Below are 72,089 nucleotides of genomic sequence, written 5' to 3'. Positions count from 1 at the left end.
AAGCTGAACTGAGGGGCTGGATCCATGGGAAACCCCTCGAACTGTATTGGAAAAATTTTCATTTGCTGTAAAATGTAAAAATGTTAATGGCATGACAAATGAAATGGAAGGGTTGTGAGGCAACTCATGATTGTATTGAAGGAAACTGATCTCCCTTGCAATGTTTGTATTTTTTGGTGCTGTTTGAAACTGTTTGGCAATGTAATTTTTACAGATTTTTATGAATATAGTATATTTTGGAAATAAAAAAAAATCAATGGTGAGGCGAAGGAATTCAGCATTATAGGTTACACAGTGCACTATATGAGGTATGAGGAAATATAGCCGTTCAAATTAATTTACATAGAAAAAGCATTTCCAAGAAAATTTGATTTGGGAATCATTCCATAATTGCTCATTTCACATGTCTGCACTGAAAGCTTTAAATCATAATGTCCTAAATCATTATTTGCATAATTTCAATTATTTAAATCAACACAATTTATCACTGAAATCGCTCTTGGTTTGATTCACATTTTTTTCAATTAAATCCATATTTTTTAAGTTTCTATAGGATAATAACTGATATCTAAATTGTTATTTTGCAGATTCCTTAAAAGAATGTAATAAATCCTGTCCTTCAGTGCTAACATTTTAATGTTCAAATGCACTAAATTATATTTTAAATTATACTTCATGAATCATGATCGTGCTGCCCAGAGTTAGTACATATTTGCATGGCTGCATCTGATTAACATATTAATATGCTTTTATTGGAAGTTAGTTGGTAATTGGGAAAAGTTTGTAGTCTAGTTCGACAGCTGTATAAAAAGATAGTACTCCTGTTTAGCGCCAATGTCATTTAGTTTTGTAGTGGAAGGTGTATATATAACTAAACTTGTGGAATGGGCATGTAATTGATAAATTAATTTCAATATAGATAAATGTGAAGTGCTACATTTAGATAACAAGAATAAAGAGGCCACATACTTCGCATTCATACTAGGGGAGGCATTGGAATAGTGGTAATGTCAGTGGACTAGTAATCCAGAACCCAGGCTAATGTTCTGGGAGCATGGGTTTGAATCCCGCCATGGCAGATGGTGAAATTTGTACTCAATTAATAAAAAGAAAAAATCTGGAGCCACAAGCTAGTCTAATGGTGACCATGAAACCATTGTTGATTGTTGAAAAAAAACATCTGATTCACTAATGTCCTTTAGGGAAGGAAATCTGCCATCCTTACCTGTTCTGGCCTTCATGTGACTCCAGACCCACAGCAATGTGGTTGACTGTTAAATGCGCTCTGAAATGGCCTAGCAGGTCACTAAGTTCAAGGGCAATTAGGGATGGGCAATAGATGCTGACCTAGCCAGCAGCACCCACATCCCACAAACGAATAAAAAAAAACAGAAAGTAAGAGTCCAAATGGGGTAAAGGAAAATTTTACTAAAAGTAGCCACACAGGCCATTTATTGGGCGGCACAGTGGCGCAATGGTTAGCACCGCAGCCTCACAGCTCCAGCGACCCGGGTTCAATTCTGGGTACTGCCTGTGTGGAGTTTGCAAGTTCTCCCTGTGTCTGCGTGGGTTTTCTCCGGGTGCTCCGGTTTCCTCCCACAAGCCAAAAGACTTGCAGGTTGGTAGGTAAATTGGCCATTATAAATTGCCCCTAGTATAGGTAGGTGGTAGGGAAAAATAGGGACAGGTGGGGATGTGGTAGGAATATGGGATTAGTGTAGGATTAGTATAAATGGGTGGTTGATGGTCGGCACAGACTCGGTGGGCCGAAGGGCCTGTTTCAGTGCTGTATCTCTAAACTAAACTAAAACTAAAAAAGCAAACAAAGCATTGGGATTCATTTCTATAGGAATAGAATTGAGAGAAGTAGTGAAGTTACATTAAACTCCTATAGAAGCCTGGTTCTAGTACATTTGGGAGTGCTTTGTACAGTTCTGGTCTCCATGTTAGAAAGAAGGGATATAGATGTACAGGAGAAGGTGCAAAAAAATATTCATAAGGATGATACCAGAACTGAGAGGCTATACATATCAGGAATGATTGAACAGGCTGGGACTTTTTTTCTCCAGTAAAGGAAGACTTCGAGTGACCTCATAGAGGTCTTTATGAAAGGGTTTGATATGGTGGATATAGAGAAAATGTTTCTATTTGTGGGGCGCCGACCAAAACCAGAAGTCATTAATATAAGATAGTTACTATTACAGCCAATAAAGAATTCAGGAGAAACTTCTTTACCCAAAGAATGCTTAGAATATGGAACTCACTATTGCAAGGAGTAGTTGAGGTGAATAGTATAGATGCATTTAAGGGGAAACTAGCTAAGTACATGATGGAGAAAGGAATAGAAGGATATACTGTTAACAGGTTTGATGAAGAGGGATGAAAAGAAACTCCCATGCAGCATAAACACTGGCAGCAGAGCTGAATTGGCTATTTCTGTGCTTTATATTCTATGTAATTCTATGTAATTCTATGTATAATTGTAGAACAAACTAACTGGATGACAAGTAACAGACCTCAGCAACATTCTCTTCCTCAGAAATTGTTCCTCGCACAACAATTTATCAACATATGCCACAAACATCCAAAAGGAGTCATGGAGATATGGACTCTGAAATTGTTTAAGAAACAATCAGATGCCGCAACGTGGAAAATTTGCGAATATTTTGGATGGATGAATTCAGAATGTGCTCAACTGTCACCCATAACTATCTTGTTATCTCTGAAGAGACTTTGTTGTTTATTTGGTTCTGCAGCCAAGATTCTTTAATTTTCAGAACTGCATTGATAGTGTTGAATGTTAATTAGACTGCAATTACAAAGAAAGCAGTGACAGAGTTTTAGAACAGAGGGAAGGTAATGGAAATAACAGTAGGGAGAAATGTAAGGTGGATTGCTGACTCACTGGGCTGGATTTTACAATGGGTGAGGGGGAGCTGTCCACTGGCCAAAAAGTCGGTGGCGATCCCGCCTCCGTCAGGCCTGGGGACCCTGACCGGATTTTACAGTTCCCAGTCCCTTAATTGGACTTGGGCGGGACTTCCACCTCATTGAGGCAGGAAGTCCCACCTGATGGAGCTGTCGGCCAATCAGCGGGCCGGCAGCTCTTAGTCCCAGCAGTGCCACCGGGAGCGGTGGCCATTGTTGGGATTGTAACCCAGTTTCAGGATGAAGATGACATACAGCACTGGAGAAGAGGTAAGTTTTTGGAGCTTCGCCAGGGGCAATCGGTCAGGCCCTGGTGAGGCAAGGGGAGAGGGGGGAGTCAGTTAGTGGGGCGGGGAGCGTGTTGGGCATTGGGAGCAGTTGGGGTTTCGGGGGCGGCTCTCTGTGGGGCACAGGGTGCCCGTTCAGGAGGACACCCCCCCCCCCCCCCCACGCCCCCCAGGCCGCCTGAAGGCCACCTTGTTTTATCAGGAGGCTTTTCTGAGGCCTCAGCCACCAGCCAGCCAATCGTTAAATCCCTGTGGCGGCAGTCAGAGGCCCTTATGAGGCCGTTAATTGGCCACCTAAAGGCCTTGATTGGCCTAGGGTGGGCGGGCTGCTTCTTGCCACCGCCACCCCATGTAAATTGGCAATGGAGGCTGGAGCGGGTCGGGAAGGGCCCTCCCAGCCTCCCACTCCATTTTACAACCCCCCTCCTACCCCCCACCCACACCACCAGCCCGCTCTTTTGGGGAGTGTAAAATTCCGGCCACTATTGTAATATTTACACCATTGTCAAGATGTCTCAGTGTCAGGGTTACATAGGAACATAGCAATAGGAGGAAGCCTATCAGCCCCTCAAGCCTGATCCACCACTCAACTAGATCGTGGTTGCTCCGTATCTCAACTCCATCTGCTCGCCTTGGTCCTGTGACACTTAATAACCTTGTCGAACAAAAATCCATCAATCTCCATTTATTAGTAATTTGAATCAACAGCTTTTTTGGGGAGTCAGTTCCAGGTTTAAGTGTGAACATTACAGAGAATACCTGCTTTTTCCTCCTGGCATATCTTGTGATGGCAAGAGGGCCACAGAGCAGCTTCTGGGAATTTCGGCTCAGTTACTTGGTTGAGTGGGTTTGGTTTGCAATATTCTTGAGTGTGTGGTGGTATCTGTGACGTGTGTACTGCAGGTTTAGGGGTGTAGGTTAGCGATGGTTGTGAGGTCTGATCTGCATCCAGCTGAGATCGGGGAGGACAGGCTGGGCAAGTTGAATGACTTTTTCATAACTGTTTATATTATAGTGCTTATTACCTTCATAATTTTAGTTTTCAAGGCCTACAGGTTGTAAGTGGGCAACTGATATTGTCTTTCCCTTTTTACCATTTTTCTCATTGCTTCTGCTCGATTCTTTGGGGAGAGAAATTGGTCTAGGACTGGATTCACATCAAAGGTACAGCTCGAAAACAGGCCATTCAGCCTAACTGGTCCATGCTGGCCTTTCTGCTCCATATGAGCCTCCTCCCACCCTATCTCATTAAACCTTAGCAAAATATCCTTCTATTCCTTCCTCCCTCATGTTTTTATCTAGCTTCCCTTAAATGCATCTGTGCTATTCACCTCAACCACTCCCTGTGTTGGCGAGTTCTGCATTCTCACCACTCTCTGTTATCGTTTGCCGCAAGCCCCCAATCTTGTAATCCAAAGCAAAGTTGCCATGAAGCTGCCTCAGGAGGACAGCGTGGAGATGTCATCCTGAGAGAGGACAACAGGTGCATCTCCCATAGAACCAATCCCACTCTGGGGAGGAGGGGCAGGCTTGTGAGGTTGCCGAGCCCCAGCACTCCCACTACCCTGCTCAAAGCATGCTGGGTGGCTCTGAAACTACTAGTCCACCCTCTCCAGTTGTTGGAGCTTTCATCAAAGTAGTCAGAGCTGTCACTAAAAGCTCCATGGCTGAGGGATTTCAGGGGTGGGTCGTGGGGGGAGGGGGCCAGTCCACCTGCAGTACTTGGAGAGTTGACCACTCTGACCTCACACTCCATGGCTGACAGCATTGTCTCCATTCCCAACTAGAACAGAGCACTCAATTTGGAGCTGAATTCCTCCATGCTCTTCACCATTGTGCACAGGCTCACTCAGCAACCCATTACTGGTCCACGTGGATTTCCAGCAGTCTTCGTATGGCCGCACCACTCCTTATCACTGTAACCTCCTCTAGCCCTATAACCTTCCGAGATATCTGTTTTCCTCCAATTCTGGTCTCTTGAGCATCTCCAATTTTAATCCAATCGCCATTGGCAGTCATGCCTTCAGCTACCTGGTCCATATGCTCTGGAATCCCTTCCCTAGACCTCTCTGCCTCTCAACCTCTCTCTGTCCTCCTTTAAGATGCTCCTTAAAATATACCTCTTTGACCACATTTTTGGCCACCCCTCCAAATATTTCCTTTTGCGGCTCGATGCCAAATGTATCGTTATGCCCCTGTAGAGCACTTTGGGATACTTTACTACATTAAATGCACTATATAAATGCATAATGTTGTTTTTGTTATGTATGATGGGCCCTCGATGACTTCATCTGTATCTGGTGCAGCAGGGCTAGGATGTGAGTTTCTCCGTTTGACCGGTTGCTTCTACAGGGTGTCTTTTTGCTCTGCCCTTTATCCTGCGCGCTTGTGCGAGGTGAATCTCCACTTGCAAACCCCTCTATCCCATGCTCTAAACTATGCGTGGTGCCAGTCTCTCAGCTGTTGCCAAGCTGAATGACAGCTCCTGTTGTGCAGTGCTGGTCCCTTTGTCTTTATCTGCTGCTGCCTGTGAGCTCTGCAGAGCTTCTGGAACTGATATGGGCAGAAAGGGACAAGAGTTAGCATTTAGTGACATGAGTAAGCAGAGACAGATGGTTGGCTTCTGAAAGCAGAAACAATTAGTCAAGCATCGTCTGCAAGGATGACATTTAAGTGAGAAGGGAAGGAGGGAAAGATGGTTTAAAACCCTGCAAGACTTCTCCACCAACATCGCCAGAGGTCACACTCCTGACGCACTCCCTGTCCTGATGCTCATGACCCCTTATTCAAGTGTTGACAGCACATGGATGAATTGCAACACTATCCTGTGGCTGCCTGCTCCCTGTTATAGTGTGAAAATGTTCCCTGTAAGGAACAAGGCAGTATTTCAGTGACAGCAGTGAAAATTTTTGGGGACCTACATATCTGTGTAGAATAATGTGTGAAAGATGGCAGAGATGCAAGAGGTTACAGTGAGGGCAGAGGGAAGTGTGCTACCATGATTACAGGTGAGTGCTGGTAGTTAAGGGAGGGAAGGATAATGATGCTAAGCAGAGAGAAATGCTAGATAGGAGTTAGGAGGCTTATGTTAGCTAGCTTTGGGAGGCCATTAAACTTTTTTCACCATTGCAGTCATGTCCTAGGAACATTCTGGAACTCACTGCTCTGACACTTCTTCCCAGTTGTGCCTCGAGATCTTCCTGCTGGCTGGTGGATAGAAGATTCTTTTTTATTCATTCTTAGAATGTGAGCATCGCTGTCAAGGCCAGAATTTATTGCCCATGCCTAATTGCTGCCCTTGAGTAGGTGGGGGTGAGCCACCTACAACTGAGTGTCTTGCTAGGCCATTAAGTGTCAACCACATTGGCTTGGGTCTAGAACCTCATGTAAGCCAGACCAGGTAAGGACAGCAGATTTCCTCCTCTGAAGGGTGTTAGCGAACCAGCTGGTTTTAATGACACTCTGGCAGTTTCATGATCATTATTGATACAAGCATTTTAATTCCAGATGTATTAATTAATTGAATTTAAATCCCTCCAGTTGCTGTCACAGTAATTGAACTCATCTCATCAGAGCATTAGGCTGAGGCTCTTGATTACTAGTCCAGTAACATTACCACTATGCTACCCCTATAAGGTGAGAGGGGCCTGCTCCATGCTGAAACATCCACATGTGGAATGTCGGAACTGAGGGCGTGCTGCTCTGTCAGAGGTGTCATCTTTCAGATGCAATGTTAAACCATTGGGCCCTTTCAGGTGGATGGAAAAGGTCCCATGGTTCTATTCAGGGAAGAGCAGGGGAACTCTCCCCGGTGTCCTGGCCAATTTCATCCCAACTAACATCACTAAAAAGCAGATTATCTGGTCGTTATCACATTGGGAGCTTGCTGTGCACAAATTGGCTGTTGCATTTCCTATATGACAACAGTGTCTAAATTTCAAAAGGTATTTCATTGGCTGTCAGGAGCTGAGACATCCTGAGGTCATGATATGAATGCAAGTTCTTTCTCTCTGATAACAACACATGGCTAAGATATTCGATATAATGGTAACCCTTCAAAGATGTTCCCAACAATTTTCTTAATATAGAAGTCCTGCAAGAAAAAAATGCTGCGTACTAACACACATGAGAGAATTCTGGATCGATCCTGCTTTATTCTATTAGGTGGAGGTACATACAGACAAACATAGGTATGTATATAAAGCATTGTAATATTTTTAGACAGTGTTTCTTCCCACGCATCAAATCCTTCTCCAAAATTCCAAATAAGAAAACTGTAGGAAATTAATTCAGAATATTCCAGGCAATGTTGGTGTCACACTTACTTTAAAATGTAACTTACCTGTAACATTTTTATAAGGTCTAGCTGCTCAAAATGACTGCAGTTTGAATGTGTAATGCAGTCCATGAAAAGCTAAATATTGTTCGTTTTTGGACACAATAAGAGAGAGTTCTGTGAAAGAAGGGAGATCAGATTTTGTTGCATCCTGGATTTCTTTTTAATGAAACAAATATTATTCATTATTATTGAATTAATTGTTCGCTCGATTTTGTGACACAATGGGGATTAGTCATTTTGCTTTGAGAAACCTTGAGTTTCTGCCCAGTTCATTTGTTCGACTGCTCAAAAGTCTAACTGAGTTGATTTTTGCTGTATATTTGGGTTTTAGATTTCAGTAAATTTGCATTGCAAGATTGTTTCCGTTGGGTTACCAGGACCTTACACCTTAAGGTATATCGTCAGCATTGAGATGAGTTTAATTGTGGGCCGTTATTTTTACCTGCTTCCTTCATATGAGCAGGAATAAATAAGCTCAGTGCACACAGAACATTTCAGAAGTCTCTGAAACAGTTAGCAGTGCTTGTGCAATTGAACCAGATTATTGCATACTGGATCAAACTCAACCAGTTCGTTGCTTTGCCAGATGGACACGGACAGAACTGTCTGTTTTTTTTTTGTATTTTTTATGGGATGTGGACCTCGCTGGCAGGCCAGTATTTGTTGCCCATCCCTAATTGTCCTTAACCTGAGTGGCTTGCTGGGCTATTTCAGAGGGCAGTTAAGAGTCAACCACTAGAATAAAAGCAAAGTACTGCAAATGCTGTAAATCTGAAATAAAAACAGAAAGTGCTGGAAATACTGAGCAGGACAGGCAGCATCTGTGGAGAGAGAAGCAGAGTTAATGTTTCAGGTCTGTGTAGAAGGGGTGCAACAAAGGATCACTAGATTGATGGTCACAGACCTGAAACATTAACTCTGCTTCGCTCTCCACAGATGCTGCCTGACCTGCTAAGAGTCGACCACATTGCTGTGGGTCTGGAGTCACATGTCAGCCAGTCACATGGCAGATTTCCTTCCCTAAAGGACATTAGTGAACTAGATGTGTTTTTACAACAATCAATGACAGTTTTTGGCACCATTGCTAAGATAGCTTTCAATTCCAGATTTTTATTAATTAATTGAATTTAAAGTCCACCATCTGGGATTTGAACCATATCCCCAGGGAATTAGCCTGAGCTTCTGGATTACTAGTCCAGTAACATTACCACTATGCCACCATCACCCCTATGTGTATGTGAAACAGGCCAATCCACATTTTTTCATACATGTTTTGGGCGTGTCCCACTCTTGTCCAGTTTGGACTGGAGCAAAGAAGAACTGTAGTCTGTTAGCTCAAGTAATTGATTAGTGTACAATGTACGCACTCTTACCTCGTTTGTGTCCACTTACACTTGACACATCTTCCTTGATCGCTCCTTGGGATTCCCCTCTTGCCGGACCACGTGCCCTGCTCAAGCTCTTGGTCTCGGGGAGTCTCCGCAGCTGTGATTGTCAAAGCTAAAGACAGTGTAAGAGAGAAAAGGCTCAAGAAAGCCAGGGGCTATCTTCCAGCTCTGGCCTCTCATCTGTGGCTGTTTTTGAGTGAGTGGATCCTCTCACTCTGGAAATCATCCACTGTGCGGATGGGAAGTGCCAAGTAGTTTGAGCCTGAGAGCAGCTCTGGTTATTTTACAGAAAGGGTTAGAAATGGCCTAGCAGATCTGTTAGCATCATCAAGAGAGAAAAGCCAAGGGACTAGCGTTTACTTTTGGAAACACTTTAGTCAGCTGTTAAAAGGAAGAGTTTTCACTTGAAACATTAACCTGCTGTATCTCTGTTCAGGTGTTGAGGAACCTGCTGTATTTGCTAGATTTGCTTTATCCATCAATTTAAATATAAAATTCCCACAAATAACAACTGGATTGATCAGTGAATCTGCATTCGTTTGGAGGCATTTTTTGAGGGAGGAATTGCTGGCTTCTCCAGCTACACATTTTCAATTCTTCAAATGGAATTTCTTTTCTTAACATCCACAGTTAACAGGCAGAGATTTGTAGGATGGCATCTCTGAGAAAGCAGCACACCCTCAGTACTGCACTGGACTGTCTGCTTAGAGCCTGTGCTCAAATGCAGTGGGACTTGAACCCACAATCTTCCCACCCTGAAAGAAAAGTATTTGTTATGACCAGATGAGAAAAGAGTCTAGGGGTTCCCTCGCGGCCTTTTCCTGGTTTGACCATAACATGGTTTAATTTTTAATAACACCGTGTTTTAGCTTCCCTCAGTGAATCCTTGTTCACTGCTCTCCAATTGTAGCGTCAAAGAAATCAACCAGACAGGTTTTCTTAGATTTAAACCAGAAAGGTGTAAGTTTATTAACCTTAAAACTCTAAATTGGTTAAAATACTAAAATATACACGAAATGACCATGCATACATGATAAACACACACGCATATAGAGATGAAGAGGAGAAAGAATAAAGGGGAAAAGTTTGAAGCAATAGCTGGAGTTCATTTGCTGTCTTCTGAGTTTGATGGAGAGTCTTTGATTGCTGTGAAATCTTGCTTTTGTTGGGGGCCCAGTGCACGCTTTCAAACTTTTTTCGATTTAGGAGTCCTCTCTCTGTTGAGGTTTAAGTGGCTTCAGTGGATCTGGAAATTCATGATAGAGAGAGAGAGCCAGGAAGAGACCTTCCTTCTCTTTTGTCTTTAAATTGCAGCCTCTGTCTTCAAACTGTTCTGTGAGCACAATTCAAAAACCCTGGACCAGCAGGTTAGTCATGTGACTAGTTTTTTTTTAACAAACTCTCCTGCATTTTTGTGGATTCCTCATCTTAACAGACACCCTCAGTGTGGTGGGGGTGGGGGGTGGGGAGGAGTTCTGGCTTGTTACACATTCAATATCTGGTGATCAAAATCCATTTGGCTTAACTGGATCAGGGAGCAGTTCCATTGTTTTTCCAGGCAACTGTCTTTTGGACTGCAGATGTTTCCAGCCACTGCTGTGATCTCTTTAAACAAGTCATTTTTCAGTCCAGCAGCAGTTTAAAATTAATGTTTCATAGAAGAAATTAATATGCCTCATTCATGGCAGGCGGGGCCTTCATGACAACTTTATGACATAATAAGTTGGCATTCAACTTGTTGGTGTTTGTTAAGGATTAACCACCTGTTACAGAAACACCACACAATTTTTATTTCCATCACTGTCAAGTTGATTCTCCACCAGAACCCTACATAAGCTGGCACTTTTCTTCTCACCACGCACCCCCCCTCAATTTATTCTGCCACTCTCCATCAGCTGCACCCGTAGTCAATGTTAGCAATTTCCCTCTCCCCACTTCAAAGCACAGGTCCCACCTTGTCCCCTTTCCTGCCCCACCCCGCAATCAGTGTCTCCTCCCTTCCCTTCAACACCGTTCCAGGTCTTGTTCCTGCTTGTGTAAGTGGTTCTGGCCCACAGTATTAAGCATCCAGAACTATTTGCAGTAAGAGCAGCACTGAGAATCTGGTAGAATCCCCAAAGTCGTATTAGGAGAGAGGGGCCTGTTCCATGCTGAAACATCCACAAGTGGAACATAGGAATGTTCGGAACAGGAGGAGATCAGTCAGCCACTCGAGGCTGCTCCACCATTCAATTAGATCATGGCTGATCTACAACTCGATCCTATTTTCCCACCATTGTTCTATATCCCTTGACACCATCACCCAACAAAAATTTATCGATCTTGAAATTTATCAGTCTTGATAGCTCAAGTCTCAACATCCGCAGACTTTTGGGGGAGAGAATTCCCTTCTAAAGCACTGAATAAGATGTAGATGGTTAGCATATATGTATCTGTATGATAAAAAGAACTGAGAACACAGTCATTGCTGAGTTAACAAAAATGGTGATTTAATTATGACATGATCACTTTAAAGAAGGATTGTGACACACAAGAAATGATTAAAAGTGAGCTTTAGCAACTTGCCAATGTTAAATGAGAATGACTACTTCAAATTATATTATTGTTTTAATCAAAATTCATGCTACCTTCACAACACACTTTGTTAAATTATATTGGTCTGAGAAAGCCTGTAAATGTACAGCGGGTGGAGGTGGGGGAAGGGCTTTTGGGGAGATGTTCACCTTGGCTCAGTGGTACTCTCACCCCTGAGTTAGATGGTGGTGGGGTCAAGTCCAACTCCAGAGACTTGAGCACATAATCCAGGCTGACACTCCTCGTGCAATACTGAGGGAGCACTGCACTGCTCAAGGTGTAATTTTTCAGATGAGATGTTAAACCAAGGCCCTGTCTACCCAGTGAGGTCAATGCAAAAGATCCCATGGTGATATTTTGAAGAAGAGCAGGGACATTCTCCCCATTGCCCTGGGTCCATATCTATTCCTCGACCAACATCGCTAAAAAAAATTATCTCATCAATATCACATTGCTGTTTGTGAGCGCTTGCTGTGCACAAATTGGCTGCTGTGTTTCATGCATTACAACAGTAACTATACTTCAAAAAGTACTTCATTGGCTTTAAAGTGTTTTGGGAAATCCTGAGGTTGTGACAGGTGTTGTATAAAATGCAAGCTCTTTCTGTCTTTACTAGTTGTAATAATTGAAAAGCCAATAGAAATCTCGAACCAGGTTCTGAAGCTGATCTCACCAGGATGGAAATTTGAAGACTATTTCTAAAACTCGGTGATCAAGACTTTGAGATCATCAATGAAAGCTAATGTATCTATTCTAGGTCTCAGACTGTAAAAATAACATAACATAGTGATGCTCTGTGTAAACTATAGTTTCACAGTACAACAGATAGCTCGCATAAACCAAACAAACACTGAATCACATGAAGGCATTTATCAATGTGGAAGAGACATAATGGGTGGTGTAATTGCTCTTGGGTGGAAACACAAAAATGATGATCACAAATCATCAGTCATTTTACAATCCAACTTCAACAGAAAAGAAAATTGTGTGAGTATAAAACGAGCTGTTGATTTGCTATCACACACTTTAACATTATCACACAAGCCCAGCTCTACCCGTAATATTGCCAAGAACATTTTTGGATTCTTCTTGTTATGCATTAATTAGTGTTGGGTAACTTGACACAAGAACAGCTAAACTTCAGACCTGGTATTGGATCCAATTCCAAGTCCATTATAATTGTTAAAAATTTGTTCTCAGGATGTGGGAGATGCTGATACTATCACCCATTCCTAGTTGCCCTGAGAAGATGGTGGTGGTTGTCCCTACTTCATCAGAACAATTGTTTTTACACCCAGTGACTTGCGATGTCATTTTGGAGGGCATTAAGGGTTGACCACATGTAGATTGGAATTACATGTAGAACTGGTAGGATGGCAGTTTCCCTTCCCTGAAGGACGTTAGTAAACCAGTTAGGTTTTTTGGGCCTATTCAGTTGTTTCAAGTCCATTTGTGCTGCTGCCAGCCCACAAATTTACCAGATTTAATTTTAACAACTCATGGTGGAGTTGGAGCTCACAAGCTCTACTTTGTTAATCCACTATCATACTCAATGAGACCTAATCACTTTAATTTTATTCTGTATATAGGTCTTAAATAGACTTTGGGAACAGGTATAAAATACTCTGTTGCAGCAGTGAGTGGCTTTTTATGTATTCTGTATCGGCAAGAGATATTGGTGTTGCTCCCTTCTGTCTATCTATCAGTCTATCTGTATCCAAGTAATGGAAACAAGGTACATGACACTCAGAGCGGTCTCCTCAGTCTTTAACAATGTTTGTATGGCAGTTCCCTTGAGGGGTTCTTCTATGAAGATGTCAGGTTGGTCTTAAAAAAATCAATAAGCCAGCAAAGCCATCTGATATTTCAACAAAATAAATGAATTGGAGAGATTGTTGGGGACTGTAGTCACCTTGATCAATATAATTATTCTCTGCTGGTATCATAAAGGATAGCTTCCACCACAAAAGTGCTTCAGGTCCATTGAGTAACATACATCAAATATGCTGAAAATCCTAGTACATTAAGAGTTGAATCACACACAGTGACTGTGGCCCAATTTTTAAGTGTGTCCTTTCCCTGGTAATCAATGATTAATTATAAATAATTATTTAATGGTGCTAGCAAGGCATAACTAGAAGATGCATCAAGCAAACATTAAAGTTGGACAGTGTTAAATATTTAATGTATCCTACGTAACCTAGGCCACATTGCTCACTGCATCTGTCTTATGTTCAATAATTCCCCAACAAAGCTTCAGCTAGTCCAGAAGTTGGGATTCTATGACAAACTCTGTCTCCTTTGAAATCCACTGATTTACTTGAAAAATCTACTTGTTTCTAGGCTTTGTAAGAGTGACTAACCTAGTTCTGAACTCAGCTTCTAGTGGCTGTAAAGTCACTTTACTGCATTTAACTTCTGCATCATCTGTTTTTCCCTGTGCCATACTGAGATTGTGTCGCACCCCTGCCCCTTTTGCATATCTGGCTCCAGTCTTGGAACCCACCTATGAAACATTAAAGGAATGCAACAGGATTAACTCTGTCAATTCTCGACTTTTATTTTCCTTTATGAGAAAAATCCAGTGAGGAAAAGCAATATAGCTTTTATTGATTTTTCATTTTGTTTCGCTGAGAGCAGAGCATCATTGCAGCACATACAAAGCGTCTTGGACAATCTGTCATACCCTTTATAGGTTAAAGCTAGCATAGATTTATGTCACATTGAGCCATGTTTTCATGAGTAGTTTGCTTTAGTTAAATTGCTGAGTACCAATTTAACTCATCCTTGTCTTGGGAGTAAAATTGTTGTGGGTTCAAGACCTGAGTATATAATTTAAGCCAGCGATCAGCATTTTTTGACTTTTTTTTTTACTGTAATTTTGTCAGTAAAGTCATCTTTAAAACAAATAATAACTTACGATGCGTAGAATTAGGACAATTTTTTGGCTATTGATTCTCGTGATAAAAAAGTAGCTTCTAATAGCATATTGAGAATAATTTATCATCTTGGTTATATTAGAAAAAATAATGGTCACAGCCATAAAACCTGTTACTCAAACCAAAGGCATTATCTATAACCATGGTGTAGCTATACCACTCGAACAGGTTTATTTACTGCACAATGATGGCTCAGGTGAATATAATCATTTGTAGCTGTTCTTTTTCTTCTTTGGCCTCCTTATCTCGAGAGACAATGGGTAAGCGCCTGGAGGTGGTCAGTGGTATGTGGAGCAGTGCCTGGAGTGGCTATAAATGCCAATTCTAGAGTGACAGGCTCTTCCACAGGTGCTGTAACGTGCAATAAAGGCCTGCTCGGATCTGCAAATGAGACCCGACCTGAGCCTGACAAAACCTCATCTGACTCCGAGCCTGACCCGGCCCGAGTCCTTCCATTTTTTTCCCGCACCCGACCCGACCCAACCATCAGTTAACTTACCTTCCGTTTTTCACTTTGTTCCTTACCTGCACAAGCTTAAAATAACTAACAAAACCACCTTTTTAAAGTCCAAAAATTAAGTTAACATAAGAGTCACTTACCTGAGGTTGTGAGAGAGCGTGTTCGATCCGGCCCGACCCGAGCCTGCATACCGGACCCGGAAGTGCGACCCGACCCGACCCGAACCTGACACAAGCCATCGGATCCTGTCGGTTTCAGGTCGGGTAGCAGGCCTTTAACGTGCAGCATAATGATTAGCTTTTCATCCCCACAATAAAAACAAGGCTCTTACTTTGCTTGACTTCATTTTTTAAGCTTTTTTCATGTTAATGCAATCCAACTGGAAAAGGTTGGGAGCTTCAAATGAGATGTTAAAAAGCTGCATGCAGCTTCGGAGCTGTAGGTTGCACACCCCTGCTCTAAGCTGTCCTTGTTGTAACATTTGATCTGAAAGAGTTTGTGGTAGATACTTACCCTACCCACTAGATGGGGGCGGTCAATTTAAAAATGAGCAAATTACTTACCCGTTCAAAACGCTATCCTTTTGTGCCAATTCCCACTTTAATCCATGGGCAGATGATGCAGCCACTTAAAGCCTCACGAATTCATCTAAATCGGGGTTCCTATTACACATGCTAACAAAGACTTGAGTGAAGAAACTTTCCTGCCAGGCTGAAACAGGTGACAAATTGACCAGAACTGTACAAACTATTCCAGCTATGGCCGTACCAGGTTCATTATTACAAGTGATTTGTTTTTTATTTGGCTTTCCCGGGATGTTGGGCATCACAGTTAATCACCGGCATTTATTGTCCATCCCATTTTCCTTCTGTCTAAAGCTGCTTTCATATTGGTCTTCAGCTCCTGGCTCCTATAGTCCAGGTCTACCTCAGCCACCACTCAGAGGAAGATAATATTTCCAGATTCTGTTAGACAAGAAGACTTTTCTTCCTCTTTGTCTTAGTCCCTGACACCAGTTGTTGGCCAACAAAACTGGAGCACCAGTATAGAGTTGGAAACTCTGTTTAGGAGCATTCTTGGAAGTTTCATCACATAAATCTCCACTTTCCAATTGTCCACCCAGTTAAACAACCTTTTACATCCTTCTTCAATATTTTATAACTAATAATCGAAAATGAAAAAAGGCGCACAGTTTTTGTAATGCTCCTATGATTTTTCTGCTTGCAGTAGTGTCCTGGAGATTAATTTTTAATTCCTGGAAACTCCAGAGCAATCAAAGATGGTTGTCTACCCTACAAAAGTGGCAGTGCCATCTGAAACATTTTCAGGAGAGCATTAGATACCCTTTGGTTCTCACCCAGAAGCAGACTGACGATGCAACTGCAGTACAACGTCTGGTTAGAGAGTTCTTCCACCACTCCCTCAAGACCTGGCCTACAGTTTAAAAGGATCAGTAGTATTTATCATGGCAATATGATTGTATCTCTGCAATGACATCACAAGATATCCTAAAAAGAGAGAACGCGACTTTATTGTTTGTGGGAGCTTGCTGTGTGCAAATTGGCTGTAGCTTCCCATACAATGCAACAGTGACTACATTTCAAAAAGTACTTAATCAATTGTAAAACTTGCTAGGATGACCTGGGGTCATTAAAGGTCATATAAATGCAAATCTAGCTTGATACTCCAATGCATTATTGAGAGAGTGCTGCACTGCCGGAGGCATTGTCTTTTGGGTGAGACATTAAACCGAGGGCCATTCTGCTGAAGAACCCCATGGCACTATCTCAAAGAAGAGCACGGGAGTTCTCCATGGTGTCCTAGTCAATATTTATCCCTCAATTACCATCACTAAAAACAGATGATCTAGTCATTATCACATTGCTCTTTGTGGGATCTTGCTGTGTGCAGATTAGCTGCCACATTTTCTACAAAAGTGGCTACATTTTAAAAATACTTCATTGGAGGAAAATGCTTTTTGGTGCCCTGAAAGATGCGATTACATTGCAAGCAAGTCTTTCCTTCTTTCCTTCTCTCTTTCTCTCTATTTCTTTTTCCCTCTTTCTTTCCCTCTCTCTTTCTTACTATTTCTTTCTTTTTCTTTCTCTCTCACTCTTTCACTCTCTTTCATTTCATTCTTCCATTGAAAGAAACTAGTAATGGTGAAAAAGTAGTCCTGGAGAATTTAATGGGACTGAAAGTTGATAACTCCCCTGGACCTGATGATTTACATCCCAGAGTGTTGAAAGAGGTGGCTGTAGAGATAGTGGATGCATTGGTGATCATCTTCAAAAATTCTATAGATTCTGGAACAGTTCCTGAAGATTGGAAGGTAGCAAATGTTTAAGAAAGGAGGGAGAAAGAAAACTGGGAACCACAGACATGTTAGCCTGACATCAGTAGTAGGAAAAATGCTAGAATCTATTATAAAGGATGTGATAACTGGATACTTGGAAAATGATGGTAGGTTTGGGCAGAGTCAACATGGATTTATGAAAGGGAAATCATGTTTGACAAACCTGTTGGAGTTTTTTGTGGATGTAACTAGCAGGATAAGGGAGAACCAGTAGATGTGGTGTATTTGTATTTTCAGAAGGTCCCACACAAGAGGTTAGTAAGAAAAACTAGAACACATGAGATTGGGGGTAATATATTGGCATGGATTGAGAATTGGTTAACAGACAAAAAACAGAGTAGGAATAAATGGGTCATTCTCAGGTTGGCAGGCTGTTACTAGTGGAGTACTGCAAGGATCAATGCTTGAGTCCCAGCTATTCACAATCGATATCAATGATTTGGACGTGGAGACCAAATATAATATTTCCAAGTTTGCTGAAGACACCAAAACTAGGTGGGAATGTGTGTTGCGAGGAGGATGCAACAAGGTTTCAAGGAGATTTAGAAAGGCTAAGTGAGTGGGAAAGAACATGGCAGATGGAATATAACAAAAAAATGTGGAGTTATCCATTTTGGTAGGAAAAACAGAAATGCAGAGTATTTCTTAACTGGTGAGAGATTGGGAAGTGTTGATGTCCAAAGAGACCTGCAGCAAGCAATTAGGAAGACAAATGGTATGTTAGCCTTTATTGCAAGAGGATTTGAGTACCGCAGTAAAGAAGTCTTGCTGCAATTGTACTAGAGCCTTGGTGAGACCGCACCTGGAGTATTGTGTACAGTTTTGGTCTCCTTACCTAAGGAAGGATATACTTTCCACAGAGGGAGTGCAACAAAGATTCACCAGACTGATTCTTGAGATGGCAGGATTGTCCTATAAGGAGAGATTGAGGAAACTGGGGCTTGTATTCTCTCGAATTTCAAAGAAAGAGAGGTGATCTCATTGAAACATACAAAATTTTTATAGGGTTCGACAGGGTAGATGCAGGAAGGTGTTTCCCCTGCCGGGGGCGGGGGGCATTGGGGGTGGGGGGGCGTCTAGAACCAGGGGAAACAATTTCAGAATAAGAGGTAGGCCATTTAGGACCGAGATGAGGAATTTCTTTACTCAGAGGGTGGTGAATCTGTGGAATTCTCTACCCCAGAGGGCTGTGGAAGCTCTACCATTGAGTATGTTCAAGACAGAGGTTGATAGATTTCTAGATATTGAAGATACCAAGGGATGTGGGGATAGTGTGGGAAAATGGCATAGAGGTAGAAGATCAGCTATGATCTAGTTGAATAGCAGGGCAGGCTTCACGGGCCGAATGGCCTACACCTGCTCCTATTAATAATGTCCCGATGTCCCTATTTCCTTTGTAGGAAAGAACTGGCCAATATTTATCCCTCAACCATCATGACTAAAACAGATTTGGTGGGAGCTTGCTGTGCAAAAATTGGCTGCCCTTGTTTCCTACATAGCAAAAGTGAACACAAAAACACAAGAAAGAGTATTTCATTGGCTGTAAAACTCATTGGGCGGTGCTGGTGGTATATAAATGCAAGTTCTGGACATCTGAAATTTTAAAATGTGGGGTTGAAATTTCCCAACCCTATGGCGACAGGTTGGAAGGCAGGAGTGGTTGTAACATCACAATGAAAGGAGTTAGGAGGGAGGCCTGATGTCTTTGCGTCGCAACCGGATGTTCTGAAGGACGGTTGGCATGGTGGGAGGACCTCGCGCTGAAACGCAGCAGCAAGGTAATTAAGCCGGTTAAACAGGCAATTAACTCCAATTTTACCAGGGATTTTGAATTTTACAAAGAGGACATGGGAACAACAGAGCTTCAGAACCTCACCATGTAAAAAGAGGTGCTGGATTCGTGTGAGGTCAGTACGGCCGCAGGTTCTATCTTTTGTGAGTACGAGCATGGCTTGGCAGGAGAGTGGAACAGTGTGGGCATTGGCAGTCAGGAGCAGGGACAAACTTGCCAGCACAGCGGGGGCAAACTGCTTGAGTGCCCTGTTGAAAGTAGCAGCATTGTAAATAGAGGAGGGGGTGGGAGGTGAGAGGCCCTGGAAACTGAATGCATCTATCTGGCTTGGGCCTCATTCACTCAGGCTTCCAGATCTCCAGTGAGGAGGAACATCAGAGAGGGAGAGAGCTGCAGCCACAGGCAGTGGAACAGCAACAATCAGAGGGTCACCAGGAGCACCAGCCTCGGAGGAAGAGTGGCGGAGGAGGGTGCAGAGGGGCACGCAACCAGCCTGAATTGTGCAGAAGACATTACTCCATCAGGGAGGGTCTACTGTTAAAGACTTTGCTTCCTGCAAATGTCAGAGCAGCAGTGTCGCTGAAGACTGCGCCTCTCCAGGGAGATGGGCACTGAGCTGTGCGCCATGATGGAGGACGAGCTAAGCCCTATAGGAAGGGGCAGGCACCCAATGCCTGTGGTGCTGAATTTCTACACGTTAAGATCATTCCAGGGATCTTCAGATGTGTGTGGGATCTCCCTGTCTGTGTCTCATCACTGCATCAAGATGGTCACCAATGCCAGCTTCGAGAGGGCCAGCCATTACGAGTGTTTTTGAACCAATTTGGACAGTCAAGCTGAGAGGCCTTTAGGGTTCAGGGCCATTGCTGGATTCCCCCAGGTGCAGGGTGTCATCAACTGCACACATGTGGCAAACAAGACTCCCACGGACCAGGCAACAGCCTTCATCAACAGGAAGGGCTTCCACTCGCTCAATATACAACTGGTCTGTGACCACCGAAAATGGATCCTTCAGGTCTGTGCAAGGTTCCCGGGAAGCAGCCATGACACCTGCATACCAAAGCAGTCCCAGGTGCCCGACCTTTTCAGGCTCCCTGGGTGATAAGGGCTACCCACTGAAGATGTGGCTAGTTACGCCTGTGAGGAACCCAAGCACTGACGCAGAGGAGAGATACAACACCTGTCACAATTCAAGTGACCATCGAGCAGGCCATTGGGGTTCTGAAGGTGTGGTAAGATGCCGAGATTGATCAGGTAGAACCTTTCAGTATGCCCCAGCAAGGGTCTTGAATATTGTAGTGGGGTGCAGTGCTCTGCACAACCTGTCCCTTCAGTGTGGCGAGGCTTTGAACAATGAGGATATTGTGAAAATCGATGTCTCATCCAACAATGAGGATCCACTGAATGGTCTGCCAGATATGGCTCTCCATGAGGGTCGCCGATCTCTTGATGCAGGAAGACAAGCGCGCACATGGCAGGGACATGGCAGCACTCATGGCCTGGATGGACTCCTCCATCATTTGCACATGGGTGTGCATTGCCTCTGGAAGCTCCGCCAGATGTTCCTGCACCTCATGCTGCAGCTTCACCATCTGCTGCCTTGCTAACCCCTCCAGAGGTGTGTCATTAGCCTGAGGCTCCACATCCCCCTGACCACCCATAGTCCTTCGAGTGTCAGTGGTCTCTGTTGTCATAGCCTCCATCAACTGCTCAGGAGCTCCTGTACTGTGGTCGCCAGGCTGTGTGAACAGATATCCACCAATGTGGGAGTATCTACGCTATTGGGGGTGTGGGGAAATGATATGACGGTGTGCCCTCTGAGGTCCCCTCACCTCCTCAGAGGTGGATGGCTGTCCCCAGTCACTGCAGCTGTCTGCTCTTGTTGATGACCTGCATGAGAGAGAAGATTAATTAGAGGGCAGTGGGCATTCCCATCATGTCCTTCAGACTACTCCTACTGTGGTGCTCCATGTGGTGGACACATGAGCACTATGCCTCGTGTTTGCCAAAGGTTCTCTTGTGCCCACTCACACTCTTGGGGCTCCACTCCTATCTCACCATCTGCTATGGACCAGTCCGCACACTGGTTCCGAGAGCTCCAAAGCCTCCTCCTCCATCGGTGTCAGGATGGCGAGGTAAGGGATGTTGCCACCCATCTTGGTCCTTTCTTTTGTGCTGTGGGCAGTCTTCTCCTGCAAGCACATAAATGCCTATTGTTGGACACCCACCAAAGACAAGCACAGCGCCGATGCTGGTGGCAGTCTGACTAACCATGATGGTGCCACAGGAATGCCTCTTGCATGTGGCCATTCAGTAGCGGCAGTGCAGGAGTCATCTCTGACTGATCGGGGCCCTTCATAGAGTGGCTGACTTGCATCAGACAGGCAAGGCTGCTGCCCAGCCATTGCCAGTGACTGGGTGGGCATGACCTTTCTACCAATCTCACATTCACGCCTAGTCACCTGTAAGGCTGTAGGCTAAGCATTGTGTGGTGCACTCACCTTGGCAGAACGCATGACACTTCCCTTTTACATCTGACTGGATTGTGGGGTTACCTCTTTAAAAATTTTAATGTGCCAACAGGGTTGGCTGCCCTTTAAACACCGTGCCAATGCCTGTGCACAGGCAACTGACACCATTGCTGGCACCGGATAGCCCGCCCCTTCCACTTGATTCGGGGGGCGGGCTGTCCCGGCTATTTAAATGAGCCGACGCATGGGAGATTGCGGCGGCTCATTGGCGTGCGGTCCATCGAGATCAGCGGTGGGCTCTTAAACTCCAGTCATTTACGGCAGAGAAGAAGGCCATTCAGCCCATCGGCTCCATTCCGGCTCTCCAGGGAGCTATCTGGTCAGTCCCACTCCCCCGCTCGATCCCCATAGCCCTGCATGCTTATTTCCTTTAAGTGGGAATCCTATTTCCTTTTGAAGTTATTGATTGCCTCCACTTCCACCACCCTTGTGGGCAGTGAGTTCCAGGCCATAACCATCCGCTGCGTAAAAAAATTCTTCCTCATATTCCGCCTGCATCTCTTGCCCAAAACCTTCAATCTGTGTCCTCTAGTCCTTGTACTATTAGTTAATGGGAACAGTTTCTCCTTGTCTAACTTCCCAAAGCCTGTCATAATCTTGTACACCTCCATTAACTATCCCTTCAATCTTCTTCGCTCTAAGGAGAACAAGCCCTGCTTTTCCACCCTAACCTTCTAACTAAAATCCTCGTATCTGGAACCATTCTGGTAAATCTCCTCTGTACCATTTTATGGACCCTCACATTCTTCCTAAAGTGTGGTGACCAGAACTGGACGCAATACTCCATTTGGGGCCTAACCAGAGTTTTAAAAAGACCTCTTTCAGTGCCATAAACCTTCTATGTTTCTATAACTATGTAGGATCCTTGATGTCTGTTTTGAGCAGGTAGACAAGGTCTTGTTTGATGCCTCACCTGATAGGTGGCACCTCTGGTAATTCTTTAGAACTGCAATTGAATGTCAGCCTAAATTGTGCTCTCCAGTCCTGGAATGGAGTTTGAAACCCACAACCTGGTGCTTCAATGTTACCACTGTGACAAAAGACCATTATAGTTATGAATATGTACGTATCACAAGAGCGTTTGTCTCTGAATGAAGAGACAGAACATGCTTTGCCCCTGATGGTATTCATGAGTTTCAGGTGAATGCACCACATTAACTCTTCTCCACTGCCAGAAATTTAGCAGCACTTTCGAGACACGAAAATTACTTTTATGAAGGTAATGCACTGGACTTGCTTTGTAGTTAAAAATCCACTACATTTATTCTTGTAGCTACCGTCAGCTAGAAGGGATAGAATTAGCATATGAAAGACAGCACAGTAATTAGATTTGTAGACCTTACATATAAATGTGAGGCAGTGTTTGTGATAACAAACATTGCTTTGTGAGTTAAAATACTCGCAGTGAAAAGCACTAAATGTTCATGCTACAGAATACATATGAGATATAGAACACTAATGGGCATAATTTTAAGAAATATCCTTCCCCATTTTGGAAAAAAATCAAATTGCCGGGCTATGGGACTAGAGCTGGGGACTGGATCCAGTTGGATAGCTCTTTTAAAGAGTCGGTACAGGCACAATGGGTCGAATGGCTTCCTTCTGTGCTGTATGATTCTAAGATTCTGATGGTTACTAATTAGAGGTCAGAATAATAAATGCACAGTGAGGTTTCAGTGCCTGTTCAGTTTAGGAGCCTGTGCTTCATCCCATTGTGTGACCTTTTCATTTCTCTTAGCTTCCAATGAAGCATAACGGCTTTCTTCATATCTGGGTGTTAGCATTTTACTTTGTCAAGTAGAGGGCATAACATTTCAACAGCAACATGAGAAATCGGGAGCATGACAGACCAGCAGCCTGTCCAACTCACCCAGTCATTTAGATTCTCTTTCAGATTTGAACCATTTTCATCTTCTTCCTGACTTGGCACTCTGCCCATAGTCTTCAAACTCCCCGTTGAATCAGGAACCTGTACATTTTCATCTTGAATGCATCCACAGACTCAGCATTCAGTTCACTTGCTGGCAGTTCATTTAACAGCTCTAAGTATGTGGAGAGAAATTGTTGAATGGGGTTCAAATGTTAACGGTTTTGCACACTCAATTTTACCCCTGATTTGAGGTTAAATAAACTCCTTTGTGATTTTTTTTTAAGAAGAGCAGTATTTCTTGTTTAGGCGCATTCAGTGATATATTTGGAGTGAGACATCCACTGAACTAAAACTCAAAGTGCACGAGTGCATTCCTATGAAAATAGGACCAGCAGGATGCCATTCAGCCCCTTGAAGCTGTTCCACCATTCAGTTTGATCATGGTTGATCTGTATCTTAATTCCATTGACCTGCCTTGGTTCCGTAACTCTTAATACCCTTGCCTAAAAAAATCTATTGATCTCAGTATTGAACATGAGCAGCTTTTTGGGGGAGAGTTCCAGATTTGCACTGCCTCTTGTGTGAAGAAGTGCTTTCTGACATCACCCATGAATAGTCTAGCTCTAAAGTTTAAGGTTATGCCCCTATGCTTTGCACTCCACCACCAAAGGAAATAGCTTCTATCTGTCTATTCGATCAAATTCTTTAAGCATCTTAAACACTTCAGTTAGATCACCCCTTAGCCTTCTGTACTGAAGCTAATACAAACCTCGTTTTTGCAACTTGTCCTCATAATTTAACCCTTTTATCCCAGTATCATTCATAAAGTCATAGAGTCATTATAGCACGGAGAGACCATTCGGCCCATAGAGTCCATGCCGGCTCTCTGTAGAGCAATCCAGTCAGTCCCATTCCCCCGTTCTACCCCTGTAGCCTTGCAAGTTTATTTCCCTCAAGTGCCCATCCAATTTCCTTTTGAAATCATTCATTGTCTCCACTTCCATCGATGTGCTTGATGGGCCGAATGGCATCCTTCTGTGCCCTAAATAACTCTATGACTGAACAACTCTAGTTGTGGCTTAACCAAAGCTTTATAGAGGTTCAGCACAACTTCCCTACTTTTGTACTCAACTCGTAGGCAGTGAGTTCCAGGTCATTACCACTCGCCGCGTAAAAACGTTCTTCCTCACATCCCTCCTGCATCTCTTGTCCAAAATCTTAAACCCCTACTCCTAGTGCCATCAACGAACGGGAATAGCTTTTCTCTGTCTACTTTATCTAAAGATGTTATCATCTTGTACATCTCTATCAAATCTCCCTGCAATCTCCTTTGCTTCAAGGAGAACAACCCCAGCTTTTCCAACCTACCCTTGGGCCGTATCTTCTTGTTCCCCTGACGGGAGTAATGGTGAGCGCAGAAAATGGGGGCTGCCCCGCATGTGACCCACGCGGCTGTGCCCGGCTGGCGGCCACTTCAGATACTGAAGGCGGCCCCTCCCAATCACGTGGCGGGGCAGCATCAGCAAGGCCGTGAACATTCTCACCTGATGTGGGAGCAGGTGCTGGTACCATTTTTTAAAGGCTGCCAGCCCTGCAAACAAAATATAGAGTTGCCCCTCGTTCCCCCAATCCATGAAATAATGCAAAGGTGACCCCTTTTATCCCCTCGGTGGCGACAGCTTCTTGTGGATGGGAAAGAGTAGGCACGTGAGTGCCGCACATTGAGCTCAAGGTCGGGAACAGATGGGAAGATTGCGATGGATTACATTAAATGCATGCAAAGAGGTATTTAACAAATTTAAACCAGGGTCCTGTTGCAGAGCAGTGGAGGGGTCACCACAGAGCTTACCCGCTGCCGGTAAGATCGGGCCTGGCAATCCCAGCATTGGGTTCCGTGGCAGCCGGTGCCACTTGGATTCTCTGGCCACCCTGCCGCGGAATCCCACATCGGGACAAGCAGAAGGTCCGGCCCCTTGTAGCTAAAATATCTCAGACCTGGAACCATTCTGTTAAACTTCCTCTGCACCCTCTCATGGACCCTCACGTCCTTCCTAAAGTGTGGTGACCAGAAATTGAGGCAGAAGGTTGATGGAGGGAATGCAGTGGATGTTGCTTATATGAACTTTAAGAAAGTGTTTGATAGGTACCACATAAAAGCTAGTTAAAAACAAATGAGGCTCATGGAATAGGAGAGTCAGTGTCCAATTGGATAAAAAAAGAAATGGCTTAAGGACAGAAAACAGCAAGTCATAGTAAATGGTTGCTTTTCAGATTGGAGGATGGTAGACAGTGGGGTTCCCTAAGAGTCAGTGCTGGGACTACTCCTTTTATTTTGCTATCTATATATGACTTGGATCTTGGAATACAGAGTACAATCTCAAAATTTGTTGATGACACTAAACTTGGAGGTGTGGCAAACAGCAAGGATATGAACCACCTGCAACAGGACATAGATAAGCTAGCAGAATGGGCAGTCAGGTGGCAGCTGGAATTTAATACTGACAAGTGTAAGGTGATGCATTTTGGCAGAAGGAGTAGGGAGAGGCAATATATACTTAAGTGCTCCGTTCTATAGTGTGCAGGAGCAGGGGGACCTCGGGGTGTATGTGCATTAATCTTTGAAGGTGACAGGACATATTGAGAGAGTGGTTCGTAAAGCATATGGGATCTTGGGCTTTATGAATAAAGACATTAAGTACAAGAGCAGAGACATTATCTTGAACCTTTATAAAGCTCTGGTTAGGCCCCAACTGGGGTATTGCGTCCAGTTCTGGTCACCACGCCTCAGGAAAGAAGTGAGGGTCCTTGAGATGGTGCAAAGGAGATTTACCAGAACAGTTCCAGAGCTGGAGGATTTTAGTTACAAGGTTAGGTTGGAAAAGCTGGGTTTCTTCTCCTTACAACTAAGGAGATTGAGAGAAGATTTAATAGAAGTATGCAAAAAAAAAAGAGCGGCACATTGGCACAGTGGTTAGCACCGCAGCCACACAGCTACAGCGACCCAGGTTCAGTTCTGGGTACTGCTTGTGCGGAGTTTGCAAGTTCTCCCTGTGACCGCGTGGGTTTCCGCCAGGTGCTCCAGTTTCCTCCCACAGCCAAAGACTTGCAGGTTGATAGGTAAATTGGCCATTGTAAATTGCCCCTGGTGTAGGTAGGTGGTAGGAGAATGGTTGGGATGTGGTAGGGAATATGGGATTAAAGTAGGATTAGTATATATGGGTGATTGTTGGTTGGCACAGACTCGGTGGGCCGAAGGGCCTGTTTCAGTGCTGTTTCTCTAAATAAATAAATATGTGTACAAGATTATGACAGGCTTAAATAAGTTAGACAAGGAAAAACTGTTCCCATTAACTAATGGTACAAGGACTAGTAGACACAGTTTGAAGATTTTCGGCGAGAGATACAGGGGAATATGAGCAAGAACTTTTTTACACAGCGGGTGGTAATGACCTGGAACTCGCTGCCCACAAGGGTGATGGAAGCGGAGACAATCAATGACTCAAGAGGAGGTTGGATGGCCACTAGGCGTAAATAGACTTGCCAGACTATGGGGATCGAGTGGGAGAGTGAGACTAACAGAACAGCTCCGTGGAGAGCTGGTATGGACTCAATGGGCCGAATGTCATCCTTCTGCGCTGTAAATGACTCGATGGATCAATAATTCTAGTTGTGCTTAACCAGAGCTTTACAAAGATTCAGCCTAACATCCCTGCTTTTGTACTGAACACCTCTGTTTATAAACCCCAAGATCCCATATGCTTTGCTAATTACTCTCTCAATATGTCCTGCCACCTTCAAAGATCTATGCACATGAAACTTGAGCTCACTCTGACCCTGCTGACTCATTAAATATGTATTGCCTGTCCCTATCCCCTTCTGCCAAAATGCATCACCTCACACTTCTCTTTGTTAAATTCCATCTGCCACGTCTCTGGCCATTCTGCTAGCCTATCTATGTCCTGTTGCAGTAGATTGGTATCATACTCATTGTTTGCCACACCTCCCAGTTTGGTATCTTTGGCAATTTTTGAAATTTTACTCTGTTTTCTGTTATGGTCAAGTGAGGAGGGGTTGAAGGGTTTCTATCTTTTTCCCTTTCCTTGTTTGACCACAACAGGTTTAATTCTTTATTGAAGTGGATGTACTGGCCAATTCAGTCGGTGTTTGATTACTTACTTGTTATGAACATAACAAGAACCAATCGGTTAGGTTTTCTTGAGTTAACAAAGAAAGGGGTTAACGTTATTGTACCTAAACCAAACTAATAAAATAATAAACAATGCACCAACTTTCACTCACACACACACACACTCCAGAGGTTTACACACACACAAATAGGTTACAGAGTGGGTAAAAGTAGATTGGTTGAGTTAGAGTCCATAGAAAAGGTTCATTTGTCTGGCTTCAAGCTGAATTCAGTGGTCCTGAGGCTTTTAGTTTGAAGAGGTAGATGATTGGTTCAGTCTGTCTCTTGGAGACAGTGATGCGGATGATTTCCTCCAATGGGGTTTTTGATTCTAGCCAGAGTATGCAAAGGTGGTCAGTCAACTGGCAGGAGTTGAAAGCTTTCAAGATGGAATGGATCCAAGAAACTCTCATCCTCCATGATGCTCTGCAGTGACTCCAGTTGCCCCTGAAGCTCAGAAATCCTGAGCTCGACCTCAAGCAGCTGGAGACACTTCCGACACATTTGATTCCCCCAAGACACATGAAGTGTCCTGAAGTTCCCACATGGTGCAGGAATTGCAAACAACAGGTCTCAGCTGCCCCTCCATTATCTAAAAAATCTCTTTTAAAATCTAGTTAGTACCTTGTTTAAACTATTAATTTTATGTTTTTTATTCGTTCATGAGATGTGGGCGTCGCTGGCTAGGACAGCATTTGTTGTCCATCCCTAATTGCCCTTGAGAAGGTGGTGGTGAGCTGCCTTCTTGAACCGCTGAAGTCCTTGGGGTGTATGTACACCCATAGTGCTGTTAGGAAGGGAGTTCTAGGATTTTCACCCAGCGACAGTGAAGGAACAGCGATATAGTTCCAAGTCAGGATGGTGTGTGGTTTGGAGGGGAACTTGCAGGTGGTGGTGTTTCCATGCATCTGCTGACCTTGTCCTCCTAGGTGGTAAAGGTCATGGATTTGGAAGGTGCTATCGAAGGAGTCTTGGTGAGTTTACTGTCTCTAGACCTGCTCTGTGCTAATAATCATTATTAATTCACTTACTGTTATATTTACCCTGCTTGTGTTAATGATACTTTCAGTTTTTTTTTAACCTTGCTCCCTAACACTCACCCTCAATCTGCTCTGCTGCTCTGTCCCTGAATTCATTCAGCTACGCACTCCTCACCTCAGGGCTCTCCAAACAACCAATCACCTACTCGCTGTCCTGTGACTTTTTTTGTTGTTGACTTGCTCTCACAGTGCTCTCTCTCTCTGTCTCTCAGGCTCTCCCGCTGACTTCCTCAGGCTCCCTCTCTCTCTCTCATGCTGACTCCCTCAGACTCTCGTTCTCTTTGTCTCCCACTGACTCCCTCAGGCTCTCACTATCTCTCTGATTCCCACAGACACCCACAAACTCTCTCTCTCTCTCCCCTGACACCCCATCGCACTTTTATCTGTGGGTCTCCGGCACTATTTTCCCTCAGGCTTTCTCTTTCTGACTCCCGCTGACTGCCAAAAGCTGACTGTGTCTCTCGTGCTGACTCTCTGTTGATGCTTTCACCTGTGAGTCTCTGGCACTGATTCCCCTCAGGCTCACTGTCTCACTCTGTCTCTCTCTGGTGAATCTGGGCTGCCTTCTCTCAATGGTCAATATATCTATCCTGAGATGTGGTGCCTAGAACTGAATGCAGTACTTCAGAGGGGGTCTAATCAGAAAGGCTATTCAACTTTTGGCAATTTCTGAGCTATTTAGAGGAGGGGAAAGAAATGCTTTATGCATTGTGTATGATGTGGCTTTTTCTTTCATCCCATAAAGCTAAAAAGAAATAAAGACTTACATTTATATAGCGCCTTTCATGACCACTAGACATCCCAAAGTGCGTTACAGCCAATGAAGTACCTTTTGAAGTGTCGTCACTGTGGTATTTCAGGAAACACAGAAGCCAATTTGCACACAGCAAATTCTCACCAACAGCAGTGTGATAATGACCAGATAATCTCTTTTTGTGTTGTTGATTGAGGGCTAAATATGGGCCAGGACCACGAAGGAGAACTCACCAGCTGTTCTTTGAAGTAGTATCAAGGAGTCTTTTACATCCAATAAAGCGAGCCTCAGTTTAATGTCTCATCCAAACAAGAGCACCTCCAACAGTGCAGCACCTCATCCACACTACACTGAGCATCAGCCCTGAGTTTGGTGCTCAAGTTCTAAAGTAGGGCTTGAGACAAGAACAAAGAACAGTACAGCACAGGAACAGGCCATTCGGCCCTCCAAGCCTGCGCTGATCTTGATGCCTGCCTAAACTAACACCTTCTGTACCTCCAGGGCCCATATCCCTCTATTCCTTTCCTTTTCATGTATTTGTCAAGATGTCTCTTAAACGTCGCTATCGTACCTGCTTCCACCACCTCCCCTGGCAGCAAGTTCCAGGCACTCACCACCCTCTGTGTAAAGAACTTGCCTCGCACATCCCCTCTAAATTTTGTCCCTCGCACCTTAAACCTATGTCCCCCAGTAACTGACTCTCCACCCTGGGAAAAAGCTTCTGACTATCCACTCTGTCCATGCCACTCATAACTTTGTAAACCTCTATCATGTCGCCCCTACACCTCCGTCATTCCAGTGAAAAGAATCCGAGTTTTTCCAACCTCTCCTCATAGCTAATGCCCTCCAGACCAGGCAACATCCTGGTAAACCTCCTCTGTACCCTTTCCAAAGCCTCCACGTCCTTCTGGTAGTGTGGCGACCAGAATTGCACACAATATTCTAAGTGTGGCCTAACTAAGGTTCTGTACAGCTGCAACATGACTTGCCAATTTTTATACTCTATGCCCCGACCAATGAAGGCAAGCATGCCGTATGCCTTCTTGACTACCTTATCCACCTGCGTTGCCACTTTCAGTGACCTGTGGACCTGTACGCCCAGATCTCTCTGCCTGTCAATATTCCTAAGGGTTCTGCCATTTACTGTATACTTCCCACCTGCATTATACCTTCCAAAATGCATTACCTCACATTTGTTCGGATTAAACTCCATCTGCCATTTCTCCGCCCAAGTCTCCAACCGATCTATATCCTGCTGTATCCTTTGATACTCCTCATCATTATCCACAACTCCACCAACCTTTGTGTCGTCCGCAAACTTACTGATCAGACCAGCTACATTTTCCTCCAAATCATTTATATATACTACAAACAGCAAAGGTCCCAGCACTGATCCCTGTGGAAAACCACTAGGCACATCCCTCCATTCAGAAAAACACCCATCCACTGATACCCTCTGTCTTCTATGACCGAGCCAGTTCGGTATCCATCTTGCAAGCTCACCTCTGATCCCGTGTGACTTCACCTTTTGTACCATTCTGCCATGCGGGACCTTGTCAAAGGCTTTACTAAAGTCCATATAGATAACATCCACTGCCCTTCCTTCATCAATCATCTTCGTCACTTCCTCAAAAAACTCAATCAAATTAATGAGACACGACCTCCCCTTTACAAAACCATGCTGTCTCTCGCTAATAAGTTTGTTTGTTTCCAAATGGGAGTAAATCCTGTCCCGAATAATCCTCTCTAATAGCTTCCCTACCACTGACGTAAGGCTCACCGGCCTATAATTTCCTGGATTATCCTTGCCACCTTTCTTAAACAAAGGAACAACATTGGCTATTCTCCAGTCCTCTGGGAGCTCACCTGTAGCCAATGAGGATGCAAAGATTTCTGTCAAGGCCCCAGCAATTTCTTCCCGTGCCTCCCTCAGTATTCTAGGGTAGATCCCATCAGGCCCTGGGGACTTATCTACCTTAATGTTTTGCAAGACACCCAACACCTCCTCCTTTTTGATAATGAGATGACTGAGACTATCTGCACTCCCTTCCCTAGGCTCATCATCCACCAAGTCCTTCTCTTTTGTGAATACTGATGCAATATACTCATTTAGCACCTCGCCCATTTCCTCTGGCTCCACACATAGATTCCCATCTCTGTCCTTGAGTGGGCCAACCCTTTCCCTGGTTACCCTCTTGCTCTTTATATATGTATAAAAAGCCTTGGGATTTTTCTTAATCCTGTTTGCCAATGACTTTTCATGACCCCATTTAGCCCTCCTAACTCCTTGCTTAAGTTCCTTCCTACTTTCTTTAGAGTCCTCAAGTGCTTCATCTGTTCCTAGCCTTCCAGCCCTAACAAATGCTTCCTTTTTCTTTTTGACTAGGCTCACAATATCCCTTGTTATCCAAGCTTCCCGAATCTTGCCAAACTTGTCTTTCTTCCTCACAGGAACATGCTGGTCCTGGATTCTAATCAGCTGACGTTTGAAAGACTCCCACATGTCAGATGTTGATTTACCCTCAAACAGCCGCTCCCAATCTAAATTCTTCAGTTCCTGCCTAATATTGTTATAATTAACCTTCCCCCAATTTAGCACCTTCACCCGAGGACTACTCTTATCCTTATCCACAAGTACCTTAAAACTTATGGAATTATGATCACTGCTCCCGAAATGCTCCCCCACTGAAACTTCGACCACCTGGCCGGGCTCATTCCCCAATACCAGGTCCAGAATGGCCCCATCCCTAGTTGGACTATCAACATATTGTTTCAAGAAGCCCTCCTGGATGCTCCTCACAAACTCTGCCCCATCCAAGCCCCTGGCACTAAGTGAGTCCCAGTCAGTATAGGGGAAGTTAAAATCACACACCACCACAACCCTGTTACCTTTACATCTTTCCAAAAAAGAGCCTTGCAATTCAGTAGCAAGAGTGCTACCAACTGAGCCACAGCTGACACCATGATATCACTTGAGGCAAACCTATCACAAGGAATCAAGTCACATACCTGAAGGGCCCTTGGTATACTGCAAGGAGCAAGGCCTCATCATCTGTCAAAAGCGGGGAAAATGGCAACCAAACACCCCTGCCGTAGTCGGGTGAGGGTGGCGTAGTGGTAATGTCACTGAGCTAGTAATCCTGAGGTCTTGGCTAACAACTTGGGAACATGGGTTCAAAACCCACCATGTTAGCTGGTGGAATTTAAATGCAGCTAATTATTTAAAAAATTGGAAATAAAAGCTCATCTCAGTAATGGTATCATGAACCTGTCATTGATTGTTGTAAAAACCCATTTGGCTCACTAATGTCCTTGAGAGAAAGAAATCTGCTGTCTTGTCCTGGTCTGACCTACATGTGACTCCAGACCCATCGCGATGTGGTTGACTCTTACCTGCCATCTGAAATGGCTTAGCAAGCCATTCAGTTGTCAAGGACAATTAGGGTTGGCCAACAAATTCTGGCCTTGCCAGCGACGCCCACATCTGATGAAAGAATAGAAATTGTTTTTACCAAACCCTCATCGAAAGCAAAAAAAAACCTGGAGCAGCAAACAATCAAACATGGAGCTTTGCTTAGGATTTAAGTGCAGCATATATGAAAATAGATAATGTAGAAAGAATAACTTTTATTTCGATAGCACCTTGCAAAACCTTAGGATATCCCAATTTACTTTACAGCCTCTGACGTAATTTTGAAGTATATTTACTGTTGTAATGGAGGAATCATGAAAGCCAATTTGTGCAGAACAATCTCCCACAAACAGAAATGCGGTATTCTAGAATTGTAGAATGATTACAGCACAAAAAGAGGCCATTTAGCCCATCATGTCTGTGCTGGCTCTCTGTAAGAGCAATTCATCAAGTCCTGCTCCCCCGTCCTTTCCCAGTAACCCTGTAAATTGTTCTCTTCAGGTACTTATTCAATTCCCTTTTGAAAGCAGCAATTGAATTTGCCTCCAGCCCACTCTCGGGTAGTGCTTTCATGATCCTAAACGCTCGTTGCCTAAAAAGGTTTTCTCACATATCACCGTTCATTCGTGTGCCATTCACCTTAAATCAGTGTCCTCTGGTTCTCGACCCTTACACCTGAGGAAACAGTTTCTCTCTGTCTGCTCTGTCCAGACCCCTCATGATTTTGAACTCCTCTCGCAAATCTCCTCTCAACCTTTTCTTTTCTAAGAAGAACAATCCCACCTTCTCCAATCTATACATGTAACTGAAGTCCCTCATCCCTGGAACCATTCTTGTAAATCTTTTCTGCACCCTCTCTAATGCCTTCACATCCTTACTAAAGTGTGGTGTCCGGAATTGGTCATAATACTCCAGTTGAGGCTGAACCAGTGTTTTATAAAGGTTCATCATAACTTCCTTGCTTTTGTACTCTATGCCTCAATTTATAAAGACCAGGATGCCCAGTGCATTTTTAACCACTTGCTCAGTCTTCCCTGCCACCTACAATGATTTATGTACATATACCCCCAGCTCTGTCTCTTCTGCAATGAATGATTACCATTTATACAGAGCTCCTAACATTGGGAGAATTGAGATAGGAGATTTTCATTTGAGTCAGCTGGTGTCCTTTCACAATGAAAATATAAACATAGTTAGAAAAGACAAGCTGAGCCCATCGCACAGCATACAGGAGAGAGTTTGTTTGCACTTTAATCTGAGTCTGCTGTCCTATTAATGCAGAGGTGGCTACTCGGGGTCACTGATGCTGTTTGCATCTCTTGGTAATTACAGGAAGAAACCCTCAAGCTAATGCCCTATCATCTGGATGAGGCAATCTCCCAGTTCAAAGTGTTATGAAAGTGCTTCCATGTTTTAATATTTTTTGAGGACTTGTGCTTTAGAATTGTGGAGATGGATTCATTGGAGGACTGAAGTGATTCCATAGATGCTGGACTTTTTTTTAAAGGGTCACTGGAGGACTCTGTTTAAAAACATTTACTGGGTGTCACATGTCTTCAGCTAAGTAAACAACAGGTGCCTTCTGACTATGGGAGTTGTTTATAAGAGAAGTGACATGCCAAGATTTATGGTACTCAAGAGTGGGTTTCATTTTTGAATACTGTTTTGAGTCAGTTGGAGGTCAGCTTGCTAAAAGAGAAGACTAGTTCATCTTTTTTCCACTTCTTTGAGAAACCCTGAGACTCAAGTGTAAGAAATAGAGAAATCAAAGCAGCATTTCTCCTGAGAAGCTTCTGGAAGACCTCCTCTCGACATCTCCTGAATGAACTGCTTTTGAAAAGATCCAAGTGACCCATCTACCAGTACTCTGACATCATACTGTATGCAATCTGGAACATAACATTTCTTATCCTTTTTTCTTCAAGAACTTCTTCTTTGGCCTCCTTGTCTCAAGAGACAATGGGTAAATGCCTGGAGGTGGTCAGTGGTTTGTGAAGCAGTGCCTGGAGTGGCTATAAAGGCCAATTCTAGAGTGACAGACTCTTCCACAGATGCTGCAGATGAAATTGTTTGTCGGGGCTGTTACACAGTTGGCTCTCTCCTTGCACCTCTGTCTTTTTTCCTGCAAACTGCTAAGTCTCTTCGACTTGCCATTCTTTAGCCCCACCTTTATGGCTGTCCACCAGCTCTGGCGATCACTGGCAACTGACTCCCACAACTTGTCTTCAATGTCACAGGACTTCATGTCGCATTTGCAGACGTCTTTAAAGCGGAGACATGGACGGCCAATGGGTCTGATACCAGTGACAAGCTTGGCTGTAAAATGCGTCCTTGGGGATCCTGCCATCTTTCATGTGGCTCACATGGCCAAGCCATCTCAAGAGCCGCTGGCTCAGTAAGTGTATATGCTGGGGATGTTGGCTGCCTCGAGGACTTCTGCATTGGAGATACAGTCCTGCCACCTGATGTCAAGAACTAACAGGTACTTTGGCCAAAGCATCTTTATTTTTCCTTTTAACCTGTGTGTGTGTGTATATGTGTTGGGTATTTAGAAGGAAATATATATATATATTTACTGTCATATTTCAAACTGTGTGTTAAAGCTTTGCATCTTTATTGACGAAGTCTTGTCTTGTAATAAATTAATACTTTTGTTGTTTATTAAAGAAACCTGGTTGGTGAATTTTATTCTGAAACTAAAATCGATAAAGTATATGATTGGCCGCATCAGTAACTGGGTGAACATTTAAATATATGTCGTGACCTGTGGAGAAATGGAACTAGAGAAAGACACTGTACTCCTCCCACCTTGGTCGTAACAAAAGGTCTATGGGCATTGACTGCAGTATAAAAGCAGCTGGTGCAAATCCCTGGTTTTATTTTTTATAACAAAGGGAAGCTTTTAAATTTAAAACAAGCCCTGTGAAATCATCAGTCACATCATCCTGCAATAAATCACTGTACTTCCAAAATTAGTTGAATGCAGGGCTTGGGGGCCTTTCTTAAAGGAAAAAAAAGAGCTGCTCTAAAAATGCAAGTCTTCTTTTAATGATTGAAAAGCACTGACAATTTTGTCACCACTTTCCCCTGGTGATGAACAGCAAACTGAGCACATATCTGAAAGGAAAAAAAATAACTTACATTTATAGAGTGCCTTTCACAACCCCAGGATGTTCCAAAGTACTTTAGTCAATTAAGTAGTTTTGGAGTGCAGTCAATGTTGTAATGTAGGAAACACGGCTTTCAATATGCATACATCTTTACTATGTGTTTAGTAACTTTACATTTGAGTAAACCCAAGTGATTAACTGAGCAAGTTCTTCATTTGGTAGCATGCTTATCTCCTTGTAGCAACTTTGTGGGTTCTAATCATTCTTCAGAAACTTAAATACATAATCTAGTTTTAACTTTGAAGTGCATTACTGGTGTAGTGCTGCACTGTCAGAAATGCCATTGGTTGGATATGAGTATAAACTGCGATCCTGACTAAAGGCCTGTTACCCGACCCGAAGCCGATGGGACCTGATGACATGTGTCAGGTTTGGGTCGGGTCGGGTTGCGCTTCCAGGTCCGGTATTCGGGCTCGGGTCGGGTCGGGTTGGACATGCTCTATCACAGGTAAGTGGCTCCACTGTTAATGTAATTTTTTGACTGGAAAGGTGGTTTTTTTTACAATTATTTTAAGCTTGTGCCGATCAGCAACAAAGTTAAAAACGGAAGGTAGGTTAACTGATGGTCGGGTTGGGTCGGTTCGGGCATGGGAAAAAAATGGAAGGACTCGGGCCAGTCAGGCTCGAGTCCGATGTGGTTCTGTCAGGTTCGGGTTGGGGTATTTTTTTGTAGACCCAAGCAGGCCTTTAATCCTGACTGCCCTCTCAAGTGATTGTAAAAGTTCTCATGGTACTATATGAAGAAGAGTAGTGAAGTTTTCCCCAGTGTCCTGGCCAATATTTATCCCTCAACCAACATCACTAAAATAAATCTGCTGATCATTTATCTCATTGACGTTTGCGGAATCTTGCTGTGCAAAATATTGGCTGTATTTTCCTACAATAGTAACTGCTGTAACTATTGGCTGTAAAGTGTTTTAGGACATCCTGAGGTTATTGTAGGGGCTACATAAATTCAAACTCTGCTCAACAGAGAATGATCAAAAAACAATGAAGGGTAACTCCTTGCAGTACAGATACACTTAAAATGCAGTGTACAAAATTATTGTGTGAGCCACGCAATACTCAAAACGTTTAGTTACATAGCAGTAGAAATTCCATGTTAAATGGGATGTTTTATTCTGCAGTAAAGATGAAGCTCTGTTCCTTTAAGACAACAGATTATAATTGCAGTCATGTAATCATAGGGCAAAGTTAGAGTTTAATTGCTCTTTTAAAACAACAATTTGCAGATTGGAACTTGATTACAAATACAGAGTGCAAGACTGAACCCAAGGTACTTTGCTTTATTGTTTTAAGTGTGATTGATAAGGTTATAGGTCAGGATTCAAGGTACAATATTTTGCTTCCTTTCTTTTTTGTTATTGGCATTCTAATACCTGTGGATGTTTCAGAACTGGAGGTGATCCTCTGTACATTGCAAGTCATAGAATTATACAGCACAGAAGGAGGCCATTGTGCCTGCGTTGGCTCTTTGAAAGAGCTGTCCATTTAGTCTCTCTCCCCTATACTTTCACCATAGCCCTGCAAGGCTTTTCTTTTCAAATCTGTATCCTGTCATGCAGGCCCCAACCTGCCAAGAATGAGGCATATTGATTTTGTCATATGAACATTGATTTTAAACTGTTGCTGGAGTGAAGAAAGGACTTGTTACATAATCGCCAGACACTTGGCTGGAAGGAAATTTGCATACTAACTGACAGTGCTTGTGGAGACAGGACTATTCCCTGGTCCACTTAACCCACAATGGATTCTTATCACCAGACATTGAAGGTGTACGGAAGAGCATTCCAGAGACTGCTAAGGTGATATAATCCACAAAAGCCAGGACTGGCTAAACCAGCTGGTCACATGATTAACTGGCTGGTCCAGGGTTTATTGAACTAGCCACAGAGAGTTTGAACTCAGAAAGACTGTTTACTCCTGGACTGAGAAGATCTCTCCTGTCTGCTCCCATCTCTTTCTCACGGAACTGCAAATCCACTGAAGACATGAACCTCAAGAGAGAAAAGTCTTATACATTGAATAAGGTTTAATAAGAACACTGGGCCCCAATGAAAAGCAAGATCTACCTACAATCAAGGACTCTACCAGCGAGCTCAAAGAACAGTAACCAAAACCATCTTCAGATATTGCCTATTGCCTCAAACTTTCCACTTTATTTCTTCTGCTCTTTTCTGTCTCTATCTGTACGTGTTCTTATTGCGTATGCATGCTAGCATGGTGCATTGTGTATCTGGAGGCGTTAATCGAATTAGAGTTTAAGTTTAATAAATTTCAACTTTTCTTCTTTAAACCTATGAAAACCTGTGTGGCTGGTTTCTTTGCCTTACAATTGGAAAGCAGCAAACAAGGATACACTAAGGGGCAGCTAAAAAAACAATGTGTTTTAAAAAATAAGCCCTGTTATGTGAAGGCCAGGTGAAGGCTGAGGGAGAACCCTAGACCTCTTTCTCACTCGGACGTAACAATCCAATTTCCTTTTGAAAGATAATATTGAATCAACTTCCTCCATGCTTTCAGGCAGTGCATTCCAGATCACAACAATTGACTGCATAAAAAAAAACTTGAGTATTACTGAAAATAGTGACATGTTGCTGAAGCTTTTCGTCTTTCACTCATCAGGACAATCCACAAGAATTACCAGTGTAAGGGAAAACAACAACAGCTTTATTCTGATTGGTCAAGACATTACCCTGAGGTTTAAATTTCAAGCAAAGCTTGGTAGTTAATTGTCAGTCACCATAAACTGTTGCATTCTCTATAGCAACGCCCCTACCAGAGTTCACTTGCCAACCAATCAGCACTCTCTTCTCATGCAGTATAAGTTGTTGTTCTTGCATATTGTCCTGATGAGTGCAAGCTGAAAAGCTTCGACAACATGTCTCTATTTTCAGCAATACTCAAGTTCTGTACTACCAAACGACGATTAAAAAATTCTCCGCAACTCACTTTTTTTTTGTCAATCAACTTAAATCTGTGTCCTCTGGTTACTGGCCCTCCTCCCACTGAAACAGTTTCTCCCTAATTACTCTCTCAAAACCCATCATAATTTTGAAAACATCTATTAAATCTCCCGTTAATCCTTTCTGGTGTAAGGAGAGCAATCCCAGTTTCTCCGCACTCTCCACATAACTGAAGTTCTTCATCTCTGGTATTATTCTAGTAAATCTCCTCGCCACCCTCTCCATTTATTGGCTTTCTCTACTTTTGGATACCTTTTTCTCTTTGTAATTAATTTTGAAATGTTATGTAGAAATTTTCATATGGGCAGGTGTGCTGAATGAGTTACATGCAAGACCTTTTATACAATCAGAGTAAATCTCCTGTTCTGTTGCTGATGGCTAGTCAGAGTGTTCAGAAAAGAAATTGCTGAAGTAAGGATGTGGGAGAAAAATATGCATCACTGATGAAGGAATTTGGAATGAAACTTGTAAGTGTTCTGCTCAGTGATAGTGAAGTAACTTCGGTTTTTCAATTTTTCCTGGAAAATCAATAAATAAATGGGTTTTTTCTTACTCACTGAAGCTATCACTGAACATGATATCACAGCTGCCTTAAATAAATTTGAGTTGAACAACAGCTGTTTTTTTGATTTTTCGGTGTATCTAGCTCCAAAGGAATGTTTTTATACTTTGTGATGAATGTGAGGATCGTAGAAATGTCTTGTTTTCAAATCCCTCCATGGCCTCGCCACTACCAAACTCTCTCAACTCCACCAGTCCTACAACACTCCAAGATCTCAGCACTCCTTCAAATTTTTCTAATAACTGATTCATGGGTTATGGGCATCACTACATTCACGGAGCAGACTCGGAGGGCGGAGTTCCAGACCTGTAAGTATAAAAAACGTACCTCGGGGATTCTCGGAGAGGACTCGGAGGGCGACATTCCAGACTGGTAAGTATAAAAAACTTACTTTGGGGATTCTCGGAGAGGATTCGGAGGGCGGCGTTCCAGACTGGTAAGTATAAAAAACTTACCTCGGGGATTCTCGGAGAGGATTCGGAGGGCGGCGTTCCAGACTGGTAAGTATAAAAAACTTACCTCGGGGATTCTCGGAGCAGACTCGGAGGGCGGAGTTTCAGACCGGTAAGTTACCTCGGGTGGGGAAAAAAAACCTGAAAAAGTGACGTCACAGGAAAGCTGTGACCTGATTGACTGGTAGGGAATCTATACCGAATTTGAAAATAAAACTGATAAAAGACTAATTAACTTATTACTAAGTAGAGTAACTAAACCAGAGGGAGGAGATTACTATATTTAGACAGCATTTAATTTTTATATTAGGAATCTAGCACTAGGGTTAATATAGTTAAGTGTATCATAATTTAGTAAGGATTTAATAAATATTTATTTATTTTATATTAATTAACTAATTAGTGCAAGAAATGATAGTTAGAGGGGTGAAGTGCTTCACCTGTGAGATGTGGGAGGTCCGTGACGCTTCCAGCGTTCCGGGCGACTACATCTGCAGGAAGTGTACCCAGTTGCAGCTCCTCACAGGCCGTATGGATCGGTTGGAGCGGCAACTGGATGCACTTAGGAGCATGCAGGTGGCAGAAAGTGTCATAGACAGGAGTTTTAGAGAAGTGGTTACACCCAAGGTGCAGGCAGATAGATGGGTGACCGCTAGAAGAGACAGGCAGTCAGTGCAGGAATCCCCTGTGGCTATCCGTTTTGGATACTGTTGGGGGGGATGGCCTATCAGGGGAAAACAGCAGCCGCCAGAGCAGTGGCACCACGGCTGGCACTGTTGTTCAGCAGGGAGGGACAAAGCGCAGAAGAGCAACAGTTATAGGGGACTCTACAGTCAGGGGCACAGATAGGCGCTTCTGTGGACGTGAAAGAGACTCCAGGATGGTATGTTGCCTCCCTGGTGCCAGGGTCAAGGATGTCTCTGAACGGACAGGGGGCATTCTGAAGGGGGAGGGTGAACAGCCACAGGTTGTGGTACACATTGGTACCAATGACATAGGCAGGAAGAGTGATGAGGTCCTGCAGGGGGAGTTTAGGGAGTAAGGTAGTAAGTTAGAAAACAGGACCTCTAGGGTTGTAATCTCGGGATTACTCCCTGTGCCACGTGCCAGTGAGGCTAGAAATAGGAAGATAGTGCAGCTAAACACGTGGCTGAGCTGCTGGTGTAGAAGGGAGGGTTTCAGATATCTGGACAATTGGGCTCTCTTCAGGGACAGATGGGACCTGTACAAGAAGGACAGGTTGCATCTAAACTGGAGGGGCACTAATATCCTGGCTGCAAGGTTTGCTAGCGTCACTCGGGAGGGTTTAAACTAGTGTGGCAGGGGGGTGGGAACCAGAGCAGTAGGACAGCTAGTGAAATAAATGAGGAGGACATAGTAACTAAGGCCAGTAGGACTAAGAGGAAGAGCAGGCAGGGAGATGTTGCTGAGCACAGCGGGACTGGTGGTCTGAAGTGCATTTGTTTCAATGCGAGAAGTATAACAGGTAAGGCAGATGAACTTAGAGCTCAGATTAGTACTTGGAAATATGATGTTGTTGCGATTACAGAGACTTGGTTGAGGGAAGGGCAGGATTGGCAACTAAATGTTCCAGGCTTTAGAAGCTTCAGGTGGGATAGAGGGGGATGTAAAAGGGGTGGGGGAGTTGCATTACTGGTTAAGGAGAACAGCTGTACTGCGGGAGTACACCTCAGAGGGGTCATGCAGCGAGGCAATATGGGTGGAGCTCAGGAATAGGAAGGGTGCAGTCACGATGTTGGGGGTTTACTACAGGCCTCCCAACAGCCAGCGGGAGGTAGAGGAAAAGATATGTTGACAGATTTTGGAAAGATGTAAAGGTAACAGGGTTGTGGTGGTGAGTGATTTTAACTTCCCCTATATTGACTGGGACTCACTTAGTGCTGGGGGCTTGGATGGGGCAGAATTTGTAAGGAGCATCCAGGAGGGCTTCTTGAAACAGTATGTAGATAGTCCAACTCGGGATGGGGCCATTCTGGACCTGGTATTGGGGAATGAGCCCGGCCAGGTGGTCGAAGTTTCAGTGAGGGAGCATTTCGGGAGCAGTGACCATAATTCCATAAGTTTTAAGGTACTTGTGGATAAGGATAAGAGTAGTCCTCGGGTGAAGGTGCTAAATTGGGGGAAGGCTAATTATAACAATATTAGGCAGGAACTGAAGAATTTAGATTGGGGGCGGCTGTTTGAGGTTAAATCAACATCTGACATGTGGGAGTCTTTCAAACGTCAGCTGATTAGAATCCAGGACCAGCATGTTCCTGTGAGGAAGAAAGACAAGTTTGGCAAGTTTCGGGAAGCTTGGATAACACGGGATATTGTGAGCCTAGTCAAAAAGAAAAAGAAAGCATTTGTAAGGGCTGGAAGGCTAGGAACAGATGAAGCACTTGAGGAATATAAAGACAGTAGGAAGGAACTTAGGCAAGGAGTTAGGAGGGCTAAAAGGGGTCATGAAAAGTAATTGGCAAACAGGATTAAGGAAAATCCCAAGTTTTTATACATATATAAAGAGCAAGAGGGTAACCAGGCAAAGGGTTGGCCCACTGAAGGACAGAGATGGGAATCAATGTGTAGAGCCAGAGGAAATGGGTGAGGTGTTAAATGAGTACTTTGCATCAGTATTCACCAAAGAGAAGGACTTGGTGGATGATGAGCCTAGGGAAGGGAGTGCAGATAGTCTCAGTCATCTCATTATCAAAAAGGAGGAGGTGTTGGGTGTCTTGCAAAGCATTAAGGTAGATAAGTCCCCAGGGCCTGATGGGATCTCCCCTAGAATACTGAGGGAGGCAAGGGAAGAAATTGCTGGGGCCTTGACCGCATCCTCATTGGCTACAGGTGAGGTCCCAGAGGACTGGAGAATAGCCAATGTTGTTCCTTTGTTTAAGAAAGGTGGCAAGGATAATCCAGGAAATTATAGGCCGGTGAGCCTTACGTCAGTGGTAGGGAAACTGTTAGAGAGGATTCTTCGGGACCGGATTTACTCCCATTTGGAAACAAATGAACTTATTAGCGAGAGACAGCATGGTTTTGTGAAGGGGAGGTCGTGTCTTACTAATTTGATTGAGTTTTTTGAGGAAGTGACGAAGATGATTGATGAAGGAAGGGCAGTGGATGTTATCTATATGGACTTTAGTAAAGCCTTTGACAAGGTCCCACATGGCAGACTGGTGCAAAAGGTGAAGTCACACTGGATCAGAGGTGAGCTGGCAAGATGGATACAGAACTGGCTCGGTCACAGAAGACAGAGGGTATCAGTGAATGGGTGTTTTTCTGAATGGAGGGATGTGACTAGTGGTGTTCCGCAGGGATCAGTGCTGGGACCTTTGCTGTTTGTAGTATATATAAATGATTTGGAGGAAAATGTAGCTGGTCTGATTAGTAAGTTTGCGGACGACACAAGGGTTGGTGGAGTTGCGGATAATGATGAGGTTTGTCAGAGGATACAGCAGGATATAGATCGGTTGGAGACTTGGGCGGAGAAATGGCAGATGGAGTTTAATCCGGACAAATGTGAGGTAATGCATTTTGGAAGGTCTAATGCAGTTGGGAGGTATACAGTAAATGGCAGAACCCTTAGGAGTATTGGCAGGCAGAGAGCTCTGGGCGTCCAGGTCCACAGGTCACTGAAAGTGGCAATGCAGGTGGATAAGGTAGTCAAGAAGGCATACGGCATGCTTGCCTTCATCGGTCGGGGCATAGAGTATAAAAATTGGCAAGTCATGTTGCAGCTGTACAGAACCTTAGTTAGGCCACACGTAGAATATTGCGTGCAATTCTGGTCGCCACACTACCAGAAGGACGTGGAGGCTTTGGAGAGGGTACAGAGGAGGTTTACCAGGATGTTGCCTGGTCTGGAGGGCTTTAGCTATGAGGAGAGGTTGGAAAAACTCGGATTCTTTTCACTGGAATGACGGAGGTGGAGGGGCGACATGATAGAGGTTTACAAAGTTATGAGCAGCATGGACAGAGTGGATAGTCAGAAGCGTTTTCCCAGGGTGAAAGAGTCAGTTACTAGGGAACATAGGTTTAAGGTGCGAGGGGCAAAGTTTAGAGGGGATGTGCGAGGCAAGTTTTTTACACAGAGGGTGGTGAGTGCCGGGAACTTGCTGCCAGGGGAGGTGGTGGAAGCAGATACGATAGCGACGTTTAAGAGGCATCTTGACAAATACATGACTAGGAAGGGAGTAGAGGGATATGGGCCCCGGAAGTGTAGAAGGTGTTAGTTTGGCCAGGCATCAAGATCGGCGCAGGCTTGGAGGGCCGAATGGCCTGTCCCTATGCTGTACTGTTCTTTGTTCTTTGTTCACTGGCAATGCCAGTGTTTATTGCCTATTCCTAATTGCCCTTGAGAAGGTGATGGTGAGCTTCCTTCTTAAACCACTGCAGTCGTGTGGTTTAGGTATACCCTGCGTGCTGTTCGGGAGGGAGTTTCAGGATTTTGAAACAGCAACAAGTGAAAATATGGCAATATAGTTCCAAGTCAGGATGTTATGTGTTATGAAAGTACTTCCATTGTTTGTTAAATTTTGAGGACTTGTGTTTTAAAACAGAAAAAAGGATTCTATAGATGTTGGACTTTGTTTTTTTTTTTGCAAAGGTGGTCATCGTAAGTTCTTTTGGACTTGGTTTGTTAGAAATCCTTACTGGAATTCACCTTTCTTCAGATAAGTCCACAGCAGGGGCTTTTGACTTGGAGAAGATGTTTACCGAGAAGTGACATGTCAAGATTTATAGGGGTCGGGAGGCTTGACTCTTGAGATTGTTTTTGGTTTCACCTTGGACAGAGTGGAGTTTTAAAAACCAGCCCAGAGAGCAGGCACATCTTCTCAGCCATATTCATCTCTTTAAAAATCTGCCAGCTTTTCCATCTCTTTGAGAAGCTGTTAGAAGTGAGTGTAAGAAATAGAGAAATTGATGATGCATTCCTCCTGAAAGGCTTGAATTTCTTCTGAGACACTGGAAAATCCTGTCAGATAAATCCTTGACGCCGCCTAAACAAATTACTCCAGAGAAAGGTCCCAGTGACAGCAGTCTATGCGTATTTGGGACGCCAAACCAAAATGGGTCAACTGATATCCTTCCATATCTTTTCTTTTTTCTGCGAATTTGCAAGTATTTGGCCAAAGTATTCTTTTTTGTAATAGTGCTCCAAAAATAAAATCTCATTTTTTTTCTGGTTGTCTGTTGGTATGTGTGAGGGGCGAAGGTAGAAGAGAACTTTCATATTTCAATCTGTGTGTTAATGCTTTGCTTTGTTACTTGTTATGTCTTGTTTCATAATAAACTGATAATTTTGATGTTTATTAAAGAAACCTGGTTGATGTATTTAATTCTGGGATAAAGAGTAGAGTCTATGATTGACCATATGGGTAATGGGTAAACATTTAAATATATGTTGTGAGCTATGGTGAGGGGAACTTACATGTCATATGTTCCCATGCATCTGTTGCCCTCGTTCTTCTAGGTAGTAGAGGTCGAGAGTTTGGGAGGTGCTGTTGAAGGAGGCTTCACAAGTTGCTGCATTGCATCTTGTAGAGGGGACACATTGCTGCCACTGTGCACTGGAAGTGGAAAGAGTTTCAGGTGGTGGATGGGGTGCCGATAAAATGGGCTGCTTTGTCCTGGATGGTGTTGAGCTTCATGGGTGTTCTTGGAGCTGCACCCATCCAGGCAAGTGGAGAGTATGCCATCACACTCCTGACTTGTGCCTTGTGGTGGACAGGCTTTGGGGAGTCAGGAGATGTGTCTCTCACCTCAGAATTCCCAGCTGCTGACTTGCTCATGCAGCCACAGTATTTATCTGACTGGTCAAGTTAAATTTCTGGTCAATGGTAATCCCAACTGTACGAGGTTGATGGGTGGGGATTCAGCAATGGCAATGCCATTGAATGTCAAGGTGAGATAGTTCGATTCTCTCTTAGAGATCGTCATGGCCTGGCGCTGGTGTGGCGTGAATGTTACTCAAGTGTGTAACAATTATGACTCCTGGAATGTAAATCCTGTATAACAACAATGTCAGGAAAACCACACCTGCCAAAATGAGACATATTAATTTCATCATATGGAACATTAATTATAAACTGTTGCTGGACTGAAAGTGGCTTGGTTTAAAAGATCACTGGAGGCATGGCTGCACACATTTGCATTCTAAAAGACAGTTGCCTGGAGAAGACTATGGAACTGCTCCCTGGTTCAATTAACCAGATGGATTTTGATCAAAAGACATTGAATGTATAACACGCCAGCATTCCATTCCCCCCACCCCCCACACCCAATACTATCTGCTAAGGTCGACAATCCACAAACCTCACTGAGCAGGTTGTTCCAAATAAGGGGTTATTCAATGGCTAACCTGCAGGCCGACTTGGAGTTTTGAATTGTGCTCACAGAACAGTTTTGAGCACAGACTGCAATTTGAAGACAACTGAGAAGGAAGGTCTCTCCTTCCCTCTCTCTCTCTCTCTCTCTCACACATGAAAAGCACCGAAGAAACTCAAGTCTCAAGAGGGAGCACTCCTGCAGCTAAACAATTGAAAGTGTGCACAGGACCCCAACGAGAACTGCAAGTTTTAACTGCAATCAAAAACTGTATATCTAATCCACAAACAGTAAATGAACTCCAGCTATTGCTTCAAATCTTTCCTCTTGCTTCTTTCCCTTTTTCTGTCTCTATTTGCATGTGTGTTAATCGCTTTAGCATGCTGGCATGGCCGCGTCGCATATTTCTAGTAGTTTTAACTGAATTAGAGTTTTAAGGTTTATAAACTTACACCTTTCTTGTTTAAATCAAGAAAACCTGTCTGGTTGATTTCTTTGCCATTACAATTAGAAAGCAGTGAACAAGGATTCACTGAGGGGAAGCTTAAAACACAATGTTTGAAAAGTTAAACCCTGTTATGGCCAAACCAGCCAAAGACTGAGAGAGAACCCCTCGATCCCTTTCTCACCTGGTTATAACAGAAATTTGGGGGCGAGCATCCCGGATTGCACCCACAGACAAACGAAAAATTGGAAGTGGGAAATCAAATTGATCCCAATCAAAAAGAGAAAAAAATTCAATACAGGTTTTCTTGTGGTTGTGTGTGCTAGAATACTAACATATCTGCAACTGACGCCAGTAACTCCCTAACTTGAGAAATGTTAAAAGCATTGTCTATGGAAGAGTTGAGAAATATGGCTGAGCAGTGTGGGATCATTGTCCGTGCCAAGGCGAGGAAATCAAAACTCCTAAGACTAGTGGGCAACCACTTTTCTCTCATATCTGAAGAATCAGAAACTGGGTTAGAAATAGACTCTGACAGGGTATTGCTAGCAAATATACAATTGCAACAGAGGAAACATGAATTAGAAGACAGGGAGAGAGAGAGAGACAGGAGAAAGAAAAGAGAGAGGAGAGAAAGAAAGAGAGGAGACAGAGAAAGAAAGACATGGGAGAGAGAGAGAGCGAAAGAACCTTCCAGAAGGAATGTGAGAAAAGAGAGCTGAAGCGGCTTGAGATAACTAGGGCATGACAGAGTAACCCCAGTCAAAGCAGGCTGTATACTGAATTGTTTAAATTCTCACAACTGATCTCAAAATTTAGAGGAGACGTGGAAGTATATTTTCTATCTTTTGAAAAACTTGCAAGGCCGTTAAAGTGGCCGACTGAGACTTGGACTCTTCTATTGCAAAATAGGCGAACAGGAAAAGCCCATGAGGTTTATTCCTGTTGCAAGATGAGAGTTCATCAAATTATGAACTGACAAAAAATGCAATCCTTGGGGCATATGAGCAAATACTGGAAGCCCACTGCCAGAAGTTTCGAATCCTCAGAAAGCAAGCTGATCAAACTTACTTGGAGTTCGAGATAAGTAAGCATCAGTGGTTGAGGGCTCTTAAAGTGCAACCCAGCTATGAAAACCTCGGAGAGGCCCCGACCAATGAAGGCAAGCATGCCGTATGCCTTCTTGACTACCTTATCCACCTGCGTTGCCACTTTCAGTGACCTGTGGACCTGTATGCCCAGATCTCTCTGTCTGTCAATACTCCAAAGGGTTCTGCCATTTACTGTATACCTCCCACCTGTATTCAATCTTCCAAAATGCATTACCTCACATTTGTCCGGATTAAACTCCATCTGCCATTTATCCGCCCAAGTCTCCAACCGATCTATATCCTGCTGTATCCTCTGACAATCCTCATCACCATCCGGAACTCCACCAACCTTTGTGTCATCCGCAAACTTACTAATCAGACCAGATATATTTTCCTCTAAATCATTTATATTTACTGCAAACAGCAAAGGTCCCAGCACTGATCCCTGCGGAACACCACTAGTCACATCCCTCCATTCAGAAAAGCACCCTTCCACTGCTACCCTCTGTCTTCTATGACCGAGCCAGTTCTGTATCCATCTTGCCAGCTCACCTCTGATCCCGTGTGACTTCACCTTTTGTACCAGTCTGCCATGTGGGACCTTGTCAAAGGCTTTACTAAAGTCCATATAGATACCATCCACTGCCCTTCCTTCATCAATCATCTTTGTCACTTCCTCAAAAAACTCAATCAAGTTAGTGAGACACGACCTCCCCTTCACAAAACCATGCTGCCTCTTGCTAATAAGTTCATTTGTTTCCAAATGGGAGTAAATCCTGTCCCGAAGAATCCTCTCTAATAATTCCCTACCACTGACGTAAGGCTCACCGGCCTATAATTTCCTAGATTATGCTTGCCACTCTTCCTAAACAAAGGAACAACATTGGCTATTCTCCAGTCCTCTGGGACCTCACCTGTAGCCAATGAGGATGCAAAGATTTCTGTCAAGGCCCCAGCAATTTCTTCCCTTGCCTCCCTCAGTATTCTGGGGTAGATCCCATCAGGCCCTGGGGACTTATCTACCTTAATGCTTTGAAAGACACCCAACACCTCCTCCTTTTTGATATCTTTTACTGGGAAAAGACCTGACCTTTCCCCCAGAGATTGCAGTAAATACCAGAATGGTGCTGAATGGCATTGGAGGGCAGCATACGCCTGTACCTTTACATCGGGTGCACTTGGAGTGTGACCTCGTTTCGGGACCCGTGACGGTAGGGATTTCCCTAACGTGTCCCTAGTTTGCTTGTGTACGGGGTTGACCTGCTCCTCAGTAATTATCTGGCAGGGGTGAAAGTGGTAGCTTCCCCAGTAGTGAAAGAGAGACTGCAGGAGTCAGAGAGACAGGGCAGTGGCAGGAGATGGTCCCCGGCAGTTCCTCTGCATGTGTAGTGAATCGGGCCATGAACAAACCAGCTTTTCCAGAGAAGACTGAATTGGCAATGCAGGTAGATGACTATGAGGTCTATGCTGCCAGACCTGCTGAGTGAATCCAGCATTTCTTGTTTTTGTTTCAGATTTCCAGCATCCGCAGTATTTTGCTTTTATTTACATGAGGTCTATCTGTCTGAAACTTTCTTTGGAAAGTTAGAAGACCCAGGGAATGAATTAATTGACTCTTCCCTAGCTGAGGTTCAGTGAACCAGCCCAGTACTGAGAGAGTTAGCACAGAGTGCCCAGTCTGAAATTAAAACAGAGGGAGTCCCTGGCAGCTACTCTTTAAAGAATGAGGTACTGATGAGGAAGTGGAGTTCTCACAGACCTGAGGACAAAGAGTGGACAGTCGTTACAGTCATAAAGTCATAGAGTTATACAGCACAGAAACAGGCCCTTCAGCCCATCATGTCCATGCCAACCATCAAGCACCTATCTATTCTAATCCCATCTTCCAGCACTTGGCCCGTAGCCCTGTAGGATATGGCATTTCAAATGCTCATCTAAATACTTTTTAAATGTTGTGAGGGTTCCTGCCTCTACCATCCCTTCAGGCAGTGTGTTCCAGAATCTAACTACCCTCTGGATGAAAAGATTTTCCTCAAATCCCCTCTAAACCTCCTGCCCCTTACCTTAAATCTATGCCCCTGGTAATTGCCACCTCTGCTAAGGGAAAAAGTTTCTTCCTATCTACCCTATCTATACCCTTCATAACTTTGTATACCTCATACAGGTCCCCCCTTAGCCTTCTGTGCTCCAAGGATAATAAACCTAGCCGATTCAGTCTCTCTTCATAGCTGAAATGCTCCAGCCCAGGCAACATCCTGGTGAATCTCCTCTGCACCCGCTCCGGTGCAGACACATCCTACCTATAGTGTGGTGCCCAGAACTGTACAGAGTACTCTAGCTGTGGCCTAACTAGTGTTTTTTACAGCTCCATCATAACCTCCCTGTTCTTATATTCTACACCTCAGCTAATAAAGGCAAGTATCCCATATGCCTTCCTAACCTCCTTATCTACCTATGCTACTGCCTTCAGGGATCTATGGACTAGTACCCAAGGTCCCTCTGACCCTTTGTACTTCCTAGGGTCCTACCATCCATTGCATATTCTCTTGCCTTGTTAGTCCTCCCACAATACATCACCTCACACTTCTCAGGATTAAATTCCATTTGCCATTGCTCTGCCCATCTTAGCAGCTCAGCTATATCATTCTGTTATCTAAGGCTTTCCTCCTCACTAGTTATGACACCACTAAGTTTTGTGCCATCTGCAAACTTACTGATCATACCTCCTATATTCACATCTAAATCATTAATGTACACTACAAACAGGTCCCAGCATCGATCCCTGTGGTACACCACTGGTCACAGGCTTCCAATCGTAAAATCAACCCTCGACCATCACCCTCTGCCTCCTGCCACTAAGCCAATTTTGGAACCAATTTGCCAAATTGCCCTGGATCCCATAGGCTCTTACCTTCTTAGCCAATCTCACATGTAGGACCTTATCAAAAGCCTTACTGAAATCCATGTAGAGTACATCAACTGCTTTACCCTCATCTACACACCTAGTCACCTCCTTGAAAAATTCAGTCAAGTTAGTTAGACATGATCTCCCCCTGACAAAGCCATGCTTGACTATCCTTGATTAATCCTTGCCTCTCCAAGTGGAGATTAATCCCATCCCTCAGAATTTTTTCCAATAGTTTCCCTACCACTGATGTTAGACTCACAGGCCTGTAAATACCTGGTTTATCCCTAATACCTTTCTTGAATAATGGTACCACATTCACTGTCCTCCAGTCCTCTGGCACCTCTCCTGTGGCCAGAGAGCATTTGACAATTTGTGTCAGAGCCCCTGCAATCTCATCCCTTGCCTTACATGGTAGCCTGGGATATATCTCATCTGAGTCTGAGGATTTATCCACTTTTAAGCCCACTGAAACCATTAAAAGCTCCTCCCTTTCAATGCTAATTTGTTCAAGTAAATCACAATGGTTCACCAGTTAGTGGTGTCGCAGAGGTATCAGAGAGAAATATTAAGAATAGCCCATGAGATTATAATAGCTGTACATGTCGGTATACGAAAAACTAGAGCATAAGACAGTGGTTTAACTGGCCAAAGCTCCACAAAGATGTGGTGGAATACTATAGAACTTGCTCCATATGCCAGGGTGAGGAGAAACCCTCACAGTGAATTCTGCACCCCTAAGTCCTGTATTGGCATTTGAAGGACCCTCCAGCAGAGGGCTTGTGAACTGTCAGGAACCCCTGCCGAGAACAAAGGGGGACAAGCAGGCACAAGGCCGGCAAAAAGATAGAGAAGAAAGGGAAAAAGGGACATAGAGGACAGGTTACAGGGGATCCGAGAGGAGTCCCAGATGAAAATCCCTACTGTCCAGTCAGCCAACCCCGAAATATTGGAAAAATTAGACCCCACATCCTTCTATGTAAATGCAGATACAAGAAGCACTCCACCAGAGTTGCTAACAGCATTTACAGAAAACCACAGACACAAAGAAAGTCCTCAAGAGGGCAGAAAGCCCGTGAGGGTGATGCCTCACCTTGTCAAAGTGCTGCAGGGGAGTGCAGTAGAATCTGGACAAATACCTACAAGCAGGAGTGTCCCAGAGGACAAAGGCAAGATTAGCAAAGAATCCAACCCCACAGTCAGGAGAAAAGGGAACCAACCATCCCCTAAGGTGAAAAGCCCTTGCATGACTCATCAAAGCACTGAGAGTTCAGAGTAGAACCGCCCACTGTCAACTCTCATGAGCAGAACTTCACACCAGGGCTAATTAAATCTAACCTTCCCCCTGCAGACCTCAACAGGAACAAAGACACCTTCGGCAGTCACGGAAATGTGCAAACTGAAAAACTTCCCCAAAAATCACATGTTTATTGTGATGCCAAAAAAGGCAGTTTAAAGCAGCACTGCTACCAAGAAAAGACAGGCTGTAAGAATCTTTAGGATTTCTGAATGAATGAGAATGAGTGAGAGAAATGCCTATATATTTTCCTGTACTTTCTCTCCTTTCTATTTTTATAATGAAATGCTCTTCTAAAATCACACTTCATTCCACTGGATGTGGAGGTGTCAGGAAAACCACACCTGCCAAGAATGAGACATATTAAATTTGTCATATGGCACATTAATTTTAAACTGTTGCTGGACTGAAAGTGGCTTGGTTTAAAAGACCACTGGAGGCATGGCTGCACACATTTGCATTCTAAAAGATAGTTGCCTGGAGAAGACAATAGAACTGCTCCCTGATTCAATTAACCAGATGGATTTTGATCAAAGATATTGAATGTCTAAAAAGCCAGCATTTCATCCCCCCCCCCCACCCCACCACTGAGAGTGTCTGCTAACATGCGAACATATGAATTAGGAGCAGGAGTAGGCCACTCGGCCCTTCGAGCCTGTTCTACCATTCACGAAGTTCATGGCTGAACTGATCATTCCACATTTCCTCCTATCCCCGATAACCTTCCACCCCCTTGCTTATCAAGAATCTATCTACGTCTGCTTTAAAAATATTCAAAGACTCTGTTTCCACCGCCTTTTGAGGAAGAGAATTCCAAAGACTCACGATCCTCTGAGGGAAAAAAATTTCTCCTCATCTCTGTCTTAAATGGGTGACCCCTTATTTTTAAACAGTAACCCCTAGTTCTAGATTCTCCCACAAGGGGAAACATCCTTTCCACAACCACCCTGTCAAGACCCCTTTGGATTTAATATGTTTCAATCAAGTTGCTTCTTACTCTTCTAAATTTCAGCGGATACAAGCCTAGCCTGTTAAATTTTTCCTCATAAGACAGCCCACCCATTCCAGGTATTAGTCTAGTAAACCTTCTCTGTACTGCCTCCAATGCATTTACATCCCTCCTTAAATAAGGAGACCAGTACTGTACACAGTACTCCAGATGTGGTCTCACACTGCCCTGTATAGCTGAAGCATAACTTACCTACTTTTGTATTCAAATCCCCTTGCGATAAATGATAACATTCTATTAGCTTTCCTAATTATATGCTGTACCTGCATGCTAACCTTTTGCAATTCATGCACTAGGCCACCCAGATCCCTCTGCATCTCAGAGCTCTGCAATCTCTCACCATTTAGATAATATGCTTTTTTTTAATTCTTCCTGCCAAAGTGGACAATTTCGCACTTTCCCACATTATACTCCATTTCCCAGGTCTTTGCCCATTCACTTAACCTATCTTTATATTTTTGTAGCCCCCTTATGTCCTCTTCACAAGTTACTTTCCTACCTATCTTTTGGGTCATCAACAAATGTAGCAACCATACCTTCGGTCCCTTCATCTAATGCATTTATATAAATTGTAAACCGTTGAGGCCCCAGCACAGATCCCTGTGGCACACCACTCGTTATATCTTGCCAACCAGAAAATGACCCATTTATGCCTGCTCTGTGTTGGCCAGGGGCTGCGAGAAATACAGAATCAGTTACAAACTGCTGGAATAGCTTGTTGAACTATAGTAACCTGGCGCTCAGACACTGGCCTGTGCTGGTAAAAACCAGTTTGAACTAATTAATTTATGTGACAAGACAAAGGAGAGGACACAGGAAATAGAGCCTTATTTGGACACGGTGTGATACCGGGGTCTTTGGGCCTGGGCCAATTAGGAGAAGATGCGAGCGAGATGAGCAGGCTTAAACCAACAGGAAAGAGACATCTCAGTTTTGGAGAGATAAGAAGGAGAATAAGAATAGAGAATCTCGGGCATAGAGATAGCAAAAAACTCCGTAGCCCAACCATCGTGGAAGTGGAAGACCCTGCTTGAGCAATGCGGCAACAACGTAAAAGAGAAAGAGAACGGAACGCCTGGCCAGCATCAGCTCTCCCCTTTTTCGGGCATTATCCTTTGTTTTCTATGACTAGGTCAGGGAAAGGTCAGAGGAAGCTAGTGGGTGTGCTTATCAATTCTAGCTAGCTTTGTTATTAACTGTATAACCCAGTTTGAGTTGCATGTTTTTGTCTAAGTGTATCAGCCTTATTCTTACATTGCACAACAACGTGAATAAAGTAAATTGATAGCAAAGGAAAGGACTGAGTTTCCTTCTCTTTGTACTAAGCCATTAACTGTAGCCGGTAGATTAAGTGGAGGGTGGCTCTCCTGTAACCCGATATCCCAAACACCCAGCCTGAGCTTGAATTAAGAGGACTTAGTCCCACGTGATGGCCAGGATCAAGTGGGTGCAGGGAATAAAGGGGCCAAGGGGGAGTTGACTCCGCTCCATGGTTTCCCGTTAGCTAGCCAATCTTCTATCCATGCCACTATGTTACCCCCTACACCATGAACCTTTATTTTCTGCAATAACCTTTGATGTGACACCATATCAAATACCTTCTGGAAATCTAAGTGCAATACATCTGCTGGTTCTCCTTTATCCACAGCACATGTAACTCCCTCAAAGAACTCCAATAAATTGGTTAAACATGATTTCCCTTTCACAAAACCATGTTGACTCTGCTTGATTATCTTGAATTTTTATAAATGCCCTGCTATACCGTCTTTAATAATAGCTTCTAACATTTTCCCTCAGACAGATATTAAGCTAATTGGCCTATAGATTCCGGCTTTCTGTCTCCCTCCATTTTTGAATAAAGGAGTTATATTCGCTATTTTCCAATCTAACAGAATCTTCCCCGAATCTAGGAGATTTTGGAAAATTAAAACTAACGCATCAACTATCTCACTAGCCACTTCTTTTAACACCTTAGGATGAAGTCCATCAGGACCTGAAGACTTGTCAGCCCGCAGCTCCAACAATTTGTAATTTTCTTGTGTTCCTCCCTCCCTTCCATTTCCTGACTTACAGCTAATACTGGAATGTTAATTGTGTCCTCAGATGGACAATCCAGAAACTTCACTGGGTAGATTGTTCCAAATATGGGGTTATTCAATGACTAACCTGCTGGCCAACTTAGAGTTTTGAATTTTTTTTTTTGTTTTTTTTTTTATAATTCTTTCATGGAATGTGGGCGCCGCAGGCCAGGCCAGGCCAGCATTTATTGCCCATCCTGAATTGCCCTTGAACTGAGTGGCTTGCGAGGCCATTTCGAGGGCATGTAAGAGTCAACCACATTGCTGTGGATCTGGAGTCACATATAGGCCAGACCAGGTAAGGACGGCAGATTTCCTTCCCTAAAGGACATTGGTGAACCAGATGGGTTTTTACTACAATTGACAATGGTTTCATGGCCATCATTAGACTAGCTTTAAATTCTAGATTTATTAATTGAATTCAAATTCCACCTTCTGCTGTGGTGGGATTCGAACCCATGTCCCCAGAGAAATACCTGGGTCTCTGGGTTACTAGTCCAATGGCAATACCAGTACGCCACCGCCTCCCCATGCTCACAGAACAATTTTGAGCAGAAACTACAATTTGAAGACAACTGAGAAGGAAGGTCTCTCTCTCTCTCTCTCATGAAGATCACAGAAGCAACTTAAGTCTCAAAGGGAAGACTCCTGCAGCTAAACAAGTGAAAGTGTGCACAGGGCCCCAAAGAGAACTGCCAGATTTAACTGCAATCAAAAACTGTGCATCTGATCCACAAACAATAAATGAACTCCAGCTATTGCTTCAAACCTTTCCCCTTTATTCTTTCTCCTTTTTTATCTCTATTTGAGTGTGTTTATCGATTTAGCATGCTAGCATGGTCACGTTGTGTATTTCTAGTAGTTTTTAACTGAATTAGAGTTTTAAGGTTAATAAACTTACACCTTCCTTGTTTAAATCTAAGAAAACCTGTCTGGTTGATTTCTTTACCATTACAATTAGAGAGCAGTGAACAAGAATTCACTGAGGGGAAGCTTAAAGTCTGGTGTTTTAAAAGTTAAACCCTGTGACGGCCAAACAAGGCAAAGGCCGAGAGGGAATCCCTAGACCCCTTTCTCACCTTATTGTAATAACAACAACAACTTGCAGTTAAATAACGCCTTTAATGTTGGAAACTGCCCCAAGGCACTCCACAGGAGCAATTATCACACAAAATTTGACTTCAAGCCACATAAGGAGATATTAGGATAGGTTACCAAAAGCTTGGCTAAAGAGATAGGTTTTAAAGAGCGTCTTACAGGAGGAGAGAGGTGCAGAGATGGAGAGGTTTCAGGAGTGAAAGCCTCTCTGCAAGTGCTTAGGTGGTTTGTTTCAGCTCTCAACATTCTGTAAAACTACCTCGCCTCAAACTTTCAATGTCTAGAATGGAGATTCGCCCCTCCTTACTTTCCACTTATCTATGTTCTTGATATTTATGAGTGAACTTCACATCCCATCCACACCTCTGTCCAGGTGCGTGTTCCTTAAGGAAGTCTTGTCCGGTTTCAGCCAAGCTGGAACCAGGCATTGCAAACGTGCTTTCTGCCTAATTAGATCTCAGGTACAGCTCCTGGTCTCCTCGTGGTGGTTGCTGTATAAATGCATCCCACCCTTAGGGCTGCATTTTATTTTGACGATTGAGGTCCTGGCAGCGGGATGGAAAGCGAGGGGGCAGCCCACTTCAGCCTACCCCCAGACTCTCGTAGCTGTTTAATTAGCTGCCCGCCATTGGGGATGCCATGTGGGGTGTGGTTGGGAGTGGGGGGGTTTCTTCCCTGGGGGGGAGGGGAAGCAATTAGCATTGGGGGGCCCTCTTAGGGCCCTGGATTGCAGCTAAAGGAGGGACCCTCCCGCCCCCCACAACGCCGCTCGGAGGCCATCAGGCTTTATCTAGTGGCGGCTCCTGTGGCAACAGCCCCTCCGCCTTCAGCAAAATTGAGGTGGAGGCAGGAAGAGGCCCTTAAGTAGCTATTAATTGGCATTTAAAGGTGCTACGTAACTGCAAACTGAAATGGAAAGGCTGTCTTGGCCTTCCCTGCCCCGGACAAAATAGCAGGGGCCCAGGCAACATCAGGAATGGCATCCCCTGCCATTTTGTTTGCCTCCTCCACATCAATGCCCGCTTCGAAGGGCAGAACAAAATTCAGCCCTTAGTGTAGAAGACATAACATCTACCTCAGTGCTAGCATCTCCTTTTCAATCTACATGCATATATGAGGGAAAAGAGAGTAGAACGATATACTGAAAGGCTCAGATGAGGCAAAGAGAATGAGAGGAATTCGTATGGTGTATAAACTCCAGCAGACGCTAGTTGGTTTGAATGCCCTGTCTCTGTATTGTATATTCTATGTTATTCTATGTAGCTAGCATGGTAATTTTGTTTGGAGATAGCTGTCAATGTTGCTGCAGAAAACGTGCCTTTAAATAGTCCTCGGTACAGTGATCATTCCAGTTTGATAACTATGATATCTAGTGGAGTGATAGACAAATGTGCACACATAAAGGAATAATCTTCTAAGCTTCCTCTAAAGACTAAGCAAGGAACATGTTGCCTTTTCTCATAATTTTCCTGATCAACAATTGTTATTTTCTTTATGCATAAAACCAAATGGCGAAATTGCTTTGAATGAAATTTACATAAACCCAAAGGCCAGCGATAAAATTAGGGAGACGTTTAGTTGCACATAGACATCTATTGTGTTTCATGTGGTTTCCTTTGTAAGCTCACCAAGTTTATGTTAAAGAAAACCAAACTTGATGGAGTGATGAAGGCTTTGAAGATTCCACCTCTGGCACTAAGGGATTAGTGGAGTTATAAAGTCTGTGTACAACCCAGCAGTCGTGTAGCATGTACACATTTGTGGAATTGCTATTGATTTCAATCTTCTGTTTCTTAATAGAATTTCAGCCCTGTCCTGTGGCAAATCTGATAGCACAGCTGTGTAGAACACAAATGACTGCATTTTGCAATGTTTTACGATCAAGCAGATGTTGCTGTGAATTTATTACACCTTGAGTTAACTTGCACCATTAGCAATTTGCGAGAATAATAACAACTTTAGGAAGAGTTATTAGCGTCCAATAAAAACAGGCAGATCAACTATACCCCAAAGAAGTTATCCAATTTGAGACATATGTCTTCAAACAAAAGAAGGAGAAGCTGATATTTCACAATGGCTACAATAGGGGGGAGAAAATAAGGATTAAACTTTAGGAAGGATATATACGTCCTTGAAAGGTTGGAGAGGAGATTTACCAAAACGGGTCAACAGCAACAACAACAACAACAATGACTTATATTTATTTAACACCTTTAATGTAATAAAATGTCCCAAGGTGCTTCAAAGGAGTATCATAAAACAAAGTATGACACTGAGACACATAAGAAGATATTAGGTCAGATGACCAAAAGTCAGGTCAAAGAGGTCATTTTAAGTAATGTCTTAAAGGAGGAAAGTGAGGTGGACAGGCAGAGAGATGTATGTAAGGTATTGCAGAGCTTGAAGTAAGCAACTGAAGGCACAGCCACCAATTGTGGAGCAGTTAAAATCAGGGATGCACAAGAGGCCAGAATTAGAGGAGTACAGAGATATTGGAGGGGGCAAGGCCATGGAGGGATTTGAAAACAAAGATGAGGTGTTAAAATCAAGATGTTGCTTGATTGGGAGCCAATGTAGCTCAGCGAGCACAGGAGTGATAGGGGAACAGGACTTGATGCAAGTTAAGACAAGGGCAGCAGAGTTTTGGATGACCTCCAGTTTATGGAGATTAAAATGTGGGAGACCAGCCAGGAGTGCTTTTTAAAATTTTTTCCTGGGATGTGGGCATCACTGGCAAGGCCAGTATTTGTTGCCAATCCCTTATCCCCCGAGAAGGTTGTGGTTAGCCACCTTCTTGAACCACTGCAGTGCACCTTTGGTGTGGGTACACCCACAGTGCTGTAAGGGAGTTCCAGGATTTTGATCCAGTGTTAGTGAAGGAATGGCAATATAGTTCCAAGTCAGGATGGTGTGTGGCTTGCAGGGGAACTTGCAGAGGGTGGCGTTCCCAAGCGTCTGCTGCCCTTGTCCTTCTAAGTGGTAGAAGTCACAGGTTTGGAAGGTGCTGTTGAAGGAGCCTTGGTGAGTTGCTGCAGTGCATCTTGTAGATGGTGCACACTGCGGCCACTGTGTGTCGATGGTGGTGGGAGTGAATGTTTAAATTGGTGGATGGTGTACCAATCAAGCAGACTGCTTTGTCCTGGATGGTGTCAAGTTTCTTGAGTGTTGTTGGAGCTGCACTCAACCAGGCAAATGGAGAGTATTCCATCGCACTCCTGACTTGTGCCTTGTAGATGGCGGACATACTTTGGGAGTCAGCAGATGAGTTACTCGCCTCAGGATTCCCATTCTCTACCTGGTCTTGTAGCCACAGTATTTGTGGCAGGTCCAGTTCAGTTTCTGGTCAATGGTAACCCCCAGGATGTTGATAGTGGGGGCTTCAGTGATGGTAATACCATTGAATGTCAAGGGGAGATGGTTAGATTCTCTCTTGTGGGAGACAGTCATTGCCTGGCACTTTTGTGGCGCGAATGTTACTTGCGTGGGATCGGAATTCCTCCTCCCCACCACCCAGCTGGACTTTAAAACTGGACTTTGTGGAGTATGGGGAAGGAACCCCAACCCGCACGGACACTAGTACTGTGAATAAGAGCCAAACCTCAACACAAAGCACATTGAGGCAGGGTGCATTCCGATGAGTGAATTTTCAAACATCCCAACATCAAAACAGAACTGGTACGGTTAAAGGACTGGAATTTGGGATATTATTATAACAGTGACACAGGACCACCTCCAGGCGCTTACCCATTGTCTCTCGAGACAAGGAGGCCAAAGAAGACACAGGATAACTGCCATCATGTTAAGTGATTGGGGAGGCCATTGTTACAACTAACTGGCCCCAGAGCACAACGTTCACTCCTGTCAAGACAGGAGAGAAACCGCTTTCATGGATATTAGCTTTGGAGCCTGGATTACCTCACCTTGGTGGAGTTCATTGTTCTCGGTCAGGGAAATCACATTAGCACTAAATGGATCTGTCTGGACCAAGCAGGTAACAGAGGGCAAGGATTAAAAGGTGCTAAGTGCTGACCATGCAGCAGGATGGGTTCAGGAGATGTGATTATTATATTTCGATAAGGATCATCATAAAAAGGACAAGATCGAAGGGTTTGACACTGCAGTCGAGAAGGAGGGTCAGGAACAGTCAACCTGGCTCGTGGACCTACAATTCTCACCAGAATGCCCAACCACATGAAGGATTGTAAATTATCAGCCAAATCCAAGGGATATTTGAGGTTGAGAGTTTTAAAACGACTTTAAGTGTAGCAACCAAATCCTGGGAAGATTTGGGTTTTGAATTGAGTGAATTTGGGGCAGAAACGTCAGGGTTTGCTTGTGTTTTTTTTCGAAAAGGTTTAAATTAGTTTAGAGGTCTTTGTAACAGGTTGTTTATTTTAACAAACAAATTTGTGGTTCAGCCTAACCCTGTATTGTGTGCAGTTCTGTTCTTGTAATTCCCAAAGTCCAAGAACTGTAGTAAGGGGGTACAGGAACAGAACCCCTTTCAGAATTGGCAACTGCGGCAGGACTTTAGGTTAAGAACAAAACTAAAATTATGGACAGGGTCATAGGAAAGAAATCCTCAATGGAAGATAGGGCATCTCAGTATGTGTGTGGCAAATTAAACCTTTCTGAGCAATGGGTGCTGGAAATGGATGCATTCTGACAGTTCCCAGGAGAGGGAAGCAGAGTGGACAGGTAGTAGCAAGTGCAAGAAATCAAAAGGAAAAGCAATTTGGTTACCGTGTATGCAGAAACAAATTCAGGTTCACACAGAAAGGGTAAAACAGTTAGAACAGGAGAAAAGGGATTTAGAGAACAGGGCGAGTGACAGAGAGGCTGCAGTGAATCGGCTAATGGAAGATAGGCAGGAGAGGAAGATGCAGGAAGAAATGTCCAGGTATATGATAGAGTACCTACAATGCCAGGTCACAGAGAGTGAAATGGAGTGTCAGGCTCAGCGCGAGGAAAGTGCCAGGAACTTGGAGAGAGCTGGCAAGGCTGAGGGGCAATTGAAGGATATCAAGGTGGCATACAGGGTACCTCAGAGTCAGATACATGAAGAGGCTGATCATGGGCCATCTAACGAGAAAACTGGTAAGCTGGCCCTAGCATTATCCAGCGCCAGGGCATGGCTTGTCTTATAGCACCAGGGGAAGTTGTGGTAGACTGGGATGTGGAGAGAAGGGTGCCTGATGATGGGACCCAGTATAGAGAGGGTCATCCGGCTCCTGAGGCACCAGGACCACCGAGACTGATGTGCCCCTGTGACAGCAAAAGTTCGGTCCACCCCCGGCAGGCGGTGGTCCGGCGCCGTTGCGGAGCGATTATGTGTTCTGCTATACGACCCTTCAGTTGCAGGAAATGCTGGCCAGTATGCCGAAACTGAAGTGTGGAGGGGATGCCTCTGTCCCTTTCACGAGCATAGAGCAGATAGGGGGAATTAATAACTGTGATGAGGAGGAAACGAAGAAACTGATCTTGGTCTCCCTCGATGGGAAGCTGTCTCAGAGTCTGTCAACAGCTACTAAGTTGCAAGGGGGAACCATGGACGGTTTGCAGGATGAAATCTTAGTGGTGCTGGGACATAATCAGGGCAGTCTGTTCTTGCAGGTTGAGCAGACCAGACAGCTAGCAGGCGAGGAACCGGAGGTGTTTGCAGATAGGTTATGGCCCATATATATGAAAGCTACTGGGGCAAATCTAGCATTAGTGCAGCTGATAGGGGCTCCCCGGAATCATTGGTTGAGGACCCTAGTAGCTAATAGCTTGCCACGGATCAGGGCAAGGACAGAATCATGGTTTGATCCTGAGGATGAGACAAATACAGAGGCAGGGGTGTATTGAGAAAACTGACTCTGACTTTTAAATCTGACCGGGGGGGAGGAGAATAAACAAAAGGGAAGCGTTAGTGGTAGAAAGGAGTGGAAGCAAGAAGAGGGTAATGTGGACAGATCCCAGTCATGTTTCAATTGTGGGAAAATGGGACACTGGAGTAGGGAGTGTAAGTCTCCGAAAAGGGGAAGCCAGGAAGAGGGAGCCCCTCCAGGTCGAAATCACGGGCAGTAGAGGCAGGGAAAGAGCGAGTAGAAGACCCAGTGAAACTTCAGGTGGCTGCATTACAGCAGGTTATGGGCAAGGGACAGGGAAAGGTGCTCGGATTGAAAGATAATGGTTAAAGGAAGCTAATCGGAAGCTTCACATGGTAGGTTTTAAAACACTGTGTGAACAGTTAAAGAAAACCTTGTGTGTATGTTCCGAAGAAGGGTCACTGACCCGAAACATTAACTATGCTTCTCTTTCCACAGATGCTGCCAGACCTGCTGAGTGGTTCCAGCATTTCTTGTTTTTACTTGTGGGTATGTGAGTTGGTTCAGTTTTCTGTTTGTGTGTTTTATTAGTGTCCTATTTGATTTTGTGTGTCTGTGCTCTAGTGTTCAATGTCTGTCACTGAGTGGATGTTGGAAGTGTTAAAATCTAATTCTGCTACGCTCTTGTGCTGAGAGAGAGAGAGAGTGACTCATGCCTCTGATTTCTCGGAGTTTGCAAGCCAGTGTCTGTGTCACTTAAAAGTTGTTTAACCCCTTGTGGTCTGTTTTTGTATGTGATTTTAAGACAGTTGGTTGTTTAATGTGTTTCAAGAGTTTTTTTTAATGGATGTAAGTGAGAAAGAAGTTAGGATAACATGGATATTGAACTGTAAAAAAAAACCGATTGTTTTGTTATAGGGGGTTCTCTCCCATGCTTTGTGAGGCTGCTGTTCGATTTAAATTTTGTCTGAAGAAGTACTGTGAAAATTCACCTTTTTCTTGAGTTTCCACTTACAGTTGCTTCAAAGGGGACCTTGAAGAAAGAAGACCTGAGAACCCAGAACTTACATTATTTTCTTTTGTTTCTTTGTAAAACATGTGCTATGTTAATTGATTTAAGTTGATAAAGTTTAAGGTGTGCGCATGGAGAATGCAAGTGGGAAGCTTCCAGCAAGAGAATGTGTGTGTGGAATAAAGGTTTTGTGTGGAGGATGTATGTTTTAAGTTTGTTTTCTGAAATTGTGATTTTGTAGTTTTAAATTTTGCTACTTTTGGGTTAAAGGGGATTTCACAATGGGAATTGTGACCTTGTTAAAGGGGGATGGTAATGGAAATAAGCATATGCCCGAAGTTATAAATTTGAGCTGGGATTTTTGATCAAAATTTCGATTCATATGGAATTTTGTTTTGTTAAAAATGTGGGGATTTTATTCCGGACAGAAACTCACATATGTGAGTAAGAGATTGGGAAAGAAACATGCTCAAACTGTGTGTTTCAAGCGCAGACTGCGGGAAGAACAAAGCATCATTTGCCAAAAGGAATTTAAAGGGTAAAATAAGACAATTTGGTAAAAATGTTTTTTTAATAAAAGGGTTTTAATTTTGGAAAAAGGAGTTTCCTTTTCCTTGCACACCGACCTCAAACTGCAAAAAGGTCCCAACCTGGGAAAAACAAAAAGGGGACGCAGTGATTGAGGCACAGTGTAAAGTAACATAAAAGGAAGTTTGATCTGTAGCGAGATTTCTCAGGTAGTGTAAATTTGTACATAACCTAAGTCTGACCTGTGGAGTGAAGACCCGTCACAGAGCAGTGCTATTTTTTTTGTTTTCCTTTACTGCAGTAGCAAAGTTGAGCCAGGGACATAAGACGGGACGTGCCCTGTGGCTGAGTGTGATGATAATCCTGGTTGGAGCAGGACAGACGGATCGAGGGTGCATCGAGATGTCTTTCACTTATGGGTGCATGGGAGGAGCCAGGCCCACTGTAACACCTTCCATGAGGGAAGGTGGCCAGGTGGGTTGGGGTCAAATTCAACCAAGTATTCCAATCACACTGGGTACACATTCATTGAAGCATCAGTACCCTGCCCAAAATGATATATCACAACCAGCAAGTTACAGGTGACCGAGGGAAGGCAGGTGGCATAGAGCGTAGGGGAAGCTTCCTCGTGGGATGGTGGTGGTGGTTACATAGGTCAGACGAGGCGAAGGGTGATGAATTCGAGGAGTGGGAAAGATTGCGGAACGACATACACAGATAGATTACAGGGACAAAATGGGGTGTGAAATTGTGTTGGAACAAGTGGTGGAAGGAAGAGCAAGGGGTTTATGTGGCTAAGTGGGGGAACTCTATGATTGGCACTGATCTGAAGGGGTGTCGGGGAAGGGGCGCACATGAAGTGCTGTGTTCATATCACCTAAATGAGTTTGACCGACCAGTATGTAGGTTTGAGTCTGAAAGTACACAGCCTATCAACTGTACTATGGAGGTGATGGCTCAGGACCATGTCCCTCCCAGGTTTCATATGAGAGTAACGGAACCTACTGTGCCATTACCAGTTTAGGATACACAATGACACCTGGTGCCCCATCCAGGACACAACCTTCTGTTTTAAGCCCCCATTGGAGGTTCAGATTTTGCAGGAAAGGATAATCCCTATCTGGGATCATACCTCGGTGAACCTCACCATAGGCACTGCCCTCCCAAACCATCAAGAATACATAGCCCACTTTGGATATGATATTCCATCCCTGCCCGAGCACGTCACGAAATTGATGAAGGAGGTGGAACTGTCTCAAAAGCACTATTACACTCTTGAACAGAGGAACAGAGACACGGGGGATGATATCAGGGAAATAGCTTCCCCACCCTGGTGGAATATTGGTTTCAATATTGAAATTCCCTCTTGGATTCGAATTGCTTCACACGTGTTGGTGACTGTACAAATGATTATAATATTGTATGTGTCAAGATTGTCGTGTAAACTGAAACGAAAAACAAAAAGGAAAAACATGGGGAAATGGTTAAGGTGGAGTTTTGATAATAGATTCTGATATAGATAGTGATTTGGCTGAGGCTCACAACTCCCGTAATGCGACAGAAGATTTCATCAGAGGTAATATCTCTAGTAAAAAAGAGATACTAAAGGGGGGAGATGTGGGATCGGAATTCCTCCCCCCCCCCAAATGGACTTTAAAACTGGACTTTGCGGAGTATGGGGAAGGAACCCCAACCCCCACAGACACTAGTACTGTGAATAAGAGCCAAACCTCAACAAAAAGCACACAGATGCAGGCTGCATTCCGATAAGTCAATTTTCAAACATCACAACAGAACTGATACTGTTAAAGGACTGGAATTTGGAATATTATTATAACAGTGACTCAGGATAATTGCCATCATGTTAAGTGATTGGGGAGGCCATTGTTACAACTAACTGGCCCCAGAGCACAACATTCACTCCTGTCAAGGCAGGAGAGAAACCTCTTTCATGGATATTAGCTTTGGAGCCTGGGTTATCTCACCTCGGTGGAGTTCATCGTTCTCGGTTAGGGAAATCACATCAGCACTAAATGGATCTGTCTGGACCAGGCAGACAACAGAGGAAAAGGATTAAAAGGTGCTAAGTGCTGACCATGCAGCAGGATGGCTTCAGGAGATGTGATTATGATATTTCGATAAGGATCATCATTAAAAGATCGAAGGGTTTGACACTGCAGTCGAGAAGGAGGGTCAGGAACGGTCAACCTGGCTCATGGACCTACAGATTCTCACCGGAAGGACCAACCGGGTGGAGGTCTGTAAGTTATCAGCCAAATCCGAGGGGTATTTGAGGCTGAAAGTTTTAAAACAATTTTAAGTGTAGTGTGGGAGGGTTTGGGTTTTGAATTTAGTGAATTTGGGGTAGAAACATAGAGTTCTGCCTGTGTTTTTTTTTAAGGTTTCAATTAGTTTAGAGGTCTTCGGAACAGGGTGTTAGGAAGGTTTTTTTAAAAAAATAAACACATTTTTGGTTCAGCCTAACCCTGTGTCATGTGCAATTTTGTTCTTGTAATTCCCAAAGTCTAAGAACTGTAGTAAGGGGGTATGGGAACGGAACCTCTTACACTTGCCACTTATCAGCCCAAGCCTGGATATTGTCCAGTCCTTGATGCATGTGGACACGGACTGCTTCAGTATATGAGGAGTTGTGAATGGTACTGCACATTATGCAATCATCAGCCAACATCCCCACTTCTGATCTTATAATGGAGGCAAGGTCATTGATGAAGCAGCTGAAGATGGTTGGGCCTAGGACACTACCCAGAGGAACTCCTGCAGCAATGTGCTGGGACTGAGATGATTGACCTCCAACAACCACAGCCATCTTCCTTTGTGCTAGGTATGACTCCAATAAGTGGAGAGTTTTACCCCGATTCCTATTGACTCCAGTTTTGCTAGGGCTGCTTGATGCCATGCTCAATGTCAAGGGCAGTCACTCTCACCTCCCCTCCTGAGTTCAGCTCTTTTGTCAATGTTTGGACCAAGGCTGTAATGAGGTCAGGACTAGCTGGATTGTTCTACAGAGACTGGGCATGGACACGATGGGCAAAAGGCCTCCTTCGGTGCCATTATGACTCTATGAATAAACATGTGTAACACCTTCTGTCGAGTAGATATCGTAATGGACATGAGATCTCTTTTCAAAATTAACTGTATGTGGGCCAAACCTGCCTCTTTTTAAAAAGGTTCACCCATCACCCATGTACTCGCTGACCGACATTGGCTCCTGGTCTGGCAATTCCTCAATTTTAAAATTCTCATCCTTGTTTTCAACTCCCTCTCCACCCTCACCCCGCCCCAGCTCTGTAAAGTCCTCCAACTCTCTGAGATCACTGCAATCCTCTAATCCTGGCCTCTTGAGCATCCCTGATTTTTATTGCTCTACCATTGGCTGCCAAGCCTTCAGCTGCCTGGGCCCTGGTTCTGGAATTTTCTCCTTAAACCTGTTCTCTCTCTACCTCTCTCCTTTTTTTGGAAGCTCCTTAAAGCCTACCTAACCAGTCTTTTGGTTAACTATCATAAGATCTCCATTTGTGGCTTGGTGTCAAATTTTGTTGGATAACACTCTTGCCTTGGAACATTGCTTTCTCAACTGAAATAAATGAGATTTTAGCCTAAAGAATTGCTGCTCATGATATCAATGGTGCATTGGCCTTGAGATTCTGCGGGACTCTTCCCCATCCCTGGCCCTTCTCGGGTGCTTACACCACTTCACCCAAAGGGGTTTGATCATTCTCCTTTTAGCAGGAGAGTGCAAGTAACCCAACCCTTTCAGGAGAATTTCAGGGCCTTGGTGGATTCACATGACATTCCTCTGCTGTTTAAATACAAAGTGGGATCGCACCTCTGTTGAGGTGTAAGGCATGAGTCAGTGGGTCGCTCTCTCTCCTCTAAATCAGAATGTTGTGAGTTTAAATCCCACTCCAGAGACTTGAACACATAATCCAGGCTGACATGCCCAGTGCAGTACCGAGGGAGCACTGCAGTTTTGGATATGCCATCCTTTCAGATGAGGCCTGAAACTAAGGCTCCATCTGTCCTCTCAGATGGTCATAGAAGACCCCTTGGCACTGTCTAAAGGAGAGCAGGGGTGTTTTCCTTGGTGACCTGGCTCAATATTTATCCTACATGTCACATGTTAGGCTGAAAGAATCACACTTGAAGGGCTGGATTTTAAGAGCCCGCCGCCAATCTCAGCGTTGAGCTCAAAAAATGGTGGCCTGCCTGCACAGGCCGCACGCCAAAGAGTCACCACAATCTCAAGCTCGGCAGCTCATTTAAATAGCTGTGGTGGGCCACACCTCCCCATTTATGTGGAGGGGGTAGGCTATCCGTCCCCAGCAATGGCGTCAGTTGCCTCTGCACAGGTGCTGGCACCATTTTTAAAGGTCAACCAGCTCTGCTGCCCAATTTACATTTTTAAAATTCAACCCCCAAAATTAAATAAAGAAATTGCCATCTCCCCTTTCCCACCCTCCCAACAACAACTACAATAACTATTTGCCCTTCCCCACCAAAAACCACTTACCTTTAACGGCTGACCTTCCACCCCTGCCACAAACTGCACAAAGTTTAATGTTCAACCCTTCCCATCATCCCCTAGCCCATTATGTTTATTTGACCCCGTCCACCCCAATCCCACACTGACAAACTTAACTCCTTCCCCCTCCCCACCAGTGTGGTGCCGCGTTTCCCCGGTTGGGAATCTGAAGGTGCGGGAGTGCCGGCCGCTGTGCCAAAGATAGGGGCGGGCCCTCAAGATCACAGGTAAGTCTATGTAAATTTATTAATTTTATACATTTGAATATGTAAATTGTGGTCCTGTCACCCAGCAGGGGGTGGCCACCACGGAGTGTCGGAGCTGGCTGGGCCCTCACGGAATCGAGGTCTGTGACAGCCCTCATCTGGAGCCATCTTCACGATCCCACGCCACGGAACCTGACACCTGAGGGAGAACAAAATCCATCCCAGAGTCAGACATTTAACTTTAACAAAGATTTAACAAGCTTTGATAAAGAGTTCTGTTCACTTCTGCTACATATGCCTATCTGACCTTACAACAATCCCCAGGTTAGGTGTTTTCCTCAGAAGCACTGAGTTACTTTCAGTTTCTCTTCCAAGTACCGTAGAGTCGCTAATACTTAAGCCCACACTTACAATCATAACACCACATTACAAAAGCGACACGCTTCAAAGGTACTTCGATCAAGTTTAATGTGCTTGGGGACATCATGAGGCCATAAAAGGAAATATATAAATGAAAACCTCCTACATCTATGATTGAATGAACCATCAGACTTACTTTGGGATTACATATTGGGAAAATAATAACTCGAGCAGTTAATACTGAAAGAGCACCTCAGCTTGCTGTGAGTCCAAGAAGATTTCAGCCACTAATAATTTAAAATATTTTTACCCGGTGGTTAGCAGTTTGCAGAACATAATTGAACAGACATTTATTTAGAAGGTGTTTGTCACTTTTTCGGTAACAGGGCACTATGTTTGTCCAATGTGTGCCAAACATGGATACCTATTTAATATGCGAGAGAAATCTGTGTCAGCTCATCCATCACTAACACAGATTCTCCGAGTCTCAGATATTTGATTGATTGTTGCATGTTAGGCACATCACTCATTACTTTCAAAGCTTAACATCAAAGCTGCTTTGCTAAACCAGTCATTTTTTACAACAGATGTGACACATTTTAAAGTGGCTTGTTATTTAATGAATTTTCAGAGGGCTGGATTTTATTATCCCGCCACCAAGAGTGGCAGCAGGTATGAAAAATGGCGGTAGTTCGCCTGTGAGGCTAGCAGCCGTGCCACCGTGAATATGCGGCGGCAGCCATTTAGCATAATGACGGAGGCTGTGCCCTCCAATTCTCTTTGACCAGTCTTTTGTTAACTATCATAATATCTCCTCTTGTGGTTTTGTATCAAATTTTGTTGGATAACACTCTTGCCTTGGAACATTACTTTCTCAACTGAAATATATGAGATTTTAGCCTAAAGAATTGCTGCTCATGATATCAATGGTGCATTGGCCTTGAGATTCTGCGGGACTCTTCCCCATCCCTGGCCCTTCTCAGGTGTTTACACCACTTCACCCAAAGGGGTTTGATCATTCTCCTTTTAGCAGGAGAGTGCAAGTAACCCAACCCTTTCAGGAGAATTTCAGGGCCTTGGTGGATTCACATGACATTCCTCTGCTGTTTAAATACAAAGTGGGATCGCACCTCTGTTGAGGTGTAAGGCATGAGTCAGTGGGTCGCTCTCTCTCCTCTGAGTCAGAATGTTGTGAGTTTAAATCCCACTCCAGAGACTTGAACACATAATCCAGGCTGACATGCCCAGTGCAGTACCGAGGGAGCACTGCAGTTTTGGATATGCCATCCTTTCAGATGAGGCCTGAAACTAAGGCTCCATCTGTCCTCTCAGATGGTCATTGATGATCCCTTGGCGCTGTTTAAAGGAGAGCAGGGGTGTTTTCCTTGGTGTCCTGGCTCAATATTTATCCTACATGTCACATCTTAGGCTGAAAGAATCACACTTGAAGGGCTGAATTTTAAGAGCCTGCCCCCGATCTCGGCAGTGAGCTCAAAAAACGGCATTGGTGACGCTGTTAACAGTAACTCCTGATGCTGGATTTCAGAGTTCCCTCCTCCGCCCCAATAGTATTCACTTGAAGAAGTTCCTCCTTACCCCAAACAGAGCAGGGATCGGCAATGTGTCCATACACGGACACCAGTGTGTTTGGTAAAAGATTTTGGGATCCGTGACTGGTAATTTCAGGGGCTTAAAAAAAAATCACAACTGTCAGTTTCACAGTTGACAGTTGCTGAAGCAGAACAGTGTCTCTGACTGTAGCTGAGAGCAAGAACCTCGCTTCTAAACTTCGGACAGGTTTGGGGTTTTCCAGCCGGTTCCGATTTTTTTGAAAAGTCCACCGTAAACCACAAATCTGTCCTAAGTTTGGAAGCGAGGTTCCTGCTCTCAGCTACAGTCAGAGAGAGGGGACAGAGAGAAAGTGGGGCAAGAGAGGGAGAGTGGAAGAGAGGGGGTAGGAGAGGGGGAGAGTGGAGGAACAGAGATAAAGAGAATAGGGGAGAGAGGGAAGGGAGACAGAGAGAGAGTAGGGGGCTGAGAGGGTAGGAGAGGGGGACAAAGAACGAGGATACAGAGAAAGAGAGATATAGAGACAGAGAGCATGGGGACGACACAGAGAGGTAGGGATGACACAGAGGGAGGAACAACACAGAGAGGGGGGACGACACGGGGGGAAGTAACACAGAGAGAGGAGAGAGCAACACAAAGAGGGGGGACAACACAGAGTGGGGAGCAACACAAAGAAGCAGACAATGTAGACAGGGGGAACACAGAAAGGGACGGGAGAGTGAAAGACAGACACAGAGGCAGAGAGATAGACAGACATAGAGACAGGAGGAGGGAGAGTGAGCAACCAAGATCACTCATGACAGATGGACATCTATCCGGAATACTGTGCATCACTACATGACTGTGCAGGCAGACATTGACTATTTGTGCAAGCAAAAAAATGCCAGGCATCTGACTAAATCAGTGTCCAATATAGTAATGAGAAAGTAAGTCAATAAATTAATCTTCTCATTTAAAGCTTCTTCACAAAAATGCACATTTGTTGTTGTTTTGATTAATAGTAAAATAAAATTATTAATGCCTTTATCTTTCTGAAATTATCTCACCAGCCCCCTATGTAAAACAAAAATTGTAATGTGGCTTTCCATACAAAAAGGTTGGACACCCCTGCTCCAAGTCTTTAACGTTGTTCTTTAAAATAACTTAGCAGCTTTGAGCCCTTCCATTAAATTTAAATATTTAAAGATACAGTGGATGAAAAATATTAAATACATTTATTTTGCCCCTTTCCCAACCCCCAAAATTAATAACTTCCCATCTCCCTGCCAAAACACTTACCTTGTCCATCTGACCTCACCACCCCCCCACAACCCCCACGAAGTACATAAACTTTAACCTCATACCCTTCCCACTATTCCCGACACCAATGATGTTACTTTGACCCCATTCCTCCTTCCTGCATTGAGAAACATACCTCCTTCCCCCTCCCCACAAGTGCTCCACCTCATTTCCCCAGACAGGGATCTGAAGGCGCGAGAGTGCCGGCCAGGGGCCGGAAGATCTCAGCGGGACGGAAGCTAGCAGTGTAAGTATGATTAATGCATTCATTTTAATTTATCTAAATTTGCAAATGGAGGTCCTGTCACCAAGCAGCGGGGGGGCTGGGGGGCAGCCACGAGGCTTTGCCGCCACCGGCAATATCAAGCTGGGTCCACCTGGCATCAGGGTGCATGGCGGCCCTCTCCCGGAGGCATTTTCCGGCACCCCCAATGGCGAAACCCGACGTCAGGGGGTCTGTAAAATCTAGCCCGATGTAAAGTTGTGCATGAACATCGTGAGGTAAAATAAGGAAGACAAAA

Source organism: Heterodontus francisci, chromosome 15 (assembly GCF_036365525.1).
Source record: "Heterodontus francisci isolate sHetFra1 chromosome 15, sHetFra1.hap1, whole genome shotgun sequence".
Lineage (NCBI taxonomy): Eukaryota > Metazoa > Chordata > Chondrichthyes > Heterodontiformes > Heterodontidae > Heterodontus > Heterodontus francisci.
This window is presented reverse-complemented; position numbering follows the sequence as displayed.